General features: G+C 45.4%; 1 long non-coding RNA gene across 1 annotated transcript; it reads right to left on the bottom strand.

Annotated features, from left to right (window-relative positions):
- Window positions 1-18,860: 18,860 nt before the first annotated feature.
- On the bottom strand, window positions 18,861-50,700 carry LOC146340635 (uncharacterized). The gene is made up of 5 exons (XR_014784082.1): window positions 50,546-50,700; window positions 43,341-43,507; window positions 31,245-32,049; window positions 28,438-28,567; window positions 18,861-20,495 (listed from the first exon to the last, which is right to left on the bottom strand). It is a non-coding gene; the product is annotated as an uncharacterized LOC146340635 (long non-coding RNA).
- Between the last annotated feature and the right edge of the window lie 21,389 nt (window positions 50,701-72,089).

Below are 72,089 nucleotides of genomic sequence, written 5' to 3'. Positions count from 1 at the left end.
TGCTGATTTGCACATCCCTATCTGTACCCCAAGATGCTTTTTTACTTATTCTTTCTGTCCCTGTCTAATTCTGTCTCAAGCTGCAGTTTATCCCATACATGCAGACCTCAAGTTGGCTCCCACACTTAGCAGGGGGGGAGGGGGGATGGAGAAAAGAATGTGTCACCTTTTCCCTAGTCCAGCTGCCCCGAACCTCTACTGTCCATATGTGCTGGACTCAGGAATGGGGGAGAAATTTGTTTGATTTCCATTTTAATGTCAACCTTCCTATTTTCGCTTTTTCAAACCAATACATGAACTGAAATACAGTTATCCTGCAAAATTTGCACTTCTCTGAATTTTGGAATAGAGAGTTCTCTAATCAAAGAAGGTGTACAAAAATGTGTATATCAGGGGAAATGCGTAGATGAATGAAAATAAGGTTAAAAATCCATCATATTAGGAAAATTGCTTGCAACATTTATTTTATTTATTTAAAACTTTTGTATCCCACCCTACATCATTATGATCTCAGGGTGCACAACATTTGTTTGGTTTATTATTTATTTAAAACATTTTTATCCCACCCTATATCATTAAGTTCTCAGGGTGCACACAGATAAAATCAGTTTTGAGAGTATATATATAAAAAACAATTTAAACAGCTAAAACATATTCAACCATTAAACAAGTGAATACCAATTAAAATCTAAAACAATAAAACATTTAAAACAGTGTGCTAATTTAGGGAACTCACCTAGCCCTCAAAGGCTTTGGTAAAAAGCCATGTTTTTACTTGACACTGAAATGGAACCAACGTCTGGCCGATCTGGCCTCCACGGGAAGGGCATTCCACAACCAGGATGCCACAGCAGAAAAGGCCCTCTTCCACATCCCATTATACTGTAACATGTGTATATTGGGCAAAAATGCATATATAAGGAGAAATGCACACAAAAACATAGGAAAAATGAAAAAAAATGAGAGAAACTGAAATCAACAGTGCTGTCTATCCCTAGGTGGACTGCAGTGCCCATCACCTCCAGCAAACATACCAGGAATAAACATACCAGGGAAACAGCTGGACTGGGGGAGAAGCTCCGCCCCACAGACACACATACACACACATAATGGAAGAATATAGTTCTTCATATTCCCTGGTATGTTTATTCCTCATTTCGTCCATTCCCTGAGCACGTGCAGAGTTCTTTTTATACAAAAAAGAGAAGCTTGCTAATCTTTCCGCTCATGCTGCATTTGTACAAGTGTGACTGCTTCAGAAAGAACTTTCCATTATACTGTCTCTTTTTCATGAGTTTCATAACAGGAGTGTGGTGTAGTGGTGACAGGCCAGCCCAAAGGTACCCAGTGCGGTAACTAACTGGAGGTTTGATCATGAGCTGGATGTGGAAATACAAAGCTGAGCTGGGGGCAAGTGGGGTGCTGACATGTGTAGGAGGAAGTTGCATTGAACCCAGTAAGACTTACTTCTGAGTAGACATGCACTGAGTTGGTTCTCCTCTCCATTTTAGCCTCACAACGTCAACAATAATGCTGGATGTGGAAATATTAGGGATGTACGAAAGGTACTTACCTTTCCGCGGATTATGCTGATGCTGGGGGGGAGGCATTCCGTCCCTCCCCCCGGAATCCTGGCCGGGGGGGAGGCGCTCTGTTCCTCCCTCCTGGAATCCTGGCCAGCCGGCTCTGCTCCGCAGCGATTCTGCGGAGCCGCCGGCCGGCTCCGCCAGCAGCTGGACATCCGGCTGCTCGCTAGCAGGGACGCAAATGGCGGCGGCCATAGCTGCCGCCGTTTGCGTCCCTGCAGTCAGCCGTGATAGGCTATGTAAATGTTTACATAGCCTATCACGGCTGATTTTTTTTAAAAAACCGTGCGTACTTTATTCTTTATTTTGGGCCCATGGGCGCCGCCATTTGCGTACGTGTGTTGTTGTTTTTTAATCAGCCGTGATAGGCTATGTAAACATTTACGTAGCCTTTCACAGTGTTTTTTTAAAATCTAGCTGTGATAGGCTACGTAAATCTTTACTTAGCCTATCACTTTGTTTGTTCGTTTGTTTGTTTTACCTGGAAATGGCGGTGGCGGCAGCTGGTCGGAAGACCGGCTTCCGCAGCTGCCGCCGCCACCGCCACCCCGCCGCTGCCCCACCGCCGGAGCCGCCGCCGGAGCCGCTGCCACCAGGAAGATCCGCCTATGGTAAGTCCTGTCCCGGTGGGGGCGGGGGGCCGTTCCGCCACCGATTTCGGGTGGCCGAATGCGCTGGCATTTGGCCTCCCCGAGATCCATGGCGGAACTTTCGTACATCCCTAGGAAATATAAAGCTTAGCAGGGAGAAGAATACCTCGTGCAGGGCTCCAGACCGGCATGGTCATTTTAAAAGGTTTTTTCTTTCTTTAAAACAGCGTTGCTTCAAACAAAGAGTGCATCACTCAGGCACACCTAGGACAGCCTTCTTTTGGGGAGCCCCTGGGAGGGGGTAGTGTTTTGGCTGAAAGTAAACAGAGACAGAGGATTTCAATTCAAAAAGAACACCAACAAGCAAGGCGGTGAGCACAATTCATTTTTTAAAAAGTCTTACATATTTATTATCTGAATATACTACTACTATTTACGAAAATTTCGTGACTCTTTGCGGATGATGAAAAAAAAGCCGCATGACTGCTGGCTCCGCAGGACCTCATTGTGCCGTTCCGCAGAGGATTCCGTGGCATGGACTGAAGGGAATTCAATCCCATTTAAGTCCATGGCAGAATTCTCTGACATCCCTACATTTAATATACCACTTTTGTAGTGTTATTTCCTGCTGTTTATTCCACATTATCCAAAACACTGCAACAAATGTCATTGCATGTCCTATGAGGTATACATTAGGGGTGGACGAAAGTCACTTACCTGTCCTCGAAGGATGTTCGCGGTGGGGCGGAGGTGCTTCGCTGCTCTCTCTGCGAAGTTCCGGCCGGGGGGGGGAGGCTTCCCGCCTCGCCCGGCCGAAATTCAGGCCGGGGAGGAGGCTTCCCGCCTCGCCCGGCTGCGAACGCGAAAGTTAAAAAAAAAACAAAAAACGCCCCCTGATAGGCTACGTGACGATTCACGTAGCCTATCACGGCTAGATCTGCAAAGTCAGCCGTGATAGGCTACGTCAATCGTCATGTAGCCTATCACGGGTGACTTAAAAAAAAAAAAAAGCGCGTACGCTAATGGCGGCCCCCATAGGGAGCCACCATTCGCGTTCCTTATTCAGTTGCTGTAGTCTACGTAAATGTTTATGTAGACTAAGGCGAAAATAAGGGCAACGCAAATAGCATTGCCCTTATTTTCGCCGTAGTCTACGTAAACATTTACGTAGACTACAGCGACCAAATAAGGAACAGGAATGGCGGCTCCCTATGGGGGCCGCCATTATCCGTACACACTTTTTTTTTTTTTTTTAAGTCACCTGTGATAGGCTACGTGACGATTGACGTAGCCTATCACGGCTGACTTTGCAAATCTAGCCGTGATAGGCTACGTGAATCGTCACGTAGCCTATCAGGGGACGTTTTTGTTTTTTTTTCTTTTATTGCAATGGCGGTGGCGGCAGCTGGTCAAAAGACCGGCTGCCGCCCCCGCCCCGCTCCAACACCCGCTGAACCGCTGGCCGGACCTGCTGCCGGGAGGGACATTTGGCGAAGGTAAGTCCCGTCCTGGGGGGGTGCAGGGGGCGGGGGGGGTTCGGAGGATTTCTCCCCGAAACTTGTTCCGGAGGGCCGAACACGTTGGCGCTCGGCCCTCCGAAGTTTCGGGGAGAAATTCTCCGCCAACCCTAGTATAAATGCGCAAGAGGGATATGCAGTAATAGTACTAAGCAGAAAATTTTGACTCTTCCATTTTTGGTATTTTGTGGCATGGCGTGGTGTGGCGTGGTGTGGTGGGGGGAAAATGAAAACTCTGGAGAAAGAGGCTGGAAGGGGTGAGAATTTTGGAGAGTTTTCTCTTGGGTAGGGGGACATGGTTTCCACATACCTTTTTAAATTTAGGCAATTATTGAGGTGTCTCTTTCTGTTTTTTTTTTTTAAAGAAACCTCGTGCACTTGCAGGAGCCCAGGCCTCTTCTCCAGCCCAGCAGTTTTTTTTTTTTTTCTGAACTCCCAGGACACCATGTGACCTTGTCCTCTCCAACAGGCATTCAGGAAGAACTCGCAGCTGGAGAAGAGGCCTCAGCTCCTGGGATTGCAGGGGGTGTTTTTTAAAAAGTAAAAAATAGACAGAAGGCCCCTCAACAATCGCCTACACTTAAAAAAGGTATGTGCAAACTCTGTCCCCCTCCTAGGGATGTACGAATCCTACCCACCCTTCTGTTCTGGGGCATCTGCGGTGGGGGGGAGGTGCTCCGTCCCTCCCCCTGGAATCCTCCCTGGACTGGCTCCGCTCCACAGCAGCTCCATGGAGCTGCTGGTCGGGGCCAGCCTCAGCCAGAGTTCTCACCACGGCTGGGCTGCTGTGGCCGTAAATGGCGGTTGTCGTAGCAACCACCATTTGCATGCTTGCAGTCAGCTGTGATAGGCTACGTAAGTATTTACATAGCCTATCACGGCAAAGAGTGGGGATGCAAATGGTGGCCACTATACCATTTGCGCCCCTGCTCTTTGCCGTAATAGGCTACGTACATACTTACGTAGCCTATCATGGCTGACTGCAAGCACACAAATGGCGGCTGCTACGATGGCTGCCATTTGTGGCTGCAGCAGCCCGGCAACAGCTGGCCGGGAGACCAGCTGGAGCCACTGCCACCACCGCCTTCCGCCACCAGAGCCGCTGCCACCGCCGGAGCGACCACTGCTGCATCTGCCGCCAGGTAAGCTCCATCCCGGAGGGATTCTGCAGGGTGGCAGGGGGGAGGGCTTTCCACCATGGATTCCAGGGGGCAGATTCTAAAGAATCCTGCCTCACTGGAGTCCGTGGCAGAATTCTCTGACATCCCTACCCCCTCCCTGAGGTGAAAATTCCCTGAAATTCTCCCCCTCCCTGCAAAAGAGGCAGAAAAAACCTCTCTTAGGCAGGGAGAGAAAAATTTCCTGAAAATAGTGGGCAGCGTTCCGCACAGCACTAGGACATAGTGTTACCATGATGGGATAGTAATGATATAACACAAGGTGTAGATCTGGTCCTAGTAATATCACAAAAGCAGGCTCTCTCAGTAGTGGCACCCACCTTCTGGAACACTCTTCCATGTGTGGTTCAAGAGGCAGAAACTGTAGCATGTTTCAAATGCCTTTTAAAAGTGTGGTTGTTTACCCAGGCTTTCCCTGGCCTGTAATAGACCATGACACTGCTTTGCTTTACTGGTGTTGTTGTTGTTGTTGTTGTAACGTGCTTTATATATATATATAAAATCATTATTTTGTATTGTTTTTATTGTACTTTATATGCATTTAAGTGTAAGGGAGCAATTCTATGGCTGCTAGTCAGCAGCTAGACAGCCATAGGATATCTGGTTTTCCGGGAACCGACCTCATAGCCTGCGCTCCGAGTTCAGTTCCCGAACTGACCTTAGCCCCCTTCCACACTGCCTCGGAGGCAGCACGAAACAGCCCCATACTCCACGCTCACAAGAGGAGTGTGGAGTGGCCAAAACAGGGTGTTCCAGGGGGCGTTCCAGGGCGGGGAGGGTAGAAATGCTGGTACAACACATCCAATGTGTCGTCTGGCAGCCTCCTCCCCTGCTTCGCTCTCCCGCAGCTAGACAGCTGAAATTAACTGTCTAGCTGAAAATGCTGGCCATGAGAAGCATGGACAGAACAATCCTCTCCATGCTTCTCCTGCCCTGCATTGAATAGGTGGTAGCCTTCGAGTTCAGAGGCAGCCGCCTATCTGCATATGATTGCACCCTAAATCACTTACGGAGCAATCCTACGGCTCCCAGATAGATCTCCTCCTCTGTGGCTGTAGACAGAGCTATGACAGCTGAGAAGATCTGCTAGTGGATCTCCCCCCACCCCATTGCCCCCAGCCACCATGGAAAGCTTGTAGGAGAAATCATGTACGGATAATGCATCTAATTAAGCAGACTTCTTGTTATCTTGACAGGCTCCTACTTCCTGTCTATATCTCGGTCCGTAGGGATTTTTTTTTTCTGATGCTGCGAAAGACTCCGACATTTTAAATTCAACATGTCACCTTATAAATAGATGCTCATAGACTGCATTTTAAACTTTTATCAACAGCAAGCAAAGGTATTTAAGACAATCATAGAAAGAAATTGAAGCCATGGTATTTGTTGACAAAGGTCACAACAGGAAAAGAAAACAAGACAAAACACAATACATACTAGGGATGGATGGACTCAGCTCTGTCCATCCCCTCCAAGTGCTTGCTGAACTGCCCCTGCTGCCTGCCTAGGGTTGGTGGAGAATTTCGCCACAGACTCCAATGAGGCCGGATTCTAACTCCCCCAAAGTCCATGGCAGAACAGACCACTCCCCTCTGCCACCCCACAAAATTATCCCTGGATGGGTCCAGTCCATCCACTGCCCTGGTCTGTGGCTGCAAATGGTGTCCGGTGTAGCAGATGCCATTTGCATCCCTGCTTTAGCCGTGATAGGCTACCTAAATATTTGCGTAGCCTATCAAGCTAAAGCAGAGACGCAAATGGCGTCCACTACGCCAGACACCATTTGTGGCCGCAGATCTGCAGTGGACAGAAGTCCAGCGGTGGATGGGCCCGGCTGGTGGCTCCACGGACTTGCCGTGGTGCGGAGCTGGTCGCCTCCCCCCCACCGCAGATGCCCCGGACCAGACCGGTGAGTGGGGTTCATACACCCCTATGTGTGCCCCTGCTTGCTGCGCTGCACAAGCCACTGAACAGCCAGCAAGCACCTGGTGGCTGCCTGTCCCCTTGCTGAGCCGCCATTTTGTGAAAAATGGCAGCTTGGGTTTTTACCATAAAAGTAATGTTGCATAAATGGTGGATGTAAAAGGGGCATTTACACAAACTTACAGGTGGCTCAGCAAGTGGGGACACAAAATGTTGACTCAGTGAGGGGATGGGCAGATGATGCTAGACTGCGGATTGCATAGCACTCAGTCAATGGTAAGCATGTGGCAGCTTAGTGAGTCAGGTCCAGGAGGCTGAGCAGGGGGTAGTCTGCCAGACTCCCTCTCCCTCTCAGACTTCCGTGACATCTCTAGTGCATACATTACAATACAGATCTCTACCAGCATTACTCCCTGCAGGGAACAATCCCAACCAGTATCTTTCCTTTGCTTTTATAGTTTTACGCTTGAACACAATATGTGATGTAATTGCTTACTGTACTCTGATTGGATACTGTACTCTTTTAATTCCACCTCTTCATATTTATTCATAGTTAATGACATCATGTTTTTACTCATACAGTTCTGTAGACATTTCTCAACTTGCCCTTTGTGGTTTTGACCTGTCTGGGACATGAATCTTATTGAGCAAGAATGTTTTCCATTAAGTTCCCTTTTCCCGAGGCCAAGCTTCTTGCCCATAATAGGTCAAAAAGAAACTTTGGTTCAGACAGCCATTTTAGCTATGCCTCTTTGATATGCCTGAAATGACCATTGCCTTAAAATTCCCTACAAGCTACTCTTATGAAGTCACAATTGACCTCATAAGGAGAAGGAGAAAAGGAGGCATGCTGGTGGGGCAGGAGAGGAGGGAACAGGAGAAACCAAGATCTGCAGGACCCAAAAGACTGTCCATTGCCCATCCTGCCCAAGAGGTAAGCTGAGAGGCTCATCGTGCTGTAAATGTAAAGAAAAGGAGAAACAGGAGGCATTTTCACCTACATGATACCCAACCTGCCTAGCTCTTGCCATCAGGGCATAAGATAGGCAGAAGACTCCAGTCTTGGAGCCCTCTGTCTATCGAGTGGCAATCCCTTAGCATTGCACTCTTTGAAATTTTTATTATATTAATTGGTGGTGGTGGTGGAGGAGAAGGAGGAGGAGGAAGATAGAGAGAGAGAGAGAGAGAGAGAGAGAGAGAAAGCACCAGCTGGACACACCAAGAATTTCTTTCTATGTGGCTTGATGTCACCAGAGGGGCAGCTGAAAAACCTTCAGACCTTGACATCTACCTATGCTTGCAGATGATGATTAGTAACAACGGCTCTCCCTTCTTGGAGGAAAAGCAATTGCCCTGTGCAGACAGCATGAAATGTGTAGAGAATCAGCTTGTGGAAGAGGAATGAGATTGTGTCTGCTAGCCCCTTTTCTGAACTCTGTTCAATGATTGGGTGAGAGCCTGCATTGGTATAGGCTTTGTCCACATGCCTGGTACCTCCAGGTTACAGCACTGATATATTACACATTCCATGCTACCTGCAGAGGGCTATTATTCTGGAGCGCATGTGTCTGAGGCTGCTGGTGTTTTGCATAGGTATACTAGCAACAGAAAGCTCTGTCCTGACTCGGGGGTCATGAGAGAGGTTGGGCAAGTTTTCTGAGGCTACAGTTTTCTGAGGTTCGCCTTCCCTTTACATAAACCAAAATAACAATTCTTCAGCGTGGATGATTTATGACTAATGGAATCATAGGACATAAATCATTTTAATGGGATTTCCTATGTTAAAGCATAGCAGAGCCCTCTAGTGCAAAAATCTCTCTCTTGGGCTAGCCAGCCATGACTGGTTCATACAAGATGTGCAAACTCTTCAAGTGGCAATAATGGAATATATATATATATATATATATATATATATATATATATTCCATTATTGCATATCTATATGTATATCTATATCTATATCTGCTTCAGCTTTTCAGAGTTTGCATAGAGCCCTTTATGGTTTGCATATAAACCACCAGTTTTGCCACTGGTTAACTATTTTGGAACATTCAATGAAGATAACATTTTTCAGCATCTCTTCCCTTCTCTTCCCATCACTAAATCTGAATCACTTGGACATCTTCTGATTCATGTAAAGCTAAAACATCCTGTATTGCCCCGGCCATGGGCACTGAACTCTTAGGTTAGAGGTGCCAAGATAGTGATAAATCAGACTCAGGTTTACTTACAAGAAGATACTTTATTGAGTACAATCAGCACACAGGTGTACTGAATGGTTGGATCAGACAGCTTCTCTGAACCCAGAGCCATGGGGTACAATGGGTTTTATACCATACATGTTAGCAATGAGGCAGAATGAAAGCAGCAAGCACCCCCTAGCGTCCATTCGCAGCATAGACTAACAGCACTTGGTTCTCAGCACCACCACCTGTAGCTTTAAGGTAAACAAACTTCACTTCCCAGGCACATCTTGATTAGATACTCTACTCATTAGTATGGAATGTGCTAGGCCATGCTATCAGCCCTTTGACTCATCTTCACATGCTCAGAGGCTTACTAGAAAGGGAATTGCACTAATAATGAACTTAAGCAAGGCATTATGGATCTCTAGGCCTCTCTAACACTACAGGTGACTTGGTTATGTCCCTGGGGCCAATACACACCCGTAGATAAAATCTGCCATACAGTATAATTGAACTTCAATTGTTCGTTATTGCAATGTGAAATTAATCATCCTTTCAAAGTGAATGGTTTATTTAATTTAACTTCTCTTCATTGATTTAAACTATTTATATTATATACCCAGTTTTTCAAATGAGGTTTTCCAAGTGGCTTACCTATTAATTTAATAGTCTTAAAAAGTAAAAATAAAATAAAGCAAAGCAAAAACATAAACATAAACAATAAAAATACAATATATTAAATCACATAAACTAAAAACATATGGTAGCATGAGAAACAAACAGGAAAACAAAAACAAGCCAATAAACGAACAATATAAAAAGCAGACTTGGTCATAAAAGACCTTCCAGAGTAAAAATAAATAAATAAAAATCTTCAAACATTAAAAGCCCCCCAAAGAAAACAGGAAGAGTGAGGGAACCTATGGGTGGGAGGCTGTTTAAGAGCACAATCCTATGCATGTTTAGATGGGGGGGATTTTTTCTGTCTAAACAGAAAAAAAATGGGCTGATCGGGGCATGTTGGGAATTGTAGGACTGTTTTCTGTCTAAACATGCATAGGATTGCATCCTAACCTGTTTAGCCTAAATTAGCAATACCATTCAGAGCTTGCATTGAGCAGGGGGTTGATCTCCAAGGCACCTTCCTAATCTATGATTCTGTGATCATCATTATCAACATGGCTTTATTACCAGTTCAACTGCTTTGACTCCCTGCCCCTCCCCAAATACCAACAATTGTCTAGGGTGTCGATCATTGTGTTTGAGATCCCTAGCATTTGAACAGAACAACTGTTCACAGGATACCTTGAGGAAAGGAATGTCTGTCAAATGAATAGGAAAGAACCCCATGTTGGTCCATAAGGACAATTCTAAAATCCACAGTTGACCAATGCCTTTATTAGGCTCAAGCAGATTATCACAGAATAGTGAGCACAGACCTTTTCGGAGTCATATTAATATGCTGGGAATCATTATATGTATTCTATAACTTTTCTAACACTTCAGTTTGCAACACTGGTTGCCAGTTAATTCCAGGGAATGGTCAATGAGCTCCCTCTAGTGTAAGACAAAGAGCTAGCAATGTAGCCATTTTTAATATTTTCTTCCATCCAGATTTTCACATTGCCATTTTAGGCACTTCTGTGCAGTGGCAGTGGCTGATTTTATCATCCCCATTAAAATGTTCTTGTAAGCATATTTCCCCATCATTCTCCTAGGCAAATTCATTTTAAGCTTTCTTCTTCTTCTTCTTCTTCTTCTTCTTCTTCTTCTTCTTCTTCTTCTTCTTCTTCTATTATTATTATTATTATTATTATTATTATTATTATTACATCAACATTAATTAGATACTGTATAAATCAATGTAAAGACACAGGCCCTGCTATATAGGGATGGCCAAATCTGTGCATTTCAGTTTTGTGCAGTGTCTTATTTTTCCACTCTTTAGGGTGCAATTCTACGGCTGCTAGTCAGCGGCTAGATGGCCATAGGATACGTGGGTTTCCATGTATGTGTGTGACCTTCCCCCCCACACACACTACCTCATAAGTAGGGATGTTAGAGAATTCCACACGGATCCCAGGGGGGCAGAATTCCAGTGAAATCAGCCCCCTGGAATCCATGGCGGAATGGAGCAACCCTCCCCACCACCCTGCAAAAGCCTCGCGAAATGGAGCCTACCTGGCTGTGGCTCCAGCGGTGGCTTCGGCTCCAGTGGTGGTGGCAGCGGCGGCTCTGGCTGCTGCCAGGCTGCTGCGGACGCAAATGGCATCCTGAGTAGGGGACGCCATTTGCGTCCCTATGATAGCCCATGATAGGCTACGTAAATATTTACGTAACCTATCACGGGCTACCATAGGGGTGCCAATGGCATCCCCTACTCAGGATGCCATTTGCGTCTGCAGCAGCCTGGCAGTGGCTGGAGGCCCCGCTGTGGGTTGGCCCGGCCTGCAGCTCCGTGGCCTGGCTGCGGAGTGGAGCCGGCCGGGCAGGATTCTGGGGGGGAGAAACGGATCACCTCCCCCCCTGTTGAGGATTTCAGGGGGAGGGACAGAGCACCTCCCCCCCACCGTGGATGTGCCTGGACGAAACCAGGTAAGTGTTTCGTACATCCCTACTCATAAGAGGAGTGCAGAGCTGCAAAAATGGGGTGTTCCGTAGGGATGTCAGAGAATTTCGCCATGAATCTCGGGGATGCTGAATGCCAGCGCATTCGGCCCCCCGAAATCGGTGGCGACACAGTCTGCCCCCCCCGCCCCCCCCCCGGGATGGGACTTACCTTGGGCGAATCTTCCTGGCGGCAGCGGCTCCGGTGGCGGTTCGGCGGCGGTTCAGCGGCAGTTCAGCGGTGGTGGCTGCGGCAGCCAGTCTTCCGACCGGTTGCCACCACCGCCATTTCCAGTAAAAAAACCAAATGTGATAGGCTACGTAAAGATTTACGTAGCCTATCACGGCTAGATCTTTAAAAAATACTGTGATAGGCTACGTAAATGTTTATGTAGCCTATCACGGCTGATTTAAAGGAAAAAAACACACATGCGCGTACACAAATGGTGGCGCCCATGGGCGCCGCCATTTGCGTTCCTTATTTTGACATGTCTTAGTCTATGTAAACATTTACGTAGACTAAGAAGGTGAAAATAAGGGGAACGCAAATAGCGTAGCGTCTACGCTATTTGCGTTCCCCTTATTTTCACCGTCTTAGTCTACGTTAATGTTTATGTAGACTAAGACGTGTCAAAATAAGGAACGCAAATGGTGGCGCCCATGGGCGCCGCCATTTGCATACGCGTGTTTTTTTTTTCTTTTAAATCAGCCGTGATAGGCTACATAAACATTTACGTAGCCTATCACAGCTGACTGGAGGGACGCAAATGGCGGCGGCCAGGATTCGGGGTGGGAGGGACGGAGTGCCTCCCCGCCCGGGCAGAATTTCGGGGGGAGGGACGGAGCGCCTCCCCCCACCTCGAATCAATTCCGTGAAATGGTAAGTGACTTTCGTACAACCCTAGTGTTCCAGGGGAGGTGGCATTCCAGGGCGGGGAAGGTGGAAATGCCAGTACAACAATTGAACGTGTCATCCGGCAGCCACTTCCCCCACTCCTCCTTCCTGCAGCTAGACAGCCAAAATCGGGCAGCTGAAGCGTGGAGAGGATGATCCCCTCCACACTTCTCCTGCCCTGCATTGGATAGGCAGTCGCCTCTGAGTTTGGAGGTGGCCGCCTATATTGGTCTCTTAGTTCATTTTGTCCTGTCCTGACTGCATTTTTTTTATATAAGTCTGAATGAAAACCTGTACCCATTTTCTGCATATTTCTCCTAATACACCCACTGTTGCATGCAGTGTTGCCTAATATATACATCAGTGCAAGCAGTTTTCCATAATATAATGCACTTCTGAATGTTATTGTCAGTATTATATGCATTCTTTTGATTGAAGAACTGTATCAATCACAAAATTTGGGAAAGTATGAATAGTGGTGTATGACTGCTCTTTTGTTCACAAATTGGTTTGGGAAATGTGGGAGTTGTTGTTCAGTCATTCAGTCGTGTCCGACTCTTCGTGACCCTATGGACCATTGCATGCCAGGCCTTCCTGTCCTGCGCTCTCTCCCAGAGTGTGCTCAAGTCCATATTCATTCAAATGAATTTCTCCCCCATCCTTACCTGTCAGGCTTATAATCTAAAATACTAACCCAAGGGAAGTCAAGTGGAAATAGAGCTGGGGGCAGTGTGGATGAACCACACCTAAAATACTGATTCATCCTACCTAAGAATTCCACACCCCCTTCCTATATTGGTATTGATTTGTGTCATTTTCATTTAAAGAACAAGAGCCATTGGTGAGGTTAGGGTGAAGGATGGTCTGGAGATGGAGTGGGAGATAACAGGAAGTGGAAAGTTTTTCCTCTTGAAAAGAACCCAAGGTAACTTACATAGTCCTTCTCCTCTGCATTTTATCCTCACAACAGCAACCATGTGAGGTAGGTTAGGCTGGAAGTAAGTGACTGACCCAAAGTCACTGATGAGCTTCATGGCTGAGTGTAGAACCTGGATCTCCCCATTCCTTGTCCAACAGTTTAAGCACTGCACCACACTGGCTCTCAATATTTATGACAGCCATTTTTTTCTTTTGTTTTTTCTTTTTAAAGAAAAAGGCCTCTTCTGTGTTGGGGAAGGAAACTTTCAGGGAAAGTGCAGGACAGATTTTGACACAGCACTAGTTATAAGTGGGTCAAAATGTGACCTTAAACTTCAAGTAATAATTCAAGTAATAATTCACCCACCGCCGCCAGGAAGATCCGCCCAAGGTAAGTCTCGTCCCGGGGGGAGGGCGGGGGGGTGGCAGGCCGTTCCGCCACTGATTTCAGGGGGCCGAATGCGCTGGCATTCGGCATCCCCGACATCCGTGGCGGAATTTTCATACATCCCTAAAATTCGGGCTGGGAAAGCTTGATATATGCAATATTAGAGGCGTAACCGGGCCAGTGTGGTGTAGTGGCTAGCATGCTGAGCTGAAAGTCTGGACATCTGAGTTCTAGTCCCCACTCAGCCATGGAAACTCACTGGGTGATTTTGGGCCACTCACAGACTCTCAGCCCAACCTACCTCACAGGGTTGTTGTTGCGAGGATAAAAGGGAGAGGAGGAGGAGGATTATGTATGCTGCCTTGGGTTCCTTAAGAAGGAAAAAAGGTGGGAAATAAATAAATAAATAAATGTATGCCTCTAATACTGCATAGATCAGTCTTTCACAGCCTGAATTTATGCATATTAAATATGCATATTTTAATGACCTCCTTTTTCCCATAAAAAATATGCTTGGCAAACTGGTGAGCATGAGTGGATGGGATGCAGGGAGAGTTCAGGTGGCTTGGCGAGCTCATGGGGGCTCGAGTGCAGGCAGTGCTTCAGCAGGAAGCCACCAATACTGGACAGGGGTGGGTTCCTAGTGTTCCATCCCTAATGGGAGACACAAAAATACACACAGACATGGACTTGGTGAGTGGGTTACAGTTGTTTCTGTTGGTTAGGGGGAAATAACTTAAGTTACACTCTTCTCCTCAACCCCCACCCCAAACACATTTTGAAGCCCCACCTATCAAGGAAGGCAGGCTACAGCCCTGGGTGGAGAAAGGGGGTGTGGCCAGGAGAAGTGGTTGTGGGTATCAGGGGAATGGGCCGGACTGGCAGACTAGGTGGGCCATAGGTGGATATGAGGTTCTGCTTGTTGTTGTTGTTGTTCAGTTGTTCAGTCGTGTCCAACTCTTCGTGACCCCATGGACCATAGCACGCCAGGCCTTCCTGTCCTGCACTCTCTCCCGGAGCCTGCTCAAGTCCATATTCATTGCATCAGTGATGCTATCTAGCCATCTCATCCTCTGCCATCCCCTTCTCCTATGAGGTTCTGCACCCCTGAGCTACATGTTTCCCCTTCCTTCGAGGTGAGTACATAATAAATAGAGCTGCAGGCCGACTCAAAACTCTCAAAGTTATAGGGCTTGGGGGAATGGTGAGCCAGGAAAACCTCCCTCATCCAAGATGTGGCCAGCCAAACACAAGCTGGAGACGTCTAGCTTGTTCCAGGGACAAAGGTGGGCTCACCCATAACAAGGGATGTATAAAATCTGTCCCATCTGTGTTTCACAGCTTGTCAGGCGCCTTTTGTTCAGTTGTCCACCTGTTGCCGGAATTGGATTTTTTTTTGTTTCTAAATTTGTGCAATTTCACACAAGCAAAAATGTGCAAATTCCCCCCAAATGCACATTTCCATGCTTTAGCCTATGGGGGAAATGCACATTTTTGGCCTTTAAAAAAACCAAAAAAAAGTGTCTTTTTCAATGACAAAATTTGCGCAAAATTCAGGAAAGTTAGAAAATTGGTCTAACTTAGACCTACAGTCTGTGGAATCTGCCTGGCAGGGGGAAAGCTGCTCCACTGCAGAATCAACAGGTCAGAATCATGAAAATCTGAACTTACTTGGTTCTGTTGTGGATTTCTCTGACTTCCCTATACAATATTACAGCGAGGTGGAGGTCCCTGCCTCATTCTATTCCCACGCAGCTGGTTTGCTGCACTGCAGACCATACTGTAAAATGTTAAATAAAGTTGTGGCCTTGGTTCACCTATTACCTGTATGCTGCCTCTTTCTTCTAGATGGCTGCAAAAGGAACAGAGCTGCAGGCAGACTCATGGAATGTCTAGGATCATCTGGACTACAAAATGGTCAACTCATGCCTTGATGAACCTTGGCAGCAAGTATGGCACACACCAGTTCTTTGACCCTGGTATGCTGATATCGATGGAAAACCAGGTGAAATCGGGTAATTTTTTTGGAAGTACTTGAGATGCTTGAGAGGTCTCAGTGAACATCAGCAACTATAAATTATGTCATGAGCATGTTTTTGACACAGACATTCACACCTGGGGCATGACAAATGCCATCCTTTACTAAATGATGAAAATAAAGGTGAAATGTTAGAACAACCTGAAGACCGGTTGTTCTTGAGATTTGCCACCTAATGTCCGAATTTGGTTACTTTTCCTACAGGACTCCTATACTTTTTCAGGATGATCAATGTTATTGGTAAACATTCAGCAACTGTCTGACTTTTACCATGACATCAGCATAATTTCTGGCTTTATTTTAATTCCCTCAAACTACAACATAGTGGAGAAAAAAGGATTCTATATTATTCCTTTCTGTTTCAAATGACAAATTTCTTAATAAACCCCATGCGTGCCAAGAAAGGAAGAAAGCAAGCAAGCAAGCAAGCAAGCAAGCAAGCTTTTTTTTTTTTAAATCATGCTGTGTGTGTGTGCGTGTGTGCGCGCATGTGCATGAACGTGTGTGCGTGCGTGTGTGATGGGGAAAGAGAACTGAAGTGGCATATATTTTACTGTCCTGGGGCTTTATTAATAAGCAACATTTCATTATAAGCTAATTGAAACCTCTAGGCAGCTATTATTACTTGAAAATGGAGATGCTAGATAAGAAGACAGCAAGCAGGTGAGCAAAAAGCATAATAACAGTAATTATTTCATTGGGAAATGGAAAGAAAAACACAGGGGGGACTGCACATTATGTTAGTTTCAAGGCATATACTGTAAATGGGAAGCTCTTAACTCAAGAAGATTGCTGAATATTTTGTCCAGCCTGGCTTGGAATGTACATTTGCATCTTTGCTTGGAGACTGAATATAAAATATGTCACATGCAAGGGTGTTGACTAGGGAGGATGAAGCCAGGGCTGGCGTAAGTGATTGGCATAGCTGGTGAACTCCTGAGGGCTATATCCTAGTAGGGGATTCATTGCCAAATGCTGGAGGCCCCTAGCCATGTTCCTCCTCCTCCTCCCTTGCTTTTGCTGCCTGTTCACCTGTCAGCTCCAAGCATCTGAGCAGTGACTGGAGCGAGTAGAAGGAGGCAGCTCACACTGCTTGACTTTTCTGTCTGGGTGGCTGTATGGATTGGATCCAAAGAGAAAGGACAAGTATGAATGGCCAGAGGTGATAGCAGTGAGGAGAAGGTGGACCTGGACAAAGAGGGGGCACCCACTGAAGGCATCATGGCTAAGGACCTACTAAAACCTGGAGCCAGAACTGCATTGGGGGTTTGTGCATGCATGGGAAAGGACCATATTCTTGGCCTAACTCATTTACTTCCTTGTTCATAAGTATATAACAAGATCCATTCTGGATCAGACTAAGGGTCCATCTAGTCCAGCATTCTGTTCACACAGTGGCCAATCAGTTGGAAACTCTGGGAAGTCCACAAGAAGGACCCTCCCATGTACCTTCCTTGGCAACTGGTATACACAGGCACACTGCCTCCAATACTGGCAGTAATATATAACCATCAGGACTAGTAGCCATTGATAGCCTTATCCTCAAAGCATTTTTCTAATCCCCCTTTGAAGCTATCCAAGTTGGTGACCATCACTATATCTTGTGATAGAGAATTCCATAAGCTTAACTATTCATTGTGTGAAGGAGCACTTCCTTTTATCTGTCCTGAATCCTCCCCCCCCTCAATTTTGAGTGCCATTTATGATGTAAAGGTGGGATATAAATACAGTATAACACTAGATCATGATATTAATTATAATCCCCCAGGCTGTAGTATTATGGGAGATAGTCCACTTTCTCTGCACCATGCATCTTCACACTTTCCCTGAGCCCAATGGGACATTATGTGAAAAGAAGAAGGCAGGAGAAAGTATGCAAATATACTTTTTGATGCTGAATGATTATATCCTGTATGACTGTGTTGGAGAAGCAAACAGATTACTGTATATCATATCCCATCCAATGTACCTTCCTTTCTCCTTTAGTAGGGATGAACATATTTTGTTAAATCAGTTCTGTCTGTGTTTTATAGATTGTCAGGCATCTTTCATTCTACCATCCGCTCATTGATGGAATCAAATTCTACCAGAATTTCATTCTACTTGTGCTAATTCACCTTAACACAACTGTGCATTAGCAATAATGTGCACGTGCACAAATTCACATTAGTTAATTAGCACTAATGTGTTCAGTGGGGATTTATTCCCAGGTAAGCATATATCTGAGTGCAGCATTAATTGTTTCCTAAAATGTGGTGGGGGATGACTCCCAATGCTTATCACTTGCATAATCTTCACAAGATATTTAAGATTAAAGTGAGCTTTGTATTTGTTTGGTTTTATTTATGGTGGGGGCATATGCATCACTTTCCCCTTGCAAAATGTATAATCAAAAAGGAGAACAAAAGAGAATATTAATTTGCATATGCTAATATTTACATACAGATTCGGTTTAAGTAATAATGACTACAATTTAAACAGAAATACAATACCTCTCATCATAGTGGGAAATACTGTAACCTGGTGATCTCCTTCTGTCTGGGTGCTAAATGTTGTCAGGCAACTTCATATGGTTCTTTATTTCAAACTGGACTTGGATTTGACAGCCATTCAAGCAGAGGAAGCCTTCAAATAGAGGACTGACTTATGTAAAGTAGGACACACCCTTTTTTCATTTCTTCTTGGGAGTCACCATTCACCCTTGTACATGGACAGAATTTTAAAGTCGCAAGAAATGGGTCTTCAATTTCTCCATCAGGACTAACTAACAACCCAAAGCACTAATTATGTGGCTCCATTGGATAAATGAACAAATAAATCAATTGTATATCTATCAAAGCACTGATCAATACAAGGGCAAAGTCAATTCACATCAAAGAAAGCACTGGGGATCCAATTCAAAGTTACAAGTGGGGAAGGTTTTTTTTAAGGTCATAAAACTGGTAAGGCATGAAATCCAAAAGCCTGCAAAGCCAATTGGGTAAGAAAAATGTTTCTGGCATGTTGAATTTGTTTTCTTTTTTCTTTTCTTTTTGATGCATTCTCATACTGAACGAAGATGAAAGCAGTCTCTGTGGCATTGTGCAGGGAAATGGATAGTTGGGTCTAAGGCCTGTGCGAAGGCTTGTTTCATTCATTAATATCATCTGGCATTAACAGCTGTAATTAGTCAACGCCAGACCATCCGATGTTACTGAATTGTCTGAGACTAATTAAGCACAAAGATTTCTTGCTTTGCTTTTTTTCCCTTTTATTTTCCTTTTTAAATGGGAACAAATCTGTTAGCATGAAACTTTACACTAACAGTTATTCCAAATGCTAAAGACAATGACCTTCCATTCAGTCGGTTGGCGCAAACTCATCCCTGCATGGAGTTGGAGGAGAGACCGTCTCTGCATATGGTACAGGCTTCTAGGGCACATTTGAGGATGCATTCTCTATTGACATGGGGCACTGGCCAGACCCATTAGGTTCTGCATGAGCTAAGAATACACCAAACTTATCATTTGACTGCGCATTGCACCAGAGGATGGATAAAGGTGGATTTCAGCTAAATTTGCATGCCATTCTTGACCTCCCAATTTGAGACCCCCCCATGTGGAGAAATTAAGTGAGTATATGCATGGATGATCCAGCATTTGATGGCCAAATGGTGACTATGTGAACTGACTCCATTAGAGAGCATTGGCTGAGAGTAGGGATGTATGGACTGTGTAAAATCAGCTCTGTCTGTGTTTCGTGGATTGTCATGTGCCTTTTCTTCTGTCATCCACTCACAGCCAGATGCAATTTATTTTTTCATCATGCAGAAAAAATACGGAAATGATTACATGAGAGGTTTCGGAAGAATTTACATAATTTACCTTAGTATGTAACATTTAGCGTATTATCCCCCATTCCATTACACTTTTCCTCAGCTGGAAGTTGCATATTTTCCTAGGATTAAATATGCATATATTTTGGGAAAGTAAAAAAAAAAATCATCCCAAAGTCCATGGACTCTGCACAGCCTGAGGGGGTCACTCCACAGCGGATTCCACAGGTCTGACTCTTAGAAATCTGAGCTCATTTTAGTCCATCTTGACTTTCTCCAGCATCCCTGGCTGTGAGGCAGTGTTGACGCTATGCAGGCAGGGAGGGATTGTAACTTAGAAGCAGAGCACATACATTGCATACAGAAGTTCCCAGGTTCAGTCCTGGTTATCTTTAGTATAAGAGAACTGAACGGTGTAGAAGTACTGTAGAAATACTGGATTGTTTTTAATGGGACATCAGAGGATTTGTAATGCATTGGCTCCACATCAGAAACAAGACCAGATAATTTGGAAGATTTGGAGAAAATTCAGAGTTTGGGATGCATCCTTAGCACATGCTCTTGGCAACAAAAGTTGGCCGAGAGGACAATGTATCCTTTCCCACGTTGTATTCCCAAAATCATGGAATCAGACCTCTGACATATAGTGATAAACCTCTTCCAACAGAGCCAACACCTCCTCTTTGCTTCTCCAGATATGTTGTCACGTATAACCACAATTGGCCATAATTTTACTTGCTTGGGTGTCATGGTTCCCGGCTCCCTTGATTGTAATGAATGTGCAGTCACATCTCTCTTCAATGGGTTCATTTCTTAGAAATTCATCTTTCTAATTTCCTCCATTCTGAAGCACCACTGAGTTATGAAGAGTTTAAGTGTCCATCAATTAATGTCAAAACACAATGAAATACCCACCAAACCACATTTGACATCCACTAGAATACCAAATGAATTTACTAATGGTCTTCCCCTCTACTATGAGAAACCCAGGAATTAATCGAGATGGGGACAGAGGCTCTTTTCATAAAATATGCATTGGCCATTTATTAAGGCTCTTTAGTCCTTGCAAAAAAGAACATAATGGTTTGTTGGCAGCTGGCAGAACTGAAGGGGAAGTTTTACAGGTTTACTGTTGATGTAGGCTGTCCATTTACATATCCCCCCCCCCCAAAGAAGAGGAAATGTATCACCCAGAAAGATGACCAAAAATTGCATAACATTTACATCTGCTAATTTATATGTATTGATGCAAATTTAGAAATAATGCTTATCATGTAAGCAGAAATACCCCATATCATCATAGTGGAGAAGACTGACTTTACTCTGCTGTCCAGGTGCTAGCTGTTGTTGACAGGAAATGACAGCAAGGTGGAGGGAACCTTCCTGGCAGTGGTGTGTGTGTGTGTGTGTGTGTGTGTGTGTGAGAGAGAGAGAGAGAGAGAGAGAGAGATGCAATCCGCCACCTGATACACCACCAGGGGTAGGGGATTCACCCCATGTCATGGGAGGGATGGCCACACAATAAACATAGTTGCACCTCATTCTTGTGTTCATTTTGTGTGATGTAAAGCCTCACCACAGTTTCCCACATTAGCCTTTGATGGCTTTCAAAGGTGCGGTAAATCCTAGCTCCCACCATCCTAGCTCCCACCATCCTAAATCCCATCATCCTAGATGTATTCCATCACATGTCAGAAGATACGTTCGACATGGGAAACTGGTGGGCAAAAGTTATATCATTTCAGTACAACAAAAAATGATTGTGAAAACTCAGAAGGTATTAAAATAATATTATCTTTGACAGGATCCTTAGTATCTGCCAAGATTTAGAACCTTTGAATTAGTGTTGCTTGCGGGAAATTGAAAATGTTAGTATACACCTATTAATACAGAGGGATATGAAAGCAAACAACCTTGATCTTTAACATGAAGTGGAGAGAGTGTAACTGCAGCAATCAGATGAGGTTTGGAGATCTTTTGTCAGGGCTCATTCATTTTTGGGATGATTTAATAGAAATATTCTACTTGCAAAAATGTAAGAAAATAAAAATAATGACTGAGTCTGTGATATACACCAAATCAACCCCTGTGACCTTCTGAGGAGGCCTAATTGGTCATTCCATGACCAACAGCGTGTCATCAGGTAACAGCATGCAAGCAGGGCCCTCTAGGCAGAGGCACCGACCCACTGGATCACTCTCTGGCATGTGGTTTGAGAGGGGGAAACTGTGATGAGTTCCAAATTGCTCTTGAAAATGCATTTGTTCACTTCAGCTTTCCCTGAGTTGTAATCAGTCATGACACTGCACCATTGTACTGCTTTTGTTGCAACGTTTGTAAGGCATGTATTGTTTTATACTGTTTTTATATTGCAGTGCAAGTGTTTTTATGTAAACTGTGAGAAGATCCTAAGATGTCAAGCAGTATAGAAGCAACTTAAATACATACATACATACATAAGCCATATACAACAGGAGGAGATCCTGCACGGTGCCATTTTCCAGCACTCTTCCTTAACCTGCTTCTTCTCAATAGGACTCACCTGTTAAGGCTGAGGAGGATTTACCAAATAGAGGCTGTTGCCCCAGTCCAGGAAGAGAACCAGGTTTATGGTTAGTGTTTCTTTAAAAAGGGGATGCCTTCTACAGGGCTCTGGTATATATAGGCCACTTGATTCATTTCAAAGGAGAACAGTGGCCCTATACCAGGTGAGACTACTTGTCCGTCTATCTAGGGATGTCAGAGAATTCCATAATGGATCTCAGTGAAGCTGAATGCCAGTGCATTCGCCCCCCCGAAATCTGTGGCGGAATGAAGCCCCCCACCCCCCACCCTGTGAAAGGTGTCAAATGGAGCACTTACCTGGTGCCGTTCGTGCTGCTTCGCGAATGGTGGCCGCGTCTGCCATTCGCTTCCCCATTTAGGCCATGATAGGCTATGTAAATACTTACGTAGACTATCATGGCTAATGCAGGGATGCCATTTGCGTCCCTGCGGTGACCGTGATAGGCTACGTAGCCTGTCACGGCAAAAAAAGGGAACACAAATGGTGGCCGCCGTAGCTGCTGCCATTTGCGTTTTTGTTTTTTTGGCCATGATAGGCTACGTAAATATTTACGTAGCCTATCAAGGTAAAAAAACAGGGGCGCAAATGGCATAGTGGCTGCCATTTGCGCCCCTGTCTTTCGCCGTGATAGGCTATGTAAATATTTACTTAGCCTATCACGGCCAAAAACATGAACGCAAATGGCGGCCACCGTAGCCGCCGCCATTTGCGTCCGCAGGCTCCAGACATCTGCGCATGCACCCAGCCAGCGGCTCTGCAGAGTTGCCATGGAGTGGAGCCGGCCGGGTTAGGATTTTGGGGGGAGGTGCGGAGCGCCTCCCCCGCACCGTGAATCACCCCTGCGAAAAGGTAAGTGACTTTCGAACATCCCTACATTGATCCAGGTATTTCCTACTCTGCCTACCAGCAGCTGTTTGGGGTCTCAGGCTGGGGTCTTTGCATCACCTGCTACCTGAGCCTTTTTAATTCAGGGGTACACAAGATCTCTGGCCCTGCAGGATGCTTCCAGGGTCAACTAAGTGGCCCGGGGCCACTCATGAACACTTTCTGATAGCAAAGACCCCAGAGAAGATTTGTCTTCTCACCGCCACCTTCTCTTCCTCTGCTGCCTTCTCCGTCATTGCCGCCGCTGGCTCCTGAGGCCTGGACATGCAATGACTCTTCTTGCGAGGAGTTGCCATTTTTTAAATGCCACCTCCTGGAAGTTCCTGGAAGCTGCCGTTTTAAAAATGGCAACTCCCCATAAGAAGAGTCGGCGTGCGTCCAGGAATCAGGACCTGGTGGCAATAATGGCGGCAGCGGCAGAGATGGTGGCGGCAGTGATGTTGTCAATGGAGGAGGAGAAGGCATGAAATGGCTTCCAAGTCAGATCGGGGGGTCCCTGCACAGCCCTAGTGAATAGACACAGTTAGGGATGTCAGAGAATTCTGCCATGGATCTTGGTGAGGCCGAATGCCAGTGCATTTGGCCACCCGAAATCCGTGGCGGAACAAAGCCCCCGCCCCCCAACCCACGAAAGGTGCGCGAAATGGAGCACTTGCCTGCTGCTGTCTGCGCTGACTTGCGAATGGTGGCCGCCCTGCGGCTGCCATTCGCTTCATCATAGCCGGCTAACACAGGGATGCCTTTTGCGTCCCAGCGGAGGCTGTGATAGGCTACATAAGTATTTACGTAGCCTATCACGGCAAGCCAAAAAATAACAACAGCCATTTGCATTCCCTATTTTTAGCCGTTTTAGCCTATGTAAATATTTACGTAGGCTATTACGGCGAAAACAAGGGGAAAGCAAATAGCGTACTGGGCGCTATTTGTGTTCCGTTTTTTTGCTGTAATTTTTTGTTGTTTATTCGTTCAGTCACTTCTGACTCTTCGTGACTTCATGGAACAGCCCATGCCCGAGCTTCCTGTCGGCCGTCGCCACCACCAGATCCCCAAGGTTGAGTCCGTCACCTCCAGAATATCATCCATCCACCTTGCCCTTGGTCGGCCCCTCTTCCTTTTGCCTTCCACTTTCCCTAGCATCAGCATCTTCTCCAGGGTATCCTGTTTTCTCATGATGTGGCCAAAGTACTTCAGTTTTGTCTTTAATATCCTTCCCTCAAGTGACCAGTCTGGCTTGATTTCCTGGAGTATGGACTGGTTTGATCTTCTTGCTGTCCAAGGCACTCTCAGCATTTTCCTCCAGCACCACAGTTTAAAAGCATCTATTTTCCTTCGCTCAGCCTTCCTTATGGTCCAGCTCTCGCAGCCATAGGTTACTATGGGGAATACCATTGCTTGAACTATGAAGACCTTTGTTGTCAGTGTGATGTCTCTGCTCTTCACTATTTTATCAAGATTTGTCACTGCTCTCCTCCCAAGAAGTAAACATCTTCTGATTTCCTGGCTTCAGTCAGCATCTGCAGTAATCTTTGTGCCTAGAAAGACAAAGCCTGTCACTGCCTTCACGTTTTCTCCCTCTATTTGCCAGTTATCCATCAAGCTGGTTGCCATAATCTTGGTTTTTTTGAGGTTGAACTGCAACCCAGCTTTTGCAATTTCTTCTTTCACCTTCGTCATGAGGTTCCTCAGCTCCTCCTCGCTTTCAGCCATCAAAGTGGTATCATCTGCATATCGGAGATTGTTAATGTTTCTTCCAGTGATTTTAACTCCAGCCTTGGCTTCATCAAGCCCAGCACGTCGCATGATGTGTTCTGCGTACAGGTTGAATAGGTAGGGTGAGAGTATACAACCCTGCCGTACTCCTTTCCCAATCTTAAACCAGTCCGTTGTTCCATGGTCTGTTCTTACTGTTGCTACTTGGTCGTCATACAGATTCCTCAGGAGGCAGACAAGATGACTTGGTATCCCCATACCACCAAGAACTTGCCACAATTTGTGATGATCCACACAGTCAAAGGCTTTAGAATAGTCAATAAAACAGAAATAGATGTGTTTCTGAAACTCCCTGGCTTTCTGCATTATCCAGTGAATATTGGCAATTTGGTCTCGAGTTCCTCTGCCTTTTCGAAACCCAGCTGGTACATCTGGCAATTCTCGTTCCATGAATTGCTGGAGTCTACCTTGCAAGATCTTGAGCATTACCTTACTGGCATGTGAAATCAGTGCCACTGTTCGATAGTTTGAACATTGTTTGGTGCTTCCCTTTTTTGGTATGGGGATATAAGTTGATTTTTTCCAATCTGTTGGCCATTCTTGTGTTTTCCAAATTTGCTGGCATATGGCATGCATCACCTTGACAGCATCATCTTGCAAGATTTTAAACAGTTCAGCTGGGATACCGTCATCTCCTGCTGCCTTGTTATTAGCAGTGCTTCTTAAGGCCCATTCAACAACCTCCCTCTTCAGGATGTCTGGCTCTAGCTCACTGACTACACCGTCAAATCTATCCCCGATATTATTATCCTTCCTATACAGATCTTCCATATATTCTTGCCACCTTTTCTTGATCTCTCCTGCTTCTGTTAGGTCCTTGCCATCTTTGTTTTTGATCATACCCATTTTTGCCTGGAATTTACCTCCGATGTTTCTAATTTTCTGGAAGAGGTCTCTTGTCCTTCCTATTCTATTATCTTCTTCCGCTTTCGCGCATTGTTTGTTGAAAAATAATTCCTTATCTCTTCTGGCTAACCTCTGGAATTTTGCATTTAATTGGGCATATCCACCCCTATCACTGTTGCCTTTTGCTTTCCTTCTTTCTTGGGCTGCTTCCAGTGTCTCAGCAGACGGCCATCTTACCTTCTTGGTTTTCTTTTTCTTTGGGACTTTTTTGTTGCCGCCTCCTGAACAATGTTGCGAACTTCTGTCCATAGTTCTTCCGGGACCCTATCTACTAAATCTAGTCCCTTAAATCTATTCTTCACCTCCACTGCATATTCATTAGGAATATTCGTGAGCTCATATCTAACTGATCTGTGGGTCTTCCCTATTCTCTTTAGTCTGATTCTAAATTGTGCAATAAGAAGTTTGTGATCTGAACTACAATCAGCTCCAGGTCTTGTTTTTACCAACTGCATAAATGTCCGCCACCTTTGGCTACAAAGGATGTAGTCAATCTGATTTCGGTGTCGACCGTCTGGTGACGTCCATGTATAAAGTCGTCTCTTAGGTTGTTGGAAGAGAGTGTTTGTTATGCACAGTGAGTTGTCTTGGCAAAATTCTATCAGCCTATGTCCCGCTTCATTTTGTTCTCCCAGACCATGCTTGCCTGTAATTCCAGGTGTCGTTTGACTACCCACGTTAGCTTTCCAGTCTCCTATAATGAAAATAACATCTTTTTTTGGCGTACTATCCAGTAGGTGCTGCAGATCCTCATAGAACTGATCTACTTCTGCTTTTTCAGCATCTGTGGTTGGGGTGTATATTTGGATCACTGTGATGTTAAATGGCTTACCCTGAATTTGAATTGAGATCATTCTGTCATTTTTTGGATTGTATCCAAGCACTGCTTTAGCCACTTTATTATTAATTATGAAGGCTACTCCATTTCTTCTGTGGTCCTCTTGTCCACAGTAGTAGATCTGGTGGTGATTTGATGTGAAATGGCCCATTCCAGTCCAATTCAGTTCACTGACACCCAAAATGTCTATATTTAATCTTGACATCTCCCCAGTAACCACATCCAATTTGCCCTAGCTCATAGATCTTACATGCCAGGTTCCTATGGTGTGTTGATCTTTAGAACATCGGATTCGTCATTCACCACCAGCACCATTGGCTGCTATCCATCCTTTTGGCTTTGAGCTAGCTGCGTCATCACATCTGGGGCTAGTTGAACTTATCCTCTGTTCCTCCCCAGTAGCATTTTGACCATCTTCCAACCTGGGAGTCCCATCTTCCGATGGTATACTGACATATCTCTGGTTGTACTGATCCATTTAGTTTTCATGGCAAGAATACTGGGGTAGGTTGCCATTTCCTTCCCCAGGGATCGTATTTAGTCTGAGCTCTCTGCCATGACCTTCCCATCTTGGGTGTCCCTTCACGGTTTAGCTCATGACGTCCTTGAGGTGCTCAAGCTCCAGCACCATGACAAGGTAATGATCTCTATGTAAATATTTACGTAGGCTAAAATGGGGGAGGGGAGGAACGCAAATGGCACCCACTACGCTATTTGCGTTCCCCTTGTTTTTCGCTGTAATAGCCTACATAAATATTTATGTAGGCTAAAACGGCTAAAAATAGGGAACGCAAATGGCGGCCGCTGTAGCCGCCGCCATTTGTGTATGCTGTTTGTTTGTTTTTGGCTTGCCATGATAGGCTACGTAAATACTTACGTAGCCTATCATGGCAGCTTCGCAGGACGCAAATGGCGGCCGCTATGGCAGCTGCCATTTGCGTCCGCAGCAGCCCGTCTGCGGCTGGAACTCCAGCTGTGGACGGCCCTGGCCGGTGGCTCTGTGGAGCCGCCGTGGAGCGGAGCCAGCCCAGAAGGGATTCTGGGGGGAGGGACGGAGCGCCTCCCCCCCCCGCAAATCCAAGCTCCACAAAGGTAAGTGACTTTCGTACATCCCTAGGCTCAGTTTCTCTGTCTCTCATACACAGTGACAACTCATTTCTGAAAACACACACAAAGGGGGTTGGATCCAGGTTCTGACTTCCTTGAAAGGAAGGACTCTGCTTGTGGAATGTCCCTCTGCCTGATTTTGGGGGATCCCCTGCTCACACCACCACAGCTCACCGCATTCATCAGGGACTCCTGGCAGACTTCACATAGCATTTTCAAGGGGCTGGAAGGGCTGCTCTGGGAAGGAGGGGGTGGGGAAGTCCACCTCCCACAATGCAGTTTTTCCAGCTTAAATTTGGATCCTGCCTGTTTGGAGGTAAAAAACCTCTCCCATTCCCACAGTGATCACCACCAGTATTGTTGTCTCTCTGTTGCTAGGAAAATATCAAGCTCAGAAGCCTAGGACCCCCTCCCCACATCAGCTGAGCTATAGGGAAAAGGAGAGGGTCCTGCTAGCCTTAGGAGCTGCACAGGTGTGGCCAAGGGTCACAATTCATGGCCCCTCTTTTAACTGGAGATGCCAAAGGTTAAACCTGGCACATTCTGTAGGCAAAGCATGGGCTCTACCTCTGTGCTATGAGATCACCCACAGCAATCTTTTCTACTTATATAAAAAAACACCCCTAGCCATTATGCATCTCAGTGATAGAAAAAACCTTCACTTTGTCGACTGGGTTGCAGTAGAGTAGGAGGATCAACCAAGTCACAAAGGCGAGGAACATTACCTCAAATGCTGGAAATCCGATGACTGTAGGCATTCATGTGTGGGTCCTGACAATCCCAAATGCATTTTGTGAATGTCCAGAAACTCCAAGAAACATCAGAGGATTCTGGAAGTCACCTAAAGGTGCATTTCTGAAAAACAGGGAAAAACATATATCAGTTTTGAGGCAAACACACTTTTCACCTGGAATTGTTGGTATTCCAACATGTGCGTGCCAAAAGTCATCACATTTCAGGTATTCTGTGTGACAAATATATTCTGGTAGCTGGAGTGCTAAACATGAAATATACAGTATAACTAACCCAAACATTTGCTGCAGCATCAACAGGGTTGTTTGTTTTTGTAATGTCACCCCCCCCCCCGTATGTAAGTATATATACTTTTTTTTCTTTTTGGTCTCCACTAGGTGGCACTTACATACTGCAACAGCCCAAATATGTGATGTGAGTGGTCAGCAGGGGACAGCAGCAGGACATAAATCTAACCAAAATGCTGGGGAAATGTTCTGACTAACTTTATGAAGGAAGGCAAATGGAAGTTTGCCATTATTACAGTGCCTCTAGGACAAAAAGATGGTTTTCTGGGTGGCTGGGGTGTGTGGGGGGAGGAAGAAAGAAAAGAAAAAGAAAGGTTCTTGTATATGTCACAAAATGAGCTTTCTTCTTTGGTTCATATAATTGTGCTATAATGTTTCTCGGCACCCGCAATGGAAGAATGAGGGACAATTTAGGACAATCCACACCTTGGAATAAGGGCCCCAAAGTGGGTCATAAAGTCAACTATAACCAAAGAAATGAAGCCATGTTTTACAAGAGCAGTGTGAGTCATATATGGGCCTTTGGAAAGACGGGGATTTTGTCAGAGTTGTCCATGTCATACAGCTTGGTGAGATAAGGCTGGCTACTCAAAGGATCATACGTGTTTTCAAACGTACAAAAGGAAATAGAAATTAAAATACTCATATAGGCTCCTAGGTGGTTGGGCAGAGTTGCTTCAAGGAACAGGGCGAGTAGTGATACAATATCTCCCTGAACCTGCATTCTACCAAGGCAAGTCCAGGGAGACATTATAACACAATGCTTCATCCAAAGTGATGGATGGGTAGGGATGGGCAGATTCCTTACCTGTCGTTCTGCGGGGGAATCCACCCGCGGGGGGAGGCAATCCCTCCCTCCCCCAGGAATCCATCCAGGCTGACTCCACTCCATGTCAATGAAGCCGGCCACCTGCTCCACATCACTGCCAAATGTCAATACGGCCGGCAGCCATTGCTGTGCCGTATCGCTGTAAGTCTCCGGACACAAATGGCATAGTGGGTACCATTTGCGGCTGTAAAGCTGGTAGATTAACCATACATGGCTGCATTTAGGCTAATCTACCAGCTTTATGGCCACAGATGGTGCCCACTACGCCATTTGCATCCGAAGACTTACTTACAGCGATACAACACGGCAATGGCTGCTGGCCATATCGACATTCGCCAGTGATGAGGAGCTGGCGGCCGGCTCCACAGGATTGACGCCAAGACAGATCCAACTTGGATGGATTCTGGGGGGAGGCAGAGGTGAGTGCTCCATTCTGCCATGGACTCCGGGGGGCCGGATTCTTTAGAAGTCCGTGGAGTCCATGGCGGAATTCTCCACCATCCCTATAGATGAGCTCCCTCTGGGAGTGCTTTGTAGTCAGTACAGGTTTTTCCCCAAGATTTCATGAAGAAAACATAGAGAAACTACCATCTGTTTTTTACAAGATGCTGAAAGAGATTAGCCAGCTGGCTCAGAAGAATCTGTTGCTGCCTGGGAACCAGGGAAATGAAGATCCCAACATGTCCTGGCTCAAATCACCTTACGGCAATCCCTTCATCTGGTTCTTCCCTCACCCTGATGGTTCCTGGTGGCCTTAGCAGCTTGCCCTCAGGTCTGGTGGTACTGCTGCTGAATGCCAGGTCAGTCCAAAGTAAAATATCCCTCATCCATGATTTGATTGTGGATGAGGGGGCTGACCTTGTATGTATTACTGAGACCTAGGTGGGGGAACTGGGAGTTGCCCTCTTCTGCTCTACAATATCATTTTTTAGGTGTCGTGGCCAGAGCTGTACATTTATTTATTTATTTATTCATTTCATTTCATTTCTATACTGCCCAATAGCCGAAGCTCTCTGGGTTCTAAGTGCATAGCATTCTAAGTGTGGTTGTTCTATAGACTTGTATAACAGCAGTATGATATTGGGAGTTTTATTCTCAATGCCTTTTCTAATTATGCCTAACATGGAGTTTGCCTTTTTTACAGCAGACACACACTGGGCTCACATTTTCATTGAGCTCCTCACCACAACCCCAAAATCTCTTTCTTGGTTAATCACTGTCACTGCCACGGATGGCACAGATGCCCAACTGCGTCTGGAAGTCCTCAGGCTCCCCCTGCCACCTACGCCCCTGGACTGCACTCACTGAGCCTCTGGCCTCTCTCGCCCCCGCTTGTGCTCTCCTGGACATTCCCCGCACTCATCCGAACCCGTACATGAGCAACTGCCATTTTGCCGAGCTTATTTTTATGGAGAAAAAGGAGGTAATTACAAAGTGCATATTTAAATATGTGCAAATTCAGGCTGGGGAAGACTGATCTGTGCAATATTAGAGGCGTAAATGGCCCATGGTGGGGAAGGATGGCATTGGCATCAGAACCTTGGTGCTGGAGGAGAGGCATTTTAACTCTTTTCCCCAAACCTTTTCCCCAGTGCAGATCACATATGTACACACCTCAACCATCAAATGGCACTAGCCCTTATTAGGGGATACACAAACTTACTTGTATCTCCAGTGTCTGTCTAATTTGTTCCTGAGTAATCCTGACATTTTATATATTCTTGTCCAAGTGTGTAATAGATCTTGACCCTTGCAAAGGTCCTTGAGTCCCATATGTGCATGACAATTCTTGCATCTGTGGTAACACTATCCCTATTAAAAAAAAAAATCCCCAGCACTTCAGCAAGGTATAATTCCCAGGATTCTTTGAGGGAAGCCATTATACATTAAGTCACACAACACTGACATATGTCTGTGGTGTTTCTTGGGCCTTTGAATACAGACATCTTTTTACTAAAGTCTTCTTCTTCTTCTTCTTCTTCTTCTTCTTCTTCTTCTTCTTCTTCTTCTTCTTCCGTCATACATTTTGACCTGACCCAGATTCTCTGGTGAGAATGCACAAGATGTCTTGGTATGGAAATGATGAAGTTCAGATGTTAACATTTCTTTCCTTAATATGATTTGTATCAACTGTTCCATTCCCCAGTCTTTAAGACACACATTAGCTTTTTATGATGAAAGGGAAATATTGTGCATTTCAAGATGAACACTTGAATAAAAATGAAGCTGTCACTGTGCTTTCATCCCTTGCAAGGAGAATTGCTTAAAAACTCAATAAAAATATTTACTTTTTAGATGCCACAGGTCAATGTTTTTGAATGTCTGGGCTAGAAGAGGGAAGGGTCATGATAACATTTGTTTATGAATAATACATCTGACATTGTTCTATAAAAATAACCCAGTGAACTTGACCCTCTAGCCTATGATACTTGCATTCATTCTTCATGGATTTTCTTCTTGACTGACATCTGTAAGAAGGTAGGGAACACATATTAGATAGCAGTGCCAGATTCATGTTGTTTAGGGCCTCAAGACACCCTCAGTGGGCCCCTCCCTCAGTGAGTAAACCTTCTAACCACCATTGTCACAAGCTGCTATTGCTCCTCAGCCTCTTTCTCATCAGTGCTTCCATTTGTTTGCGATGTTAACAATTTAAAAAACAACAACCAAAAAACATAGCTGAGCTATGAAGCTGAGTCCTTTCGGGATCTAGAACATGGGCGTGTGTGCGTGCATGCGTGCGACTGTGTGTGTGTGTGTGTGAGAGAGAGAGAGAGAGAGAGAGAGAGAGAGAGAATTAGTAATGTTATGAAACCCCAAAAATGAGGCATAAGAATGGGCTTTTTCATCCTCTTTCTCAGTTGGAAGGGGATGGGGCATGTCAGTCTCTCACACCCAGATGCTCATACCTTAGCTCAGGCTTCCATGAGTTTTTACCCACCATACTGAACACTGCCCATCGTCTGTGTATGGTGGCCAAGCACAGGCACAATGAACCTTGGGACTTAAAAAGCCATGGTTGTGGTGGGATAGTTGCCAAGCTCCTGGCAGGCGATTAGACATGGCTGGTGGTCTACTGGGTACAGGGATCCCCAACACTTTGAGTCAATGGGCACATTTAGGGATGTATGAAAGTTCTGCCACGGATCTTGGGGAGGCCGAATGCCAGCACATTCGGCCCCCCGAAATCGGTGGCGGAACGGCCCGCCTCCCCCCCCCAGGACGAGACTTACCTTGGGCTGATCTTCCTGGCAGTGGCGGCTCCAGCGGCGGCTCCGGCGGCGGTTCGGCGGCCTGTCTTCCGACCGGCTGCCACCACCATTTCCAGGTTAAAAAAACACAAAAAAACGTGATGGGCTACGTAAAGATTTACGTAGCCTATCACGGCTAGCTTTTAAAAAAACACCGTGATAGGCTACGTAAATCTTTACGTAGCCTATCATGGCTGACTTAAAAAAAAACCAAAAAAACACGTGCATACGCAAATGGCAGCGGCCATGGCAGCCACCATTTGCGTTCCTTATTTTGGCACGTCTTAGTCTACGTAAACATTTACGTAGACTAAGACGGCGAAAATAAGGGGAAAGCAAATAGCGTAGTATCTACGCTATTTGCGTTCCCCTTATTTTTGCCGTCTTAGTCTACCTAAATGTTTATGTAGACTAAGACGTGCCAAAAGAAAGAATAAAGTACGCGCAGTTGTTTTTTTTTTTTTAATCAGCCATGATAGGCTACGTAAACATTTATGTAGCCTATCATGGCTGACTGCAGGGACGCAAACAGTGGCGTCTCTGGCCGCCGCCATTTGCGTCCCTGCTAGCCAGCGGCTGTATGTATGTATCACAGCTGGCCGGCTAGGATTCCGGGGGGGAGGAACGGAGCGCCTCCCCCCCCCGGCCAGGATTCCTGGGGGAGGGACAGAACGCCTCCCCCCCACCATCAACATAATCCACGGAAAAGTAAGTCACTTTCGTACATCCCTAGCACATTTGGAGTTCTTAGACAGTGTCATTGGAACTCTCACAAAATGGCTCCTGGGTGCTTGTGCATTTGCAAAATGGTTGCCATGGTGGGTGTTATCCCCCATAAAACACCTGTTTCCCTGATGCTTAAAGAAGGTGAGACTAAAACAAAAGGAATTTGCTCAAGAACCTCAGTACAAGGCAGAGCCCCCAAACATAAAACCACAATTCTGAACACACTATTTTCTGCTCCAGCACCCATTTCTCTAAAGGCAAACTGTTAAGGGACTCCTAGACACCATGTCTCTTTTCGAAGAATGTCTCTGGGGCCTATATAAAGATGGTACTGAAGGCCAGCACTATACTTTGCAGCATGCCGGCATCCCAGTAAAAAAAAAAGAATGCATTTTTTTTAACATATCTATAAAATAAAATCAGGAGGGCAGGAGTCCTGCTAGGTACCAAGAAAGGTGTCTGTGGGCACATCCGTGTCCTTGAGTCACCACATGGGAGCCACCAGGCATGGTCGGTCACAAGTTGCGTAGACTTGCTTGAGTTATTTGACCCTCTTTTCATAATTTTTCATGCTAAAGGTGAATTCTTGGTCATCCCTGATGGCTAGCGTGAATGTATGATTTCACACTACGTGCAGGAATAGTACTGCATTTTTCAACAGCTGTCAACACAGATGCAAAAGGGCTGGGGAAATGGTGCCTGAAGGTAATAGCTATGCTTTACTTGTCTAGGTTGCTTGTATTTAAAATGTGAAGGTTTAGAACAGCAAACCAGGAAAGGGTCCAGAAAAGAGAACAAGAGAGATGAGAGAGAGAGAGAGAGAGAGGGAGGGAGGGAGGGAGAGAGAATCCTGAAAAATGGAGTGTGCAATATTTTGCTCTGCATTTTAATTCAAGGATGCTTGAGGAATTCAATCTTTGTAAATCCCCATACAAAAATGACCTGATATGATTGGAACCTCTCAGACTAATGTGTGGGCCAGAACCTAAGCTATCCATGGATTTTGTGCTTCTCTGAATTTTGAGAAAAACTTATCAGAAGTTGAAATGTATCAAATATGTGTTTATTTATTTATTTCTTCACAAAAACATACCTACCTACCTATTTAGTTATTTAAATTATTTTTATCCTACTCCTCAGCCAAAAAGGCTCCCAGAGAGACTTATATGCAATCAGTAAAACAAGACAGTCCTTGCCCACAGGCATACGATCTAAAAAGACATGGCATGTGAGGAAAAAGGGATGGGGAGGGAAGAGGATAAATTAAGCACTCTTTCAGTGGGGCTGGTGGGATGGCCCTGCTTCTTCTTCCATCTCCCCTTGCACAGCCTGGTGGAATGGCTGCTGGCAGTGACAGTTATGGGAAGAGGAATTAGGGACATATATTTGAATTAGGGTTGTCAGAGAAATTCACAATGGAATCAAATGAGCTTGAATGTCTATGAATCTAATCCATGGATTCCACAGTGGACTGGCTTTTCCCGAGTTGCACAGATTCCATGGACTTGCAGACCATTTTTTTTTTTTTTTTTTACTTTCTGGAATTTTATACAAATTTAGTCATAGAAAAATACGTACAATTAAAAAAGAAAACCCGCTGTCTGAAAATATGCTTTTACCCCATAGTCTAAAGCATGAAAATGCACATTTAGGGGGATTCGGACATGTCTGCAAGTGTGATTTTGCACAAATGTGAAGTTGTGCAAATTTGGGAAACTGGAAAAATCTGATTCCACCAATGAGCAGAAAATGTAACAAAAGACACGTGACAATCCATAAAACACGGATGGAACAGATTTTTCAAAATCCGTACATCCCTAATTTGAATATGTTATTTGCGGTGCAGAATTAAAATTTACTGGTCATGTTTTCCCCCTTTAAACCACCTGTTTAAAATTATAATGGGTTCCCATTTCCTGTCTACTAAAATTTGGCATGGGCTAGGAGAAGTAACTGCCTTGATGTTGAGATGTACTGACTTACACACACACACACACACACACACACACACATGGCAGTTTAAAATAAAATACTTCTTATTTTTTTTTTAAAGAAGTAACATGCCGACACACCTTTCATACTTAATACTAGGGGTGAATGCCCCCTGTCCCCATCCAGGTTCTCTGGGCTCCTGCCAAGCCCGCTGGCCCTGCTTGCATACCTCCGGACCTGCACCCAACCCCCCTGCTTGCCGAGATGCCCACACTCACTCTGGGCTTATCTGGCAATCTCTGCACTTGCTATTTTGCAACCCCCCAACCCTCCCCCCAAATGGCAGGTGCAGACATGCGCAAATTTGCTCTTCTGCAAAATGGTGCTGTGAATGGCCGATATATGCAAGGTTACATGCTTAAATGTAATTTAATACAGAAACTACTTAATACAGAAAGAAAGAACAGAATTACATAGCTTATTCTATTCACAGGTGAAGGACCTGTCCTACTTCAAGGACCCTTTGTATGGGGTCTTTGAATCAAGGAATCTTGCATCGAGGAATCTTGAATGAAGGCAGAATGTGTCATCTGTGGCGAAACTATGTTCTGTACCCTTGTCCTATGCCAATTTCCATCCCTATTTCCAGAAACAGAAAGTATAATGTTTTAAGCTTACTGATTGGTTATCATAAGGTGGTCTAGTTCCTTCTAAGCCCCTTAGTCTAAATCTAAATGTTGCTGATATCTTGTTTGTTCCAAAGAATTCAGAAAGTTCCCAACTTGTCCTTAAACATTGTGTGTTTGTACCCTTTGGTCCAAAAAGGTGCAGCAACCATACACTTTTCCAGTATACTTCTCTCTTCGTTGAGGTCAAAATGACTCTGATACCTAACAAACACTTCACAGAATTCATTCTGACTCAACATAAGGCCACAGATCTAGGCCACAGTCTGCCATTTTGTATGTGGCAGCTGCTGATGTTAGCTTTGAATTGTTAAATGTGATATTATAGGGCAATCCTAGTTTTTCTGGTATATGTTCTCCAGAAAAAATAATATAGGATCCTGAGTTATTTCAAATAATCTGATCAGCTTCCTTTTCTGTTTGTAAGCAAGTTTTGCTTTGTTTCATTAAAAGATCAGTGTAGTGGAGACTGGTGGCTCCAATTTCAGTGGGGCCATGAATTCATCCTGGGTTTCAGTCAGAAGCACCCAGAACTCTAAAGGAGCTGCCCAAGGTGCTGAACCCTACCCCTCCCAACCTTCAGCATCTTGCAAAGCTCCTTTGGAGTTCTGGCTGGTTCTGACTGAATCCCTGTAATGGCCCTAGGAGTATAACCAAGTCACCTGTAGTTTTAGAGGGGCCTAAAGATCCATAATGCTTGGCTTAGGTTCATTGTTGGTGCAATTTCCTTGCTAGTGGGCCTCTGAGCATGTGAGATGAGTCAAAGGTCGATAGTGCGGCCTCAGCACATTCCATGCTAATGAAGGCTAGTATCTTATCAAGGCCTAGGATGTGCCTGAGAAGTGAGGCTATGTTTATGCCAAGGTACAGGTGGCTGTGCTGGGAAGTTCTGATTGTTTTCCCTTCTGACCAAGTGCTGTTACCCTCCTTTTCTCCAAACTAAACAATCCCAGCTGTTGTAACCTTCTCTTACAGGGGAGATGCTCCAGCCCCATGATCATTCTAGTTGCCCTTTTCTGCACTTTTCCCAGCCTTTATTCATATGTAAGGAATGTTGACAATGCACTGAAGGATAGGTTGAAGTGAGCTGGCATTATCTTCTAATGATGACCAAGGAAATATCTGATCCTGTGCAAAATGTTTCTTGATCCATAATGCTCTTTGACTTTAGTCCATCAGCTGCGTTTTCCTGTTAGTAGGCCTCTTGATTGGTAAGATGAGTCAAAGGTCAATATTGTTGCCTCAGCACATTCCATTCTAATGAGCTACTGTTTATCAGGGCCTAGGAAGTGCCTGAGAAGTGAGGCTCTGTTTAGGCTATGTTTACAGGTGGCTGTGCTGGGAAAGTTCTGACTATTTTCCCTCTGAACAAGTACTGTTAGTCTATGCTGGGAAAGTTGCAGATGAACACTAATTAACGCTTGCTGCTGTCATGCTGCCTCACTGCTAATAAGTATGGTATAAAACCCATTGCACCCCTTGGCTCTGGGTTCAGAGAAGCTGTCTGATCCAACCATTGGGTACGCCTGTGTGCTGCAAGTACTCAATAAAGGATCCTTGTAAGCAAACCTGGGTCTGGCTTATCATTATCTCAGCACCTCCAAACCTTAGCAGCCCGTGGCTGGGGCATACAGTCCCAGAATGGATTCACAGCCCTACTGGAATCAGAGCCACCAGCCTCCACTGCAGCCAGCCTAGATGGGTTTGTAACAAACTTGTGTGAGGAGGAGAGCTTTCCTTGTTTGATGCCAGGATTAGCATTCCTTTTATTGCAAGACATCACATCTTTATTATTAGCAATGGGGTTTTTTTATGCTCATAGTTAGGCCAGCCAGGTCATAATGCATTATAAATTGTCGGCAAATCAAGTGCTTCTTCTGCAGCCTATGGTATATGCTCAGTCCCATTAAGGATAATGGTGCGAATAACCATAAGTGATTAATTTCTTCTTCTTTTCACATACACTCTCTCTCACATGCACGTACAGTACATCACATTAACGTGGCATATGCAGGCACCATGTTAGAGGCATTGTGAAGTTTCTATCACTTTTACCCAGTCACGTATTTAGTAAAACAAGCCGTGTGTAATTAAGAGATAGCTTCAAGCCTACTCCCCAGATGAAGCATATTTTGTTAACTCGTATTGGGGAAAACATGCAAGAAAGTCAAAATATGTTCTGACGAAATCCAACCATATTAAAAGGGATGCAAACCACCATGGAGAGGAAGCTATAAGGGCCTTTCAATAACTTCCATTGGAACAGCACAATGGCCAACAAGATGGTAAGTCGGGGTAGGGCTCCTGTCACCCTCGTGATGTTGGACTGCAGCCCCTATAATAACTGCCAATTGGCCATGGAGGTTAGGGCTGATGGGAGTTGAAGTCCAGCAACATCTGGAGGACCACAGGTTCCCCACCAATCCTGTAAGTCACTCTACATTTTATCATTTGGTGTCAGAGAACTCAGTTTTGGTGGTACTTGATCATAATGTGTCCTTCCTCTCTCCTACAGTCAGGGCCAGAAATATTGGAACAAGGATAACTGTTTTGGCAGTTGGTCTGTACACCACCACATTGAAGTTGAAAGGAAACACACCCAGATGGGAGCAAAGTCAGGACTTCCAGCTGTAATTCAAGGGGTTCGACAAAAGTGGGGCACTAACAATTCAGGAAGGACAGCCAGTGGTATACACCCCCCCCCCCATTGTTGGTGGCTCATAAGTAATGGAACAAACCAACATCATTTCAAACTTGAGGATCGCCTTTAATACCTGGATGAAAATCCTCTGCAGTCAATGACTGCCTGAAGTCTGGAACCCATGGACATGACCAAATGCTGAGTTTCGTCCCTAGAGATGCTTTGCCAGGCCTTTCCTGCAGGTGCCTTCAGCTGCTGCTTGTTTGTGGGACTTTCTGCCTTCAGTCTTGTCTTCAGTAAGTGAAAAGCATGCTCTATTGGGTTGAGATCAGGTGACTGACTTGGCCATTGAAGAACATCCCACTTCTTTGCCTTGAGAAACTCTTGGGTAGCTTTTGCTGTATGTTTTGGGTCATTATCCATCTGCAATATGAAGCGGCGTCCTATCAGTTTGGCAGCATTCGGCTGAATCTGAGCAGAAAGTATAGCCCTATACACTTCAGAATTCATCATACTGCTTTGATCAGCAGTCAGGTCATCAATAAACACCAGTGACCCAGTTCCATTGGCAGCCGTACATGCCCATGCCATAACACTGCCTCCGCTATGTTTGACAGATGATGTGGTATGCTTTGGATCATGAGCTGTTCCTTTCTTTGTCCATACTTTTCTCTTCCCATCATTCTGGTACAAGTTAATCTTGGTTTCATCAGTCCAAAGAATCTTATTCCAGAACTGGGCAGGCTTTTGTAGGTGTTTGCTGGCAAAGGCTAATCTGGCCTTTCAGTTCTTGAGCATTCCCAGTGGTTTGCACCTGGTTGTGAAGCCTCTGTATTTACATTCATAAAGCCATCTCTTGACTGTAGATGTTGACAATGACATGCCTACCTCTGCAAGAGTGTTCTTGACCTGGCTAGATGTTGTGAAAGGGATCCTCTTCACCATCAGCAGAATTCTGTGGTCATCCACTTTAGTTATCTTCCATGGTCTTCTAGGCCTTTTGCTGTTGCTGAGCTTGCCATATAATTCCTTCTTTTTCAGGATGTTCCAAACTGTTGTATTGGACACTCCCAATGTTTTTGCTATCTCTCTGATGGGTTTATTTTGTTTTCTCAGCCTAATTATGGCCCCCTTCACTCACATGGACACCTCTTTGGACCTCATGTTGGGAGTTCTAGTGAACAGCTACCACATGCAAATGTAACACTCAGAACCACCTCCAGGCCTTTTATCTGCTTGACTGGTCATGGGGTACCCAGGAAACAGGCCACACCTGGCCATGCAGCTGATTGTCAGCCATTCGTTCCATTACTTATGAGCCCCAAATGATGGGTGTGTGTGTATGCCACTGGCTGTACTTCCTGAATGGTTAGTGCCCCACTTTTGTCAAACCCCTGGAATTACAGCTGGAAGTCCTGACTTTGCACCCATCTGGGTGTGTTTCCTTTCAACTTCAATGTGGTGGTGGTGTACAGAGGCCAACTGCCAAAGCAGTTATCTTTTTTCTGATATTTCTGGCCCTGACTGTAAGTATAGTATACAATACAAACCTTCTCCATGAACATAAACCTGTTTTAGGAAGGCATTTACAGCCCTTCGTCTAAGTTTTCAAACACTGCCATTGGCCTATACTGATGGCAAATATTTATATGTTCCATTAGAACATCGTTATTGTACGTGTTCCTCTGATGTGCTGGCAAATATTGCACATGATGTCTTATATTGCCTACTTTAGAGTGACCCAGAAAGAGATTTATCTGTCTCGTTGGCCTTTTATAGGGGACTGGCCAAATTATACAATAATTTGGGCTCTACTTTAAGACAAAGAACAACATTACTTTCCATAGCTTCCAAAATGATTTGTAGTAAATCTCTTCAGACTATAGCTGGAAATGGTAAGTGTTATTCATGTAATTCATTATTTATTTGAAGTATTTTTATGCTGCTTCTCTGCCAAAAAGAAGAGGGTACCAGACTAGCTTAAAATCAATCAGTATAATAAGATAAGCAATAAGACCAGATTCTAATTCTATGATTCTAAATCTAGAATTAGAATCAGACTAAAGAGAATAGGGAAGACCGACAGAGCAGTTAGATATGAGCTCACTAATATTCCTCATGAATATGCAGTGGAGGAGAAGAATAGATTTAAGGGACTAGATTTAGTAGATAGGGTCCCAGAAGAATTATGGACAGAAGTTCGCAACATTGTCCAGGAGGCGGCAACAAAAAAGTCCCAAAGAAAAAGAAAAAGAAAACCAAGAAGGCAAGATGGCTGTCTGCTGAGACACTGGAAGCAGCCCAAGAAAGAAGGAAAGCAAAAGGCAACAGTGATAGGGGTGGATATGCCCAATTAAATGCAAAATTCCAGAGGTTAGCCAGAAGAGATAAGGAATTATTTTTAAACAAGCAATGCGTGGAAGTGGAAGAAGATAATAGAATAGGAAGGACAAGAGACCTCTTCCAGAAAATCAGAAACATTGGAGGTAAATTCCAGGCAAAAATGGGTGTGATCAAAAACACAGATGGCAAGGACCTAACAGAAGCAGGAGAGATCAAGAAAAGGTGGCAAGAATATATGGAAGATCTGTATAGGAAGGATAATAATATTGGGGATAGATTTGATGGTGTGGTCAGTGAGCTAGAGCCAGACATACTGAAGAGTGAGGTTGAATGGGCCTTAAGAAATATTGCTAATAATAAGGCAGCAGGAGATGACAGTATCCCAGCTGAACTGTTTAAAATCTTGCAAGATGATGCTGTCAAGGTGATGCATGCCATATGCCAGCAAATTTGGAAAACACAAGAATGGCCAACAGATTGGAAAAAAATCCACTTATATCCCCATACCAAAAAAGGGAAGCACCAAACAATGTTCAAACTATCGAACAGTGGTACTGATTTCACATGCCAGTAAGGTAATGCTTAAGATCTTACAAGGTAGACTCCAGCAACTCATGGAAAGAGAATTGCCAGATTCAAAAAGGGTTTCGAAAAGGCAGAGGAACTCGAGACCAAATTGCCAATATCCGCTGGATAATGCAGAAAGCCAGGGAGTTTCAGAAACACATCTATTTCTGTTTTATTGACTATTCTAAAGCCTTTGACTGTGTGGATCATCACAAATTGTGGCAAGTTCTTGGTGGTATGGGGATACCAAGTCATCTTGTCTGCCTCCTGAGGAATCTGTATAACGACCAAGTACCAACGGTAAGAACAGACCACGGATCAACGGACTGGTTTAAGATTGGGAAAGGAGTATGGCAGGGTTGTATACTCTCACCCTACCTATTCAACCTGTACGCATAACACATCATGCGATGTGCTGGGCTTGATGAAGCCAAGGCTGGAGTTAAAATCACTGGAAGAAATATTAACAATCTCCGATATGCAGATGATACCACTTTGATGGCTGAAAGCGAGGAGGAGTTGAGGAACCTCATGACGAAGGTGAAAGAAGAAATTGCAAACGCTGGGTTGCAGTTCAACCTCAAAAAAACTAAGATTATGGCAACCAGCTTGATGGATAACTGGCAAATAGAGGGAGAAAACGTGGAGGCAGTGACAGACTTTGTCTTTCTAGGTGCAAAGATTACTGCAGACGCTGACTGAAGCCAGGAAATCAGAAGACGTTTACTTCTTGGGAGGACAGCAATGACAAATCTTGATAAAATAGTGAAGAGCAGAGACATCACACTGACAACAAAGGTCCGCATAGTGAAAGCAATGGTATTCCCCATAGTAACCTATGGCTGCGAGAGCTGGACCATAAGGAAGGTTGAGCGAAGGAAGATAGATGCTTTTGAACTGTGGTGCTGGAGGAAAATGCTGAGAGTGCCTTGGACTGCAAGAAGATCAAACCAGTCCATACTCCAGGAAACCAAGCCAGACTGGTCACTTGAGAGAATGATATGAAAGGCAAAACTGAAGTACTTTGGCCAGTGGCCACATAATGAGAAGACAGGATACCCTGGAGAAGATGCTGATGCTAGGTGTGGAAGGCAAAAGGAAGAGGGGCCGACCAAGGGCAAGGTGGATGGATGATATTCTGGAGGTGACGGGCTCAGACTTGGGGATCTGGGGGTGGCGACGACCGACAGGAAGCTCTGGCGTGGGCTGGTCCATGAAGTCATGAAGAGTCGGAAGCGACTGACCGAATAAACAACAATAATAAGACCAGAACATGATACACTTTGTTTTTCTTGGAGGGGTCTTTTATTCTGTATCTTTTGGGGGTGAGACGTGTGTGTGTGTATTTATTTATTATTACATTTTTATCCCACCTTTCTTCCACCATAGTACTCAAGGTGGCTACATGCCCAGTTAGTCACCCCTCCAAGCACTGACCAGACCAAGATGTGCTTAGCTTCAGCTAGCGCTGTGCCGAAAATTTCTCCCACATTTTTTTTCCTGACCATTCTCATTCAATTTGATAGAAGAGAAATTGCTTTTGGAAAGAAATTCAATACTGAAGAAATTTCGGAGAAATTCTCAAGGGTTAGGTTTGGGTTTCTTGGACTTACCTTACTTAGGAGATGGCCGAGGAGTGAGCACCTGTGTCCTGTTTTTCATTGTACAATCATCTCTCTGGCAGCCTACACTTCCGTTGAAGCCCAGTGGAAGGCATCATGAGCTCATTCAACAGTTTAGGAACAGGATAGGAGGGAGTACTTCTGAAACACTCCAGTATCTAAAAACATCACATGGGAATGATTAATACACACAAACTGCCTGGAGAAAGAAGCTTAGAGACCTGAGAAGCAGCTTCGTAGCTCATGAGGGGGGTTGTCTGAGCTTGTTATGTGAATTAATCATCCCCCCTATGTAAATCCTGAACAAGTGGCTCTTCAATAGCATTACCCTGGAAGCGGCTACACACCAAAAATGGGATCACACCATGAGTTTTACATATACACACTGGTTGTAAGCAGAGCTTGTGCAAATGGCCTCTTAAAATTCTAAGCCCTATTTAGGTGGGTGGGAGGGTGGGAGATACAATTTCACATTTGTCCAGGGGGAGGAGAAATTTTCTAACAGTTTCTCACAGGTAGTTATCACCATTTAAAAAATGGTAGCGTAGGCTTGTAGCACAGCCAGCTTCTTTCTTTTTTCCCTAAGGGTTGTGCTTTTTGCTTGCGTGTTTGTTTGTATTGTTTACATTCATTTAAATGTGGGCCATGCTGTGTTGGCAGCTTGGCCCACAATTTGCATCCTGCACAATGCCCCGTACCCAGCCTTGTTCTGGGGCTTTGTGACAGGTGAGGGAAGGCAGCTGCCACCCCCACCCCACCCTAAAAAGTGAAGAAAATTTGAAGAAAATTTTGCAAAGTGGCTTTTTATTTCCAGGGGATTAAAAAATAATAATTCTCAAACTTTTTTGAGTAAAACATAAATTGTGTTTCCCCCCTTTTCTTCCCCAGTCTAGTTGTCATTCTTCGGGGTTCAGCACCTACCCCAGTGTCTTCCAAAGGTTAAATTTCTGAGGAGCATTTCCAGATCTTGTCTCTAATGCAGCTGCATATAATGCTTCTCCTTCCTTGAAAGCCCTGTAGCAGGTGTGAGAGGGACAGTGTTGTGTCCAGCTCGAGGGAAGGAGTCAAGCTAGTACTGTACCAATATCTGTCCTCCATTTCTTTCCCCATGAAAGTGATTTCTATTTTCCTAACACATTCATTTTGAATTCTTTTGATGTTATTTTTGAGCTTGCTTAATTACTGCACGCTGATTAAGCAAGCAATCACTGCAAGGAAACACACATACAGAAGGTACTGTGTGTGTGTTTTGTTGCTGTTGTTCCTAGTACACTTCTTTCCATTGCTCTGCAGCCTCCTAGGCTGCCTGTGCCTCCTGATCTGGAAAAAGAAAAGAAAAAAAGCCCTATGGGAGGAATTAACTCATGATGCCTTCTCCTGGGCTTTAACTGAAGTGTGGGAAGCCAAGGAGGCTACAGGCTGCCAGAGGGATGATTGTACAAAGAAAGACAGGACACTTGTGAACACTCCTTGGCCACCTCATAAGTAAGGAAAGCATAAGAACCCAAAACCCAGCCCATGAGAATTTCTCCAAAATTTTCTTCCCCTTTGAATTATTTTTGGGAGCAATTTATCAGATTGAATGAGAATGGCTGAAAAGAAAAATGCGGTAGGAATTTCCTACACAGCTAGTTGAAATATTTAAGGAGCAAACCTATGGCCACTAGTCAGTGGCTAGACAACCATAAAATATCTGGTTTTCCAGGAACCAACCTCGGAGCCCGCGCCCCAAGGTCGTTTCCCAGGGAACCGACCTTTCCCCGCTTCCACGCTGACTCAGAGACAGTGCGGAGAAGCCCCGTCCTCCGTGCTCACAAGAGGAGCATGGAGAGGCTGAAATAGAGGTGTTCCTGGGAGGTGTTCCAGGGCAGGGAGGGCGGAAATGCCTGTACGACACATCCAATGTGTCGTACGGCAGCCTTCTCCCTCACTCTGCCCTCCCATGGCTAGATAGCTGCAATCTGCTGTCTACCCAAAAATGCAGGGTAGAAAAAGTGCAAAGGGAACGATCCCCTCTGTGTTCCTCCTGCCCTGCACTGGATAGGCAGTTGCCTCCGCGTTCGGAGGCAGCCGCTTATCTGCATAGGATTGCACCCCTTGGAGGCTTCTTTCCTGCAGATCAGCCTTCTCATATTAGAAGCAGCCACACACCTAGCTGTGGGTCCGGGAACGTGGAGCAGGGTATGTGGTGAATTGCAACATACTGAGGCCAATCAATGCATTACAAGCTTGTAAACATGAATGAGAGATGGAGAAGTGTCCATGGCAATGCTCCTGCCCACATTGTGAGAAACATAGGAAGCTGCTCTATATGGGTTAGACCGTTTGTTGACATTGACTGGCAGTGGGCGGCTCTCCAGGGATTCAGGCAGGAGCTTTTCCATCCTCCTTGGAGATACTGGGGCTTGAGCATGGGACGTTCTGCATGCAAAGCATGTCCTGTACCACTGAGCTATGGCCCTTCCTCCTTGAGCGTGACCTGCAGAAGCTGTTGGTGACCAGGAGTATTGAGTGAAGTTCCCAGGTGCTTTGGAAGTCATGACCCAGACTAGCCCAGACTTTCAAGCAGCATCAGCACTGTTCTGTCCTTACCCTGTACAGCAACAGTGGTGTAGTTACGGATGGCAGAGAATTCCACCACTGATTCCAGTGAGGCTGGATTCTTTAGAATCTGGCCCTGGAAACCATGGTGGAACGTCCCCCTGCCCCCCCGCCCCCCCGCGGAATCCCCCTTTACGGCACTTACCTGGGGCAGATGTGGCGGATTTGGCGGTGGCAGTGGCTCCGGCGGCTGGTCTCCTGGCCGGCCATGGCTGGGCTGCTGCGGCCGCCATTGCCGTCCTTACAGCTGTGTGATAGGCTACATAAGAATTTACGTAGCCTATCACGGCTAACATCCCTCCCCAAAAAAACCCCAGCGTACGCAAATGGCGGTGGCTACGGTGGCCGCCATTTGCGTTCCTTATTTTTCACTGTTCTAGCCTATGTAAATATTTACGTAGGCTTTTACGGAGGAAAAAAGAAAGAAATGCAAATAGCGCCCACTACGCCATTTGCGGTTCCCTTTTTTTTTGCTGTAATTGCCTCCGTGAATATTTACGTAGGCTAGAATGGCGAAAAATAGGGAACGCAAATGGCGGCTGCCATAGCTGCCGCCATTTTCGTACGCCATTTTTTGGGGGGGGCATGCCGTGCTAGGCTACGTAAATACTTATGTAGCCTATCACGGCAGCCTGGAAGGACGCAAATGGCGGCCTCTATGGCAGCCGCCATTTGTGTCCACAGCAGCCCGTCCGCGGCCGGAAGTCCGGCTGTGGCCGGCCCTGGCTGGCTCCTCCGTGGAGCCACCGCGGAGCAGAGCTGGCCAGGCAGGATTCTGGGGGGGAGGACCGGATTGCCTCCCCCCCGTCGAGGATTCCGGGGGGAGGGATGGAGCGCCTCCCCCCCCCAGCGGATGCCCCGACTGGAACCAGGTAAGCATTTTGTACATCCCTAGGTTCAGTGATGTAATTTTAGCCCCGGGACTTTATGTTCTTATGTGGGCCCCCTGATTGCTTCAGTTGTGAAGCACACAACTAACATTTATCTTCTCCACCCTCCCTCGACTTCTTATGCATTCCTAATATGCTAGAGCAAAAGAACCCAAACAACAAAACTTTGCCAACCCTGATACTAAAGGAAGTACTCTGAGCAGTTTCCCCATTTCAAACACACTTAAATCATAGTGCCATCATGACTACAGGAATAAAATGGAGTTTACTTCTAGTACCCTGATGCTAATCACAGTTATTAGGGAATAAGCATCATTTTGTTTTTGAAGAGGATGTTCTATTTTTGAAGAAGAAGAAGAAGAAGAAGAAGAAGAAGAAGAAGAAGAAGAAGAAGAAGAAGAAGAAGAAGAAGAACAAGATCTCTTCTCTCAGCTTTCAGGCAGACGGTAGCACTGGAAAGTCTCTAGGGAGGAAGTCCTGGTTCAGTGTGTGTGTGTGTGGGGGGGGCTTTACAGAGAGGAGGAGGAGGAGGAGAGGAGGAGGAGGAGCATCTATAATGCACATGCATGACAAGCTGCCCTCAACTATAAATTGTTTTAAAAGAAGAAAGGGTGTTGCAGAAACTACTCCAGGTAGGCTCTGGCATGGCCATACCACTCCAGGTGCTGACACTGGGCCTGCTTGCCAATATCCCCATCAGCTGCCCCTAATATTGTGCATATTAGGCTTTCTTGGCCTCAAACTGTGCATCTCTAAATATGCACATTTTTCAAGCCCCCTTTTTTTGTAAAAATAAACAAATAATGACGGCGGCAAAATGGCCAGTGCTCACCGGACGGGCCCAGGATGAGTGAGGTGACTCACTGAGCTCATGGGGGCTCGGGCACGGGTCTGGGGGGTGGGGGCGAGTGGGGGCAGTGCTTCAGTGGGCACCCAAAGAACCTAGGCTGGGTTCACACACCCCTGACTGGCATAGTGGGTTTTGGGGGGCAGAGCAGAGAACTGAACCACAATCAATGTCTGGAATCAGCACACCATGTTCTCTTTTACAGAGAAGTGGCCATTGTAAATTTCCAAGTATTTGTGACGAATCAGGAAGTGGGGTCTGTTGTATTCCCCTTACTCTGAAACATTATTATAACCTAATTTATAGGTTAGGTTTATAACCTCTCTGATTCTATTTCTTTCTCTTTTTTCATAAGGACATAAGAACAAGGATCCATCTAGTCCAAGCATTCGATCCACACAGTGGCCAACCAGCTGTTGACCAGGAACCCACAAGCAGGACATGAGCACAACATCACCCTCCTGCCCATGTGCCCCAGCAACTGGTGTACATAATCGTATTGGCTCTGGTACTGGAGATAGCACATAGCCATCAGGACTAGTAGCCATTGATAGCCTTCTCCACCAGAAACTTGTCCAACCCCCTTCTAAAGCCATCCAAATTGATGCCCATCACTATCTCTTGAGGTAGCGAATTCCAGAGTTTAATTATGCACTATGTGAAGAAGTCCTTCCTTTGATCTGTCCTGAATATCCCACCCATCAGCTTCATGGGATGACCCCAGGTTCTAGTATTATGTGAGAGGGAGACAAAAGTTGCCCTATCCTCATTTTCCACACCATGCATAATTCTGTACACCTCTGTCATGTCTAACTAGGGAAGGCGGAGAATTCCGTCACAGATTCCAGTGAGGCCGGATTCTTTAGAATCCATCCCCCCGGAATCCGTGGCGGAACAGCTTCCTGCCTCCTAAATATTTATGTAGGCCAGAACAGTGAAAAATAAAGGAATGCAAATAGCGTCCACTACGCTATTTGTGTTCCCCTTTCTTTTCGCCGTTTTATCTTACGTAAATATTTATGTAAGATAAGTCAGCGAAAAATAGGGAACGCAAATGGTGGCCGCCGTAGCCGCTGCCATTTGAGTACGCCGCGTGTGTGTGTTTTTTAATGTTAGCCATGATAGGCTACGTAAATTCTTATGTAGCCTATCACGACTGTCTAGCTGGACGCAAGTGGCGGCTGCTACGGCAGCCGCCATTTCCGTCCGCACCAGGCCGTCCTTGGCCGGAAATCTGGCTGCGGATGGCCCTGGCCGGCTGCTCCGCGGTCTGGCCGTGGAGCAGAGCCAGCTGTCGAGGATTCCAGGGGGAGGACCAGATCACCCCCCCCGTCGAGGATTCCGTGGGGAGGGATGGAGCAAAGGTAAGTGAGTTTCATACATCCCTATGTCTAACCAGTCTGCAAGTCCGCAGACTGGCATCCGGGGGGCTGAACTGGTGGGAATCTGCCAAACTCAAGCCCCCAAGTGGACGCTCATGACATTCCTCTTGCCATACTGCCAACGCCAGTGGCAGCAGCAAAAATATCATCACTGGCAGCAAACTGCTACAGAAGGCTAAAACTAGGGATGTACGAAACCACTTACTTGTTTCATAAGTGGCATCCGCGGTGGGGGGGAGGTGCTCCATCCCTCCCCCTGGAATCCTCCCGTGTCGGCTCCGCTCTGTGGCGACTCTGTGGAGCTGCCAGCTGGGTGCATCCGCAGCGGGACATCCGGCTGCGGCAGGTCTATGGGCACAAATGGCGGCCGGCGTAGCGGCCGCCATTTGCATCCCTTCACTGAGCTGTGATAGGCTACATAAATATTTACGTAACCTATCACGGCAAAGAGTGGGGATGCAAAAGGCATAGCGACTGCCATTTATGTCCCTGCTCTTTGCCGTGGTAGGCTACGTAAATATTTACGTAGCCTATCACAACTCAGCAAAGGGACGCAAATGGTGGCCGGTGTAGCAGCCGCCATTTGCGTCCACATCCCAACAGCGGCCAGAGCCGCCACTGCAAATGGAGCCGCAGCCAAGTAGGCTCCGTTCTGGGGGGCTTCCGTGGGGTTGTGGAGCAGGTTGCTCCGTTCCGCCACGGATTCCGGGGGGCCGAATTCACTGGAATTTGGCCTCCCTGGGATCCGTGGCAGAATTCTCTGACATCCCTAGCTAAAACTGTTAAATTTAGCTTGGAAATCACAGCAGTGGTGGCAGTGGCCACTCCAGGGGGAGCGGGGGGGGGGGGTGCATGAAGCCCATAGGGCATGTGTTGCTTACCCTACTCTATTTGAAGGGGTGCACTATCCAATTCCAGTTTAAAGAGCATGAACCATGTGAACCATTGTTCATCACCACTTAGCATCTGGACAGGAGATTGAACAGGCCGGCAGGCAAAGCACCTGGTCATATCCTTCTGCACTATGGTGAGATGTACTGTATTTCTATTTGAATTAATGTAATCATTTCTGCATTAGCATTTATACATATAAATGCAAATCTTATACAAATTGATGCCTTCTTTTGTTGCTGATGCATTTCTGTAAAGGAAGACCGGATCTCTGGGCTCAACGAGCCCCGTGATCCACAGCCCCCCGCCTCTCAGAACCAGCTCAGCCTAGCCCACAAGCACACCCCAACCCCCTCCCTGCCCAGTGGAGGAGTTGGTAGCTGCTGAATTTAGCACTGACCCAGGCCAGGAAAGAAACAGCAGCAATAATTTTGAGGTAGACATTTATTTACCAGTAAGGGGTAAGGGAATAAGAAGAGAGGCAAGACAAAGCACAATTTAGAATTTCCCCAGATATCAATTCCCCATTTGGAAACCCAACATAGACTAAAACAGTAAAAGACTAAATAACCCTAGTCTACTCACACCTCCGAGTAGGATCCTTAGTTAATGCCAATGCTCCAAAACCTTCCACCTGGACCAGATGGAAACCAAAGGAACCAGAAGAATGGCTGATGGTCTCTTTTTATCTTATTCCAAACTCAGTCCTTCACCCTTTCACCCCCCCCCCACCTTCCCTCAAGGAGGATGAGCTGGGTTTTTTACAACTCTCCAGCTGTGCTGGCATTCTGGCAGGCTAAGCTGTTTTACGACCTTGACTCCCTGATTAGGCCTCTGTCCTGGTGCGTCTCTTCCTCCCCCCAGGTGGCCTGACTTGTAAATCTTCTTGCAGAACCCCAGTCTCTCCTACCATAAAACACTAAAACACCATCTAAAACAATGCAAGCAGGTACAATTAACTCTTTCCCACCACATCTTTGGCCCCATAAGGCCTTTGACAATTTCCTCTTTTCTTTTCTTTTCTTTTCTTTTCTTTGTTTGGCAATTCATAACTTGCCACTTGAGAAGTAATATATTGGGTCCATGTGCTAGTATACTAACCCAGCATTTTTTTCTTCATTTGTAAGACATTTGTGATAAAATAACGCTTGCAATAGTTGCTTTGAACAATTATCTTGAGCTAATTTTCCTGATGTGAAGGAGCTATTTCCCCACTTCGTTGAAGCACAGTGCATCATCTTCTGTGTGCATGCCACACATCAGGGAAATACCCCTTCATTCGCTTGATCGTTGTGGTGTGTGTATACATGTGAGTTCATGGACACGTGTGAATGGGGACATGCGGTAACACCTTTGGCAGCCGCCATGGTCCCAACAGCCCAAGAGATCCCACTTCTGCCATCTGATCTGGGTCCCTCTTTAACTGGAACTCTGATCCAATAAGCATTGGGTGGTTGAGTCAGAATGCTGTCAGAGGCTTTATGGCAAATTTAAATGGTGCCTTACTGCGTACTGTTGCCTGCTGCTGCCACCAGATAAGTCTATGGTGCCATTTTGGACCACTGGTAGAGGAAGAGCCCCAACAGAGGTCAGTTTCCTAAGGGTCTCCTCAATCCTGGAGATGCCCATGCCCCAATTTTGCCACCCCAAGTGCAACATTCTATCCTCTACATTACACTGGTTTCAGGAGACCCAATCTTGCCCAATTTCTTAAAAAAAAACCCTGAAAATCCTAACCAGAAGCTCCCCCCCCCCACAACCCTAATTCTCTGCCAGCCTCCATGATCTCATTACACAAGAGGAAACAGAATTTCCAAAACTTGGGTAATGAACTTACCTTAGGGTGCAATCCTATGCATGTTTAGACGGGAACTCCCAGCATTCCCCAGCCACCTATACTGGTTCTAAGGACTGCAACCTTAGAGAAACATATTACAGCCTCAGTTGTATTGCCATTCTCTCTTCGGTATTCTTGTAAAGTTCTCATTTCCTTCAGCTGCACATGACATTTCCTTGCCTCTGATTTTCAAGGGGGGCGGGGTTGGTTGGTGTATGTATGGATGTACATATGTAAGACAGAGAGAGAGAGGGAGAGGGAGGCAGAATGTTATCACATCTATGAGGAAATGAGACTTCCTTTCCATATTGCCAAAGGAAAAGGCTACTATCATTTTTACTCCCTTCTGACTTGATAATACAGTGGGAGAAAAAGAAGAAGAAAAAGAGTCATCATACGGAATCCCATATGCCGACAATCTTTCTCACAGAGCTCATTTGTTGCTTTTGCTCTTACCACAGCTTGCTTCAGCCTTTTGTTTTTCTCTGACCTGACGCAGCCTGACTCCTCATTATTTTAGGCCTCTTGATGCAGAAAACAGCTTCATTTCTTTGTACACATCAATTCAGAGAACAAAGCACATATTGGTTGCCCTGAAAACAACAGAAACACTAGGCAATTATGAAACATTCTTATCTGACGAGTCTTCTTTGACCCGGATCCAAGGCAGGCCCAATATAAGAGGGACCTGCTGATCATGACCATGTACCATTGGTGGTGGTAAATTCTGAAGTGCGGGTGCTTATCATGACCGTCCTCAGAGCCAAAGAGAAGCCAAACATTCAGGCTGCTGTGATCCATGTGCGTGCGTGCGTGTGTGTAAGTATAAGTGTGTGTAAGTAAGAAACCACTTCTAGCAGTTTTATCTCCACCAGGAGCAGGACGTTTGTAAAGATAATGGGTCTGAATTGCCCATTCAAGGCCAAGCCACTGCAAAATTATTTGCCTTACAGCAGGGAACAATATCTTTTTGTTGGGAAAATTTCTCCCCCTCCCCCAGCTACTGTGAGAAATGCAGCTAAGCTCAGAGGGAACAGGGAAGTCTGAGGGAAGGGGGGAGCAGTTGACTTCCTTGGTAATAAAAAAAGGGCCAGCACTGTGCCCCTGTGAGCCTTGGCTCAACTATACCACTAACTGTGGGTGTGGACACTGCCAGGCCCTGGAACTAGCACTGTGCCGAATTGATCATTCTGTTCATTTTGACCACTTGTTGGGGGGAGTGGCAAAAAGATATTGCACCTGAAGATTTGCAGGAAGGGGTGAGAATTTCTGAGATGCTTCTCAGGGCACAGGGCTTCAGTGTTTACCTTACTGTAAGGAGGTAGCAGAGGGGAGTATGGGAACTCTGTTACCATGTCCCCCCTGTTCTGTCCTTGCAGCCTCTCTGGCTGCTTCAGCTTCTTGGAAACCCCCCTGGAGGACTTAGCCAGGGCTTCCTCCCTTGGGGCTTCCCTACAGAGATAGTGCGGGAGTCAGAGAAGGGAGTGGAGTCTGATGGACTCCCTGCCATCCAGCCTCCCAGACCTCGCTCACCAGGCTGTGAGGGGCTCGCTTCCCCACTCTCCAACCTGTGGGAAGCACTGCAGGGCCGGCCGGCCCCTTACCGAGTCATGATTGTGTGCAAAATCGCAGCTCGGTTACTTCCGCATATTTAAAATGGATTCTCTGGCTTCCTTAAAGGGGCAATGGCTCAAGATTACAGCATAAAGGGCCTTTTATAATCTGTAATCTTGTGTTATTGCCCCTTTAAGGAAGCTAAAGATTCAACTATGCCGAACTAACCTGAGCCATGATTTCTGTGCACAATCGTGGCTCTGTAAGGGGCCGGCCGGACCCACAGTGCTTTCTGGGCAGTCGCCGAACCGTCCTGCAGCTCCTGTGCACAGCTCATATGGGTGGGCAGCGAGGATGGCTCGTCAACACCTGAAGGGAGCAGACGGAGGTGCGTCCGTCCATCCCTGCTTCCCTGTGCTGCGGCCTGCTGAGTGCTTGAAAGCTGAGAGAGGCATTTTTGGTTTTGCTTTGAGGTTAGTAAAAGTCCTTTTAATGACAAGAAGAAAAACAAGAAAAATAACAAGAATGCGTCACTCAGCTCTCAGCCACTCAGCAGGCAGCTGCACTGGAAAGCCCCAAGGGAGGAAGTCCTGGTTAAGTCCTCCAGAGAATTTTTCAGAAAGCTCAAGCAGCCAGAGAGGCTGCAAGGCAAGGACAGAACGGGGGGGGGGGTAAAAGAAAGAGCGCACACACCCCTTGGCCACCTCCTGACAGTAAGGTAAGCACTGAAGCCCTGCACCCTGAGAAGGTTCTCTGAAATTCTCAGCAACCCAACGAAAGAGGCAGAAAAGTGACTGCCACTTTTGCAGGGAAAAAAAGAGGATGCAGAAGGGCAGGTGGGGTTTCAGCATAGCACTGCCTGCAACTCTCTGTCCCTCCAGCTCCTTTTGATTGCTGATGCTGTGTCAGCTTTACTACTGTGGGAATTAGCAAACCCTAAGCTCACTGAAGTTCCCAGAATTCAGTCTTGAAGCTCGTTCCAACTCTGGTCTGTATCAGGTTGCTTTTTTGTTTCTCGTGAGAATCTGTGCTTATTTGCAGCCACGTGTTTTCCAAATGTACACATCACCTTTGCAGATCTCTGAAATGTACTCATTCTTCTCCCATTGACTGAAGTGTAGTTGTGCGCATTTTTCTAAAGTACACATTTTTGCATGCACATTTTTCAAACATGCACATTCTGTTGAATTAGGGACGTATGGGAACTTTGATTTATGAGAACTTTGCAAAAGATGTGCAGATGCCCCATTTGAAGCTCCAAATGGAAGCGCAAGCATGAGCATGTGTCCACTGAAAATATAAACTGTCAAACATGTGCTCACATTCATCTCATTCCTGATTCCCAGTTGGATTTGCGCAAATTTACTCTGAAGGCTGAATCAGCCCCAGGAAATTTCAGGAAACTTGTACAAACCTCCTGTTCGATCACTGCTCAATTTGTGCAAGTTTCCCATTCATGCAGAGCAAGCAGTGACTGCAAATACAAATGAGAATCAGGCACAAGACAAGCAGCAAGAGAATGTTCAGAGAACATTTCTTGTTTATTCATCTCTATATCTAATGCATGGGGGGGGGACTGCAAAGCACATTGTAATCTTGGAAATGAATGGACTTCAATCACAGAGTGTGTCTGAGTCTGTGTTCAGTGTGGAAGCTGTGAACTGGGTAAATCCTGGTAAAAAATGAACAGAAATGAATTTCTCATATACCCCTTTCAGCTTTATAACTCTTCAGGTACATGGAAATGCTTCACTCCTCAAAGCACAAGAAAAATACTCCTGGCCCCTCTTCTTTTGAATTCCATCAAGCACTAGCCAATCTACAGTTTAGCAGAAGGAGAGGGAGAAGGTGTGAGCCCTTTCCCATCAGCCTGCCTTGTCCAGGGACCACCCAGAACCTTCCCTCTTTGATTCCCTCAGCAGTCAGACTTTTCGCATGGGATAGAGGGAGGAAAAAAAATTCCTTCCTTCAACCTGTTTTGACCTAGGGATGCTTGAGGAATTCAGTGGGTTGGATCCAGATTTATGCCAGATCAAGGTGCTGATGGGAGTGGAGTTTCCAGCACCCTCCTTTCCATGGCAGCCCCTCCACCTACCTGAAAATTCTACACAGAGAGTCAGGAGATGCTGCTGAATGGGACATCTGTCATGCATGGGGAAAGGGGAATCCCCAACAATGAGGCTGAGGGAGCTTCCATGAGCAAAGCCCTTCCTCTCAAAAGTTCCTCCACCTTGTGGAAGAAAGATCTTGGATCCAACCCAGTATTTACACATTCTTATATTCAGTGACCTGATGCACAGCTCTTGGACTCATGCACAAATCAGAGCATAGCTATCCATCAAATTTCACATCTATCCAAAGGTTGTGATACAGTTCTTGGCAGTTTATAGTAGGGATGGATGACAATTTTATCTTTGCTTGCAAAGCTACGAGCATGCCTTGTTCAAAGCCCCAAATGCGATCGTGAACACATGTCCACCAAAAATGTTCACAAATTGCCAGACACGTGCTTGCGTTTGATATGTGTAACTTTGCCAGTTTGGGCTTGTGCAAATTTCCTAATTTTCACAAATTTCCCTGTATACTGAATTGGTCCTACTTCAGTCTATGGAGGAAAGTTGCACAAATGAGCAAATCTGCCCAATTTGGGGAAAATTTGCACAAATTCCATGTTTGATTACTGCTTGATTTGCTCAGTTTTTCTGTTGCATGCTGAGCAAGCAGTGTTCACAAACATGAACAGGAATCTGGCATGAGACGAGCAGCAAGATGATGTCTGGAGAACCCAAGTGATCGTGAACATTGCTCATTTGCCCATCCCTACTTTAAACATATCCCAAAGTGCATTTAAATACACATTTTGAGAGAAAACACATATTTGAATAAGTATTGGACTATGTATTGAAATATGTATGGGGAGAAACTTTAAAAAAACTGATTGATGTGGAAGTATAGGTAAAAACATATGAAAACTACAGGCATACATTAAACCTTGTAATTTCAGCCCCTGACTTGCGGGAGCAATCCCAAACTCTCCCCAACTGAAAGGCGTTAGAAGAGGTGCAAGCATTGCTCTGCTTGAGTAGACAACGGTCTCCTAGCAGGATGGCATCTATGCCACCAGAGTTCTTCTGGTGTGTCTATGGAAAGTTCCAAAGGTATACAATTACTTGCAAAACATGTGTGTATTAGGCAAAAATGCAAGTATTAGGAGAAATGTGCACAAAAATGCTTTTGGATTTTCCATGTGAACTTAAAAAAAAAAATGATCAAAGTTCAGGACAAACCAAACAACATTGGAGAAATTGTCAAAATTTGAGATGAACTGAAATTAAGGTGGGGAAAATGAGAAAGTGAGAGAAACCAAAATTGACAGATCTATCCCTACTTTCAAAATCAAAAGTGTTCACCAGGCTATGCCTTATTTCTCCTTGGCCTATCATTTGATTTATTTACATGACGCTGAATTAATAGCCTGAGCTTTAGATTATGTTTGCAGTTGATTTTATGTGTAGGCTGTATTTATTTTATCTTCCTATCCACATTTATGCTATGCTATATTTGTGAGGGGGTCGGGGAGGAATGCTATGTGAATACACACACACACACACACACACACACACACACACAGTTAAGAAAACCCCAACAAATAAAAGAAATGTACAACACAAATTGGAAATACAAGATTGGAACACCCCTACTTGTATTTTACATTTATTTTGTTAGCCACCTTTAATTTTTATGTTGGAAAAGAAATGCAGAGATGAACAATCCAACAGATTAGTTTTCAAATACAAATAATCTGCTTTGATGAAAATCTGAGATTATAGAGGACTTTGACAACTGTTCTGTAAGCAATGGACTGTAAATAGAAATGGAACATAAAATATTGATGTGTGTGTGTGTGTTTCCTTTTAAAATACTGATTATTTTAACTAAATGTGCGGATTAGGAAGTGGGGGAACTCAGTTCCAGTGTATGTCTACTATGGAAACTTTTATTAGCACTCAGAGAGAAATTCAGCTCCATGTTTCTCCTCAGGGGGTGGAGTTGGCATTCATATGTAGAATGTAAGGTGTTAATTGGTTTGACTTGGCTTTTTCCGGTGAGTTTTTTTAAAAAATAAAAATAAAATCACTCCATATGCTAATTAAAAGCATGTCTTTGCCTATTAGTCCCTAAGGAAGACATTTGTTTTTCTTTTTTTTTCCCCCTTACTTTTTCATTAGAAAGAAAAGCTTTTCAACAGCATGAAATAGTTCCAAATCCAAAGGAAATCTCCTTGGAAACATTTTTACTCCTTTGCAAATCAGAAAGAAAACTGATTTGTTGCTGTTGTTTTTACATCAATGCATTAATTATTATTCATAAGCAATGTAATTGTCCTAATTTACCTTGTTTCTAAAACTGAGCCTCATAAAAGCATTTTTTTTTTAAAGGGGGTGGTTTAAATAGAGAAGGAATGGGGGTTTGGTTATAAAAAAGGAGGAGAAAATAAAGGAAGTTTCCATAGACTTTGATAGTGATTAACATTTGGCACCCCATATAATTAGGCTATAACCAGCTTGCACTACATTTGATATAAAAGGAGAGAGAGAGAGAGAGAGAGAGAGAGAGAGAGAGAGCGCAAAAGGTTGCAATCACTAGGGATGGATGAGAATTTTGTTTCATGTCAGTTTTGATAAGAATTTACCAGAATTTGTGAAATTCTCCATATTTGGGACAAAAATAACTTGAGATTTGTCCATCCAAGGTTTGAGTGCTTTGCTCTTAAAATGCTGGGATTGGATCCCTGTGTATTCAACCACATTAGTGCTGAATTCAGAGTAGCCATCTCTCTTTTCTTACAAGCTCGTCATCTTTAGCAGCTATATGGCTGGCAGGTACAACATGGTTGTCTCCGTGCAGGGAATAGCTGTTGCTATTGAATCTGGCTGGTGCAAATGGGTGAGAATTTCATTTCAGTTCATTTTTAAATACAAATATATCAAAATTTGCAATGTTCTTCATATTTGGGAGAGAAAGAACTCCAGATGTTAAAAATGTGAATGTTGAAACTGACAAATTCACCTATCCCCAGTTACCACTGCAGTAGGACAGCAACTCACCTTGAACATTCTGGTAAAATATAGTATGAGTAGAACCTTCAAAATTATAGGGCAAATGTCCCATGACTCTAAGGTCTGTGAGGAAGCATGGGGTAAGTAGATGCAAATTTACTGCTGGATTAAAATTTACCTCAGGCTCAGTTATCATTGAACCTGAGCTTAAGGAACATTGGCTTGATACATAGCTCAGTACACAGAACTTGGTATCCTTGCATTTAAAGCATCCCCTTCCTTTCAACCGAGAGAGCCAATGCATGCCCCTAAACAGATACATACTCTGCATTAGTTTAAATAAATGGGGGTGATCTAGGAAAATCCATAAATTCATTGGAACTTTTGGGGTGGGTTGATTATATAATCTAAAGGCCAAGCTTTCAAGGCTGGGCTAAGACCTTCTTGCCACCAGAGGCAAAAGACAACAGACACATACACTTTCAGACCCATAGACATGTACACTTTCACACACAGAGACACATAAGAACAGAAAAAGAGCCCTGCTGGATCAGACCAAGGGTCCATCTAGTCCAGCATTCTGTTCACACAGTGGCCAACCAGCTGTTGACCAGGAATCTACAAGCAGGACACAAGTACAACAGCAACCTCCCACCCATGTTCCCCAGCAACTGGTATTCACAGTCATACTGCCTCAGGTACTGGAGGTAGGACATAGCCCTCAAGCCTAGTAGCCATGGATAGACTTCTCCTGCTTTCATGTACAGCAGCCAATCAGAGTGGCAGTTTTGAATGTTACTTCAACACTGGCAATGGGGCAGTGTCCTCCACCAAACCTGAGGGCAGCAGGCTAGTTTAGGGGGGCACAGTCGAGCTCTGTCCTCCAACACTTCACCACTGCTCACTCACCACACCGTCTGGTACTTACTCGCTGCCAGCGCAAACGAATGCTGGAATGCATCCAGCATACATCAGCACTGCAATGCCCACTGGAGAGCATTGCCTACTTGGCTGCCTCTCCGCCTGCTGGCTAGAACAGAGCCTGTTCCCAGTGATGCTCTTTGTGACAGCTAGGCGAGATGTCCAACCAGCCCAGGCCAGCAACAAGTAAGCATTGCTGATGCTGGGGCACCTGCTCAGGAGGACGAAACAGGCTCCAGGCTCAGGGGAGATGGCCATGGGGACCTTCCTCTACTGCCACCCCCCCACCCCAGCATCTGCTGTCTGAGGTAGGTGACTCACTTTGCCTACTGGGAAGTCTGGTCCTTTCCTTGACTTAAAAAAAAAAAAAGCCTCAAGAGGTTAAAGGTTTAAAAACAGGAATGGCAGACCGTGGGGGGGGGGGGGTGCAGATAAGGAAGGGAATGCTTAAGGCATTTTTGTTTGGCCATTTTCTCACTCAAAATAATCTTGACTGCTTTCCTCCCCCTGGGGGAAATGATACAGGAGCAGCCCGCTGTGAGCTGACCTTACAGGCTAAATATTAGGAATTCTGAAAGTTGTCCCATCTCATCCGCATAATCTCCTGATCCAACTCCTGTGCCTTGTGGCTTCAGCACTCGGTACTGATTAAATTTTTCAGTCAGACCTGTGCTAGAGCAGGGATGGGGAATATGTGTTCTGTGACCACATACGACCCCATCACCCCTGCTGTGATAATTTGGGTTTGTTTAAATGGGCATATTAGTGCTATGGAGCACTTAAACCTGCCAATTTTAGCTTGTTCTGAACAAAGTGGAGTCAGGGCTCATAGGGATGCAGCACCAACACTTCAAAAAATAAAAATAAAATAGCAGGGATGCTACAACCATCTGCCACCCCCCTCAGACTTCCCTGTTCCTTGTTGGACTTAGCTGCAATCCTCACATTAGCTGGGGGTGGGGGGAGGGATGCATTTTCCCAGCAACAATATATTCTTCCCTGTTATAATGAACAGTATTTGGGGGTGACTTGGTCTTGAATGGGCAATTAAGACCTGTTAGCTTTACAAAAGACCTGTGCCTGGTGGAAATGAAAACTTTCAGACAACTGCAGTGGTGTAATGGAACCAGGGCTAACAGGGTCAAAGCTCCGGGACTTTTTTATTAGCAGAGATGATGCTGTCATCTGCCACCCACCTCTGGTTTCTTTGCTCCCTCTGAGCTTTGATGCAATCCTCCCAGTAGGTAGTAGGAAATGGATTTTCCCAACAATAACATATTGTTGTGAGTGATCCTTGTTGTGATGCAAAATATTTTTGGTGTGGCTTTGTCTTAAATGGGTAATTAAGACCCATTAGCTTTACAAAAGACCTGTGCTGGATGGAAAGGAAAACTTGTAGAACTGGCTTGTTGGTAATAGATTTTTGCCTATATTTTTGGCTTCTCCTTGAGGGCAATAGGAACTGCTATAATGAATGCCTGCACTTCAACATGTACCACTACTCCACTGGTTCTGAAGCTAAATGTGACCCATATAGGTCTCCATAGTGATAACATGGCCATTTATTGAAGAAGAAAATGGGCGCTCGATGGTGGATGGCCCACGGGAGGTTCCGGGGAGGCAACAATGGCCCCCGTACCCCTCCAAATTTCCCCACCCTTGTGCCAGGGTCTTCCAGCTAACTATATCACCTTTGAGATTGTGAGTGGAATGTCCTTGGAGCAGAGAGCTGTCTTCTTTGGTTCTAGTACTCTGCCTACGGCCATATATACTGATGGCACTATATGAACAAGTGCCACGCTATCAAAATGTTCCCACATGTTAAAGGCTCTATGCAATGAAACACTGTAGTACAATGGAAATAAAGTGAAACAATAGGTATGAACAGGTTTGAATATTTCATGCATTTGAAATATAGCAGAGTAATTTTGTCCTACACTCCCTGTTCATTCCAATGCTATACTGCCAAATATTCAGGACAGAAGCACAGTCCCTCTGAACAAAATGCTTTGATGCTCAGCCTGAAATGGGATATCAGGACTTTGCCCTAGCTAAACACTTCCGCCTTTGCCCATGGTCTCTCTCTCTCTCTCTCTCTCTCTCTCTCTTATAGTGGAAGAAAACCAGTCAGTCTGATATATAAACACTAGATTACAGGCAAAACTAAGACCCCTGTGACCATTTTACTGGAGATGGCTAGTCTGACTTGTCATTTCCAATTACAATGGAAGGGTCTTGACTCTGACTCACCATGGGAATGCCATCTAACTTTCATAGATACAGACAGTGAGTGCTTTGATTAGACTGCCCATATGTTCTGTTGGATTACTAAATGGCACACTAACATATTTGGCTGCTGGTAGAGATGATGCCATGCTGGACCAGAAGGGGTTGTGTGTCGCAATTTCAGCAGTTGCTGCACCTTCCCTTAGGGATGAGGCAGATGCCCATTCCTTGTTCATGTTCCATGTGACATGGAAAATAACCCATAAGGACGTGACCTGTGGAGACATGACATCTACCCAAGCTCCATCTCTTTTGTAAACAAGGCCATTTGTAGTGGGCGGTGGGGTGGGGAATGAAGCCAAGCAACATCTTGTATCTGTAGAAGCCAGCTCTTCATGGGGGACAATAAACAAAACACTTGCCAAGAATTCACACACAAGCTCATATAATAATTATAAAAGAAAAATTGAAGCCACACATTATCTTTCTTTTTCCTTTGCCTCCATGTAGCCATATAACTGATATGAGGGTGTTTCAGAATATTTATTTATTTTTTTATTTATTTATTTCATTTCTATACCGCCCAATAGCTATACCGCCCAATAGCCGAGAATATAAAGGGAATTATTGACATACAGCAGAGATGCCCACTTAGCACTGAGAAAGTACATTTTCACACTTCTGTGAATTTCCCAAAATAGGGGGGAAGAAAGCCAAACCAAGAGTGTATATCTATCTATATCTATATCTATATCTATATCTATATCTATATCTATATCTATATCTGTGATTTTCTCTGTACTCTTTGCATTTCAATTGCCTTTCACCTCATTGTTTTGGAAACCCCCCTCCCTCAAGAATGCACACACACACACACACATACATATATATATATATATATATATATATATATATATATATATATCTGCCAACTTGAGCTTAATATTTTGTGCATCTTATGAAGTGGACAGTGTCCACATAATTAGGGATGGTGAAACGAGCAATGTTTGAGATTTATTTATTTAAAACATTTGTATCCTACCCTGTATCACTAAGATCTCAGGACAGTGTACAGATCACCTGGATTTTCCCAATATCATCTCAGCACTCATTTCATGTCTGATTCCTGTTTTTGTGCATGAATGGGAAACTTGTGCAAATCAAGTAGTGATCAAATGGGAGATTGACGCAAGTCTCCCCACGTTTGCACAACTTTCCTAATTTGTGCAGCTTTCCTCCATAGGCTAAAAGGGTGCTGATTCAATCTGCAGAGGAAATGGGTGCAAATTAGGAAATTTGAGAAAATCAAACTGGGAATTGGGAACAAGACAAACACAAACATGTGTTTGACAATTTATGAATATTTTTTGGTGGACATGTGCTCACGTTCATGCTTGCGCTCACATTCAGAGCTTCAAATGGGGCATGCTCAAACATTTTGTGAGCAAAAATGAAATTCTGATAATACTCCTACAGAAAAGATTATGCTACAATAAATTTATTAGTTTTAGTTTAAGATGCCTCAAGATTCTTCTTTGTGTTTGCTCAATAAACAGTTATGGGTGCATCAGTCTGTTATTTGAATAGGAGTCACACATATGTGATCATGTCACATAACGACATCCTATTGCTGCAAGATACAAACTTGTGTTAATAACCAGATTGACTGAACATCACTTCATGTGATAGCTAGGGATGTACAAAAATTTCATTTCTGGTCACAAATCATGCAAACATGTCTCCTTCACAATCCTGAACACGAACACAATCAGGAGTGCTTTTTTGGAGAAATGTTTGCAAATTCCTAAATTTCTGATCATGTTCAAAATGCATCTATCTATCTATCTATCTATCTATCTAATCTTTAAAAGCACATTTTGAAAGGTGTATTTTTAATAGGGATGTCAGAGAATTCCGCCACGGATTGAAATGGAATCTAATTTCCTTCAGTCCGTACCAAGGAATCCTCTGCAGAACGGCACCACGAGGTCCCGCGGAGCCAGCAGTCATGCGGCTTTTTTTTTTGTCATCCGCACAGAGTCGCAAAATTTTCGTAAATAAAAACCCAAGGTAGCGTATTCTGATAATAAATACGTACTTAAAAAAGAAAAAAAAAGAATTGTGCTCACCGCCTTGTTTGTGGGTGTTCTTTTTCAATTGAAATCCTCTGTCTCTGTTTACTTTCAGCCAAAACACTTCCTCCGCCTAGGGGCTTCCCAAAAGAAGGCTGTCCTAGGTGTGCCTGAGCGATGTACTCTTTGTTTGAAGCAACACTGTTTTAAAGAAAGAAAAAACCTTTTAAAATGACCATGCTGGTCTGGAGCCCTACACGAGGTATTATTCCCCCTGCTAGGCTTTCTATTTCCACATCCAGCCTTGTTGGTGACATTGTGAGGCTAAAATGGAGAGGAGAACCAACACTGTGTATGTCTACTCAGAAGTAAGTCTTACTGAGTTCAACGCGACTTACTCCTACACATGTCAGCACCCTATTTGCCCCCAGCTCAGCTTTGTATTTCCACATCCAGCTCATGATCAAACCTGTTAGTTATCTCACTGGGTGACTTTGGGCTGGACTCTAACCACTACACCATACTTCTGTTATGAAATTCATGAAGAAAAAAAGACAGTATAATGGAAAGTTCTTTCTGAAGCAGTCACACTTCACTTGTACAAATGCAGCATGAAGGGAAAGATCAGCAACCTTCTCTTTGTTTGAATAAAAAGCACACTCTGCACATGCTCAGGGAATGGACAAAATGAGGAATAAACATACCAGAGAATATGAAGAACTGTATTCTTCCATTATGTCTGTGTGTGGGGAATCTCCCTCAATCCAGCTGTTCCCTGGAACCCCGCCCCTATTCACCCAAGGGTCTTCTGAGATAACTAACAGGAGGTTTGCTAATGAGCTGGATGTGGAAATACAAAGCTGAGCTGGGGGCAAGTGGGGTGCTGACATGTGTAGGAGTAAGTCGCGTTGAACTCAGTAAGACTTACTTCTGAGTAGACATGCACAGAGTTGGTTCTCCTCTCCATTTTAGCCTCACAACGTCAACAACAACACTAGATGTGAAAATATAAAGCTTAGCCGGGAGAATAATACCTCGTGCAGGGCTCCAGACTGGCATGGTCATTTTAAAAGGTTTTTTCTTTCTTTAAAACAGCGTTGCTTCAAACAAAGAGTGCATCGTAGGGATGGACGAAAGGGACTTACCTTGTCCTGCAGCTTGCTTCGCGGTGGGGGGGGAGGCGCTTCGGTTCTCCCCCCGAAGTTCAGGCGGGGGGGGGGAGGCGCCCCATCCCTCGCTGGCGAAATTCAGGCCAGGGAGGAGTGCCTCGTCTCCCTGGCCACGAAAAAAAAAAGTAACACACACACACACACCCGTGATAGGCTACGTAACGATTTGCGTAGCCTATCACAGCTAGATTTCCAAAGTCAGCTGTGATAGGCTACGTAAATCGTCACGTAGCCTGTCACGGGTGACTTTGGAAAAAAAAAAAAAGCGCGTACACAAATGGCGGCAGCCCATGGGCGCCGCCATTTGCGTTCCTTATTTTGGCACGTCTAGTCTACGTAAAGATTTACATAGACTACGACAAAAATAAGGGACCGCTATTTGCGTTGCCCTTATTTTCGCCGTAGTCTACGTAAATGTTTACGTAGACTAGACGTGCCAAAATAAGGAACGCAAATGGCGGCGCCCATGGGCCGCCGCCATTTGCATACGCACTTTTTTTTTTCCAAAGTCACCCGTGATAGGCTACGTGACGATTTACGTAGCCTATCATGGCTGACTTTGGAAATCTAGCCGTGATAGGCTACGTAAATCGTCACGTAGCCTATCACGGGTGTGTGTGTGTGTGTGTTTTACTTTTTTATTTTGTAATGGTGGCGGCGACAGCCGGTCAGGAGACCGGCCGCCACCCCCGCCAAACCACCGCCAAACCGCCGCCGGGACCCGCCACTGAGAGGGACATTCGGCCACGGTAAGTCCCATCCCGGGGGGGGCGGGGGGCCAGCGGAGAATTTCCCCAACACTTTCAGGGGGCCGAATGCGTCGGCACTCGGCCTCCCAAAGATTTGTGGAGAAATTCTCCACCATCCCTAGCTGCCTCGCTCAGGCACATCTAGGACAGCCTTCTTTTGGGAAGCCCCTAGGAGAAGGAAGTGTTTTGGCTGAAAGTAATTACTGCATGTCTCAGGACAGGAGAAAAAATACATAAATATCTATGATAAATAGCCTTTCTTACGGAAGTTATGCAGACTCACGGAGATGGCTGGGCACCAGAATTACGGCTGTTGGTACGGAGTTATCTTCATAATTTTTGGAGCAGAAAAAAAAGAGGAGAATTCCGGGGGCTTGTGAACAACGGTACGGAGCACTGGCCATAAACTGCAGAAGTCAAGTGGCATGGAAGGTACACAATTCATACATCCCTAATTTTTAAATACACCTTTTTAGTGCTTAAGTCAATGGGGGGAAAGTGTGCCCTTTTCAAAGAAGTGTTCACGTTTCCTGGTCAGAAGAGCCCCCGCAAATATATATATATATATATATATATATATATATATATATATATAAAATGAAAACAGGAGAAAGCTGAAACAAGTCCCAAAGTGATTTTCAGATAATTCCGGTGAGCTTGAAACTCAATGGTTCTTGTATTCCAAGTACTAGCCATACCCAATAACAGTTTGAAAACCTATCCTAACAGAATAACTACATAAGATAATTGCCCATTTGCCCTCTTTTCCTTTGGAATGACTGTAACTTGCGCAAGACCTTCCACTCATTTCAGTGAAGCTTTTTCAGAGCATCACCAGCAGATGGCGTTCCTTTTCACTGTATTTGCTTCACTGCACTAAGTTAACCAGGGATGGAATAACCGTCACGCTATGGCCAGGGTGCCCGACTTTTTTCAGCCCAAGGGCTAAATTCAATTTCAGAGAAGCTCCCAAGGGCCATGTGCTAGTGGTGGGCACGACCGAAGGCAAAAGGGCTGGGGCCAAAATAGCTTAAAGCCCTTACTGCCAGTAACTAGGGGTGTATGAAACACTTACCTTGTTTCGCTGGGGTCATCTGTGTGGGGGGGAAGCGCTCCATCCCCCCCCCAGAATCCTCTCTGGCCGGTTCCGCTCCGCGGCGACTTCGCAGAGATGTTGGCTGGGGCCGCCTGCAGCCGGACCTCCATCCGCCGCTGGGCTGTGGCCGCAAATGGACACTACGCCATTTGCTTCCCTGCCTTTTGCCGTGATAGGCTAGGTAAATATATACATAGCCTATCACAGCTAATGCAGGGATTCAAATGGCGGCCGCTATGCCATTTGCATCCCTGTGTTAGCCGTGATAGGCTATGTATATATTTACGTAGCCTATCACGGCAAAAGTTAGGGACGCAAATGACATCCCTGCGTTAGCCATGATAGGCTGCATAGATACTTAGGTAGCCTATTACGGCTTGGTAGGGAAGCAAATGGCGGCCGGTGTAGTGGCTGCCATTTGCGGCTGCAGCCCGGCAGCAGCTGGAAGACCACGCAGAGCCGCCACCACCGCCGGAGCTGCCACTAGAGCCGCCACCGGTGGAGCTGCCGCCGCCACCAGGTAGGGTCCATCCCAGGGGGATTCTATGTGTGGGGGGGATTGCCCCATTCCGACACGGACTCCGTGGGGCTGGATTCTAAAGAATCCAGCCTCACTAGAGTCCGTGGTGGAATTCTCCAACATCCCTACCAGTAACTAAGCTTTAGAAGAGACATTTCAACATTTTACAATGGGCAAAACTTCAGAAAAGCTTAGAAGCCATCATACAGTTGGTAGTTGAGGGAAAGGGCCAGTGGAAGGGGATGTGGCCATCTGGAGAACATCAGAGTCCTAATTTAGGGATGGCACAAGTTTCCATGGGTGGGGGGTGGAGTCCAATGTACTCCCCCTCACCCGCCCTCCCAGACCTCACTCACCAAACTGCGGGATGCTTGCAGACCCGCTCAGCGAGTGCCCAGCAACTGCCTGTCCTCTCTAGCAAGCCGCCGTTGTGCACATCACACCTGTAATGTTGCATAGAAGGGGTCTTTATGTCTGCCAAGTATGCAACATTACTTACAGAGAAGCGCCCGACCTGCCATTGTTGTGCACAGTGGTGGCTTGCTAGGGAGGACAGGTCAACCTGTGGCTTTGCTGGGTGTTCGCCAAGCCGTGACAAAGCTTGCGGGGTGCCACAAGCAGGGGTGGGCAGCAGCAGCAGCTCAGCAAGCGCCCAACGGAGCTGGGCATGGGTGAGTCCATCCATCCCTAGCCTAATGGCCAGTGTGGCATAGTGGCTAGAGTGTTGGACTGGGAGCCGGGAGATCCAAGTTCTAGTCCCCACTCAGCCATGGAAGCTCACTGGGTGACTTTGGGCCAGTCACAGGCTCTCAGCCCAACCCACCTCACAGGGTTGTTGTTGTGTGGATAATGGAGGAAGAGGAGGAGGACTATGTATGCCTCCTTGGGTTCCTTAAGGATTGGGACCAGGGGGCTGAGGTTCCCCACCCCTGTGCTAAGGGTATAACAGAATAAACTCAATTAGGACCCTTGAAATAGCATCGCTCCCAACGTTTTCATCGTGAAGAGCACAGCTGTTTCAGGTGAGTTCTGTTGATCAGTCCTTTAACCTCACTCTGAATATAAAACATGCAATAAAACAGAACTGAGTTGCTCTTGAGTGTCTCTAAAGGTCTATTGGATTGCAATCAAAGTTCCCACAACAGTCCAACAAATCCTTCTCATTCTTGAGATCAAAGTAGATTAAAGTGCAAATGTTGTCTCTGTTCTCCTTTTCCTATCCTCTTTTGATTTACATCTGAAGAATAAAGTGCTCTGTTCATAATGATAAAACCTGAAAGTAAAGTATCAGTCTCAATGCTCACATTTTCTACCAGGAACAACTTTTCCTTGCCAGATATATCAAAGGAGTGGACGATAATGAAAAAGAGAGGGGAGAAACATGGAAATGTTCCCAGAGTTAGTTCCAGCTTTGAGAATAGTGATTTAATTAATCTCTCCTTGTCACCAGTAAAATAACACAGGTCTAATTGGAAACTCAGAAGCTTGAGTTGTCCGAGTGGTCAGGCTGTCATTAGAGGTAAAAGAGCAAAAACATGGTGCTGAAATATGTGGCTTATTAAGAGTGTCGTCTTATTGTCTGCCACTTGAAGGGGTGGAAAATTGGCTATGAACTCATAAAAGAAAATGCGAATGCATAACAACATTGTTCAAATGACATGGAAAGCCACATATATATTAAACACACATGTGCAAAGTGATGGAGAAATAGAGCAGAGAAAAGCACACACACACGTGTGCTCTCTCTCTCACATGCAACACAACACATACACCCAAATATGGCCTTGTAACAAGGCTGAAAAAAATGTTACTAGCTCTTAAGAACATAGGAAGCTGCCTTATACTGATTCACACGATTGGTCCATCTATTGTTGACACTAACTCCCCAGGGTTTCAGGCAGGATTAGGGATGGCGGAGAATTCCCCTGAGGACCCAAATGAGGCTGGATTCTTTGGAATCTGGCCTCCAGAATCCGAGGCAGAACGGCTCACTTACCTCCGCCTCCCGAGGATTTCCGGCAGAACGGCACACCAGCTCCATATCACTGGGAGGAATACAGCCACAGATGGTGTATTGGACACCACTTGTGGGCGTAAAGCCCTCAGGTAAACCTAGTTGTAGCTGTTACGGCTCCATTTAGGTAAAAATAGTGTTTTACGGCCGCAAGTGGCATCCACTATGCCATCTGTGGCTGTATTCCTCCCAGAGATATGGTAATGGCGGCTGTCATTACTATATCACCAGCAATAACGGAGCCAGCGTGTGGCTCCGTGGGATCCTCCTGACACGGAGCCACTCCAGAGGATTCCAAGGGGGGGGGGAATGGATTGCCTCCCCCCAGGTGGATTCCCCCACAGACTGGAAGGTAGGGAATCTGCCCATCCCTAGGCAGGATAAATTCCTGGCCCCGCCTGGACAAGCTACGAAATGAACTTCGGATCTTCTGCCTGGAAATCATGTGTTCTACCACTGAGCTACAGACTTTCGCCATTGCTAATTCTTCGAGCCTCCATGTCGTGCTCCTCCTCCTTCCTCTTGACCTCTCTGGGTGGGCAAGCAAGCAGTGAGAAGAGCAAGGAGAAACAGCTGTACCCCCTGCACACCTTGGCCTTCACTTAGGGAAGTACGAATCCATTACCTTGCTCTGCTGAGGGGAATCCGCGGTGGGGGGGAGGCGCTCCATCCCTCCCCACGGAATCCTCGATGGGGGGGGAGGCATTCCGTCCCTCCCCCCAGAATCCTGCCCTGCCGGCTCTGCTCTGCGGCCAAGCTGCGGAACTGCTGGCCGCCTCCGGCCGCCTCCAGCCGCCTCCGGCCACCCACAGCTGAACATCCAGCCTCTGGGCAGCCCTGCAGGGACACAAATGGTGGCTGTCATAGCCACCACCATTTACGTCCTTGTATTGAGCCATGATAGGCTATGTAAATATTTACGTAGCCTATCATGGCAGGGGGAAAGACCCCAGTGTACGCAAATGGCGGCAGCTTCCGCCATTTGCGTACGCTGGGTTTTTTTCCCCCCTGCTGTGATAGGCTACGTAAATACTTATGTAGCCGATCACGGCCTCCGCAGGGACACAAATGGCATCCCTGTGTTAGCCATGATAGGCTATGTAAGTATTTATGTAGCCTATCACGGCTTGAAGAGGAGGAAGTGAATGGTGGCCGCAGGACGACTGCCATTTGCAAAGCAGCACGGACGGGAGCAGGTAAGTGCTCTGTTTCGTGCACCTTTCGTGGGGTGGGGATGGTGGGGACTTCGTCCCATGCACCTTTTGTGGGGTGAGGGGCAGGGGCTTTGTTCCGTGATGGATTTCGGGGGGCCGAATGCAGTGGCATTTGGCCTCATGGAGATCCGTCGCTGAATTCTCTGACATCCCTACCTTCACTTCTGGGATATAGTGTAGACTAGTCCTAGAGGGAGAGGCAAGCAAATTGGCAGGAACATTAGTGACAGGGAGGTTGATTAAGAAACCTAGGAAGCTGCCTTATATGGAGTCAGATTCTTGGTCCATTTAGCCTAGTATTGTGGACACTGACTGGCAGAGGTTCTACTGGGTTTCAGGCAGGAATTTTCCCCGCCCTACCTGGAGATGCCAGAAATTGAACCTTGGACCTTCTGTGTTAGGGTTGTTGGAGGATATCCAGTTGGGGCTTGAACTCAGGAACTTCTTGCCAGTCTGCCAGACACCAGTCTGCAGATCCCCGGAATTGCTCGACTTGGCGCATGCCACATTGGGCAAGCGCGGAAATCTCTGCTTACCCATGAGCACCATTTTACATACAAATCACAGGTAAATTACCTATGTAAATCGTGATTTCTGCAAAATGGCGACCGTAAATAGCACCATTTACACAAAATTACGGGTGTATATTGTCTAATTAGACTAATGATTCCTATGCAAAATGGCGGCTCACGGGAAATGAGGAACAGCGCCCCACTTGCTGGGTGCCTGCAGACTGTTCAGTGGCTCACCCAGTGCACTGAACAGGGTCAGGTAAGCAGTGGGGGCCCAAAAATGAGTGGTGTGTGGGGTGGGCTCAGGGGGGTTCGCCCATCCCTATTCTCATGCAAAAAAAAAGGTGCTCTGCCATTGAATTATAGAAACCTCTTTCTAAGGACCTAGTAGCTCACAAGCCATGAAAACAACAACCCACCAGTGTGCAGCAATAAAGGAGACTGTAGAGGTGTCTCATTTATTGGACCTGTGAAATAGTTAACTCAGATTTGAGCTCTGCGGGAGCACCGAGCAGAGCAGGAAGCTCCCATGCTCACTTTGGATTGCCTCAGCAGGTCTTGGGGGGGGGGGGTGTCTGTTGTTTTAAAAAATAGATCTGATTTCCATATCCTTTAAAATGTGATGGCTTGGCGCTGGAACAACCACTGTCAGTCTACTCAGCCCTGCTATCATCATGCTTAGAGCATTCTAAGGAATGTCCATAGTGACAACGGAGAATGAATTTCAGTGGCTCCTGTGCATTCTGCAAAATTATGCCTGTCCAAAACATCTTTTGGTTTACGGCTCCATATTTTGATACAGAATGTGAGCTAAAAATGAACTGTTGTACTGTATTTATTGGTTGATTTATTGCATAGAAAAGCATTGGGAGTCCAGCCTCCTTAGCATTTAGATCCCCTTTAGAAGAATCCCCTGGAATCTTTAGAATTTAGAATCATAGATGTCCAGTGGTGTAGTGATAAATGTTGAAGTGCAAGCACTCATCATGACAATCCCCATAGCTGTGAAATCCTCATAGCTGAGAAAAATCAGGCAGCTGTGTTAATCTATCTATCCATCCCTGTGTGTGTGTGTGTGTGTGTGTGTGCGCATGAGAGAGAGAGAGAGAGAGAGCTATACGTCTTTTGTAGGTCTTTTGTAAAGCTAATGAGTCTTAATTACCCAATGAAGACAAAGCCATACCC

Source organism: Heloderma suspectum, chromosome 6 (assembly GCF_057233095.1).
Source record: "Heloderma suspectum isolate Gila_16-S chromosome 6, 16-S_ref, whole genome shotgun sequence".
Lineage (NCBI taxonomy): Eukaryota > Metazoa > Chordata > Lepidosauria > Squamata > Helodermatidae > Heloderma > Heloderma suspectum.
Note: the sequence above shows the minus strand (reverse complement) of the source record. Positions and strands in the feature narration are given on the sequence as shown.